This window comes from Sapajus apella, unplaced genomic scaffold, assembly GCF_009761245.1.
Source record: "Sapajus apella isolate SASKATOON/1434 unplaced genomic scaffold, GSC_monkey_1.0 scaffold44, whole genome shotgun sequence".
NCBI lineage: Eukaryota > Metazoa > Chordata > Mammalia > Primates > Cebidae > Sapajus > Sapajus apella.
In genome coordinates, this window is record NW_022436984.1 from 4,819,891 (window position 1) to 4,891,979 (window position 72,089).

Consider the following 72,089-nt stretch of genomic DNA (forward strand, 5'->3'; position numbering starts at 1 on the left):
AGAGATGGAAAAGTTCCTCTCAGTGATTTCTTCCCCTATCATTGCTCTCAGGCCTGAATTCCAAATTGATTTCCTTAATAACTATTAAAGATCTTTTTAATTAAACCAGGCATCCTCTTCCTTGGCAAACTTTTCTTGATGACATCTCTGGTTAATTAAAGGTTTAAGCTGCAAAGACGTATTACATAAGAACAAGGGAAGCTGCTTTATGGCATGCCAGTGAAGGATCCTGCTGATTCCTGCTGCAGAAGCCAGGGCTATGCCAGAGAGCTGATCTCGTTTCCCTTTACAGTGTTTCCTTTCTTTTAGAGGCTCCAGAAAGTGTTAATAATAAAAATGGTTTGGTGAGTGGGGGTTAATTTTTCTGTTTCCTGAGGTTCAGTTTCTCCTTTCATGCTTGCCTGGTAAGTGTTCATCAAGTGTTTTTCATTAAAAACATCACTCATTTTGATCACGATTCACTGATGCTGACAAAACATTTTACCTTTTCATCCAAAATTCCTGAGGTAGTTGATACACTTGGTAATCAAAGAACAATGAATAAAAACCTCTTTTCACCCATCAATAACATGCAACCACCTCTATAATAGAATGTACCACGTTCTAACAAGAAGAAAAAATCATATTTTGTATATATGTTTCCATATATGATGTTGCATATATATATATATATATATATATGTTGTTGTCATTGTTGTAAATTTCCCCAACTCATTTACCTTTTTCTTTTTCCTGGTTCATTTCTTTTTACCAGGACCCCTATTTAAAATGACAGAACAGAGTATGTCACTATGGAATGGAACTTTTTTCCATGAAAAGTTAAATACCTCTTAAATTGGGAATCGAACCTGTGACCTTGACTTTGTTGTCATCATAGTTTAAAACACTGGGTCTCAAACCTAGATATACATTAGAATTATTTCTTGTTATTGCTGAGAGTCACATGCCACTGCCTCATCCTAAGCCTGCTAAAATTTTATGGATGATGTCTCTAGGCACCCAAGTTTGGAAACCACTGATCTAATCAGTACCTTCCAGTCCAATCAGTTCTCATTAGCCTCCCCGGATGTGAGAAAGATGGTGCACTGTTTCAATATTTCAGTCTAACAAACAAATCAGACCTCACCAGTATCACACAGGAAAAGTGGCTCCAATTCTGATGAAATATCAACGATGAGATTTAAAAGATTTTCTTTTATTTTCCTCTTAAACTGGAACCAGGAGCACAGACAATTCCATGCCATAATCAGTCATGTGGAGAGACCATTCACAGATTGTCACTGGTCATAGTTCTATAGCTCTACATCAGTGGTTTTCAAAGCATTAGAGAGAATCAAAATCACCGGAAGAATTTATTTTACAGGGCACTTTATTATAAAAAGTTTCAAACATACGGAAAAATAGAACAATAGTATATCTGACACCCACACATGTAGTATACCTAGATTCAAAGGATGTTAATGTTTTGCCGTATATGTACGTGCCCACACATGCATGGGTTTGTAATTGCTGAACCATTAAAAGGTAAATTACAGATGTCATAATATATAACACCTAAATAATAACGCTAAATAACCCAGAAGTACTTCAGCATGCCTTCCCCAAAATGAATAGCATCTGCCAATATAACCACGGCACCATTAACACACCTAAATGAATTTAAAATAATGTCCTATGATCATATAACACCAATTTTTAAGAAAGTTAAGAAGACCAAAACAAAATAAAACAGCAAAGCTTCCAGGGCCAGATTCCCAAAATCTTTGATTCAGTTAGGTGATGCTTTGTGAAATGCTACTGTACGCAACTAACCAATGAAGAATGCTTGTCTTTCCAATAACTGAAAGGAAGTTCATTTTTTTGTACTTGAAAATTACTTGGTTATTTGCATGGTACTTAACAGTCACAATTTAATTGAATGCTCTTGGCAATGCTGCCCTAAGAGAGATAGAGTGATGATAAAACTGGGGCCCAGGATTGGTGAGACCAGCCCAGGTTTTCTAGGTAGCTAACAGTGGTGGCTGTATTCCAACGCTGGTGTAATGGGAGGATACCAGGCTGGGAGTCTGAAACCGGAATTCTGGTTTTCTCTCCGCTCCTAACTCTGCCTATGTGATTTGGGGCATTGGGCCAAACTTCTCTGGACTTTCATGTCTTCTTCTGAAAAGTGAAGAACTAAATCAGGGGTCTCCAAGAGATTTTCTATCTGGATCTTCCTTTTATTCAATACATTTCTGCCTTCTTTACTAAAACTTTTCATTCATCTCCATTTGGCCCCATAGCAAATTTATACAGGGGCTTATTGAGTCATAAAGGAAATAACAACTATTAGAATATTGGTGAGAAAGACATGGATTTGACAAAAATCTTACCACTTGCTATGGCCAAATACAGCAGAATGCTGGGCGTCTGCCCCGATGTTTGCTGTCTTAAGCAGCCCATTAGAAAAAAGAGTGAGTTCCCACAGAAAGAGTTACAGGAGCTCAGGCCTCCTCCTCCTCACTCCCTTAAAAGAAAACTGCAAAAATCGAAGAGCACATCCTTGGCAAAGTCAACAACTCCTAAACATAAAGGATAAGTTCCATTAACTACTCCCATTTCATTTCACAGGGATCCCTGCTTCCCCAGCCTTCCCTGTATAACAAGTGCTCAGTGTTTCTCCAAACCTTTACCAGGTCCACTGGCATCTCCCAGCGCTGGTCCACCACAGACCTGGGGGCTGGTGGGTGAGGGCCAGAGCTATTTAGATTCTTCACTTGGGGAGACTTTCATTTCAGATGCATTGTGTGAATTTTTTACAATCAGAACGTAGTCACGCATTGCTTGTGTGATGAAAAATAAATAATTAAAATCCTTGACGGCTGATGGGGTTTTTTTTGGACTCTCAAAGACAAAGTAATCTCCAGGGTTCAGCAAATGACGCTGCATTTTCACTAGTGTGTGTGGTGTGTGTGTGTTTGTGCGTATGTGTGTGTGTGAGAGAGAGAGAATGAATTCAGGGCAAGGAGGTAGTATGAGATCCCATTTATAGAAACTGAATGGGAATGGCCCATTAATGCTAATACAACACCAATAATAATGTTTAAGCACTTAGATATAGACCATGTGTACATTAAGAGGCAATATGGAAAATAAGGTTAGAAAATCCTGGAAGAAACTGGGCTAGTACAAAAGGGTGTGAAAGATGTTGGGTAAAAACCAACTGCCCTACTTCATATTCTCTCTCTCAATCTCTCTCTCGCTCTCTCTCTCTCTGTCTCTCTGTCTCTCTTTCTCTCCCCTGCCCTTCTCCTGGCCTCTCATGACCTCTTTTATAATATTGTCTCTCCCTACCAGACACGGAGCCCCCTCATAATTTCACTCATGACATGCCCCTGCCATAGGTGCTCTGAGGCAATAATACAAAGCACCTGGTTCCGAAGGTAATCAATATACTAGTCTTCCGTTACTGTTGCTCAGGACTATGTGATGAAGATGAAGCCATCATCTGCAGCCTTTATGTCGTTTGAGCCTTTATACCTCCACACCTTAGTGACAACATTGGGCATATTGAAAATGCTCAACACTGTGGTTTTTCAATAATGTCTTAAAAACTGAGCATTGCCTTCCACATTGGCATCCCTGCAAAAGGAAATACGAAGTGGGCACTGGAAATAGAGCACCAACCCCACCCCTCACTGACTATGTCACTGCTGCAGCTCTGGTGGGCATGTGACTTATGTTTGGCTATCTTCATCTGAGCCACTTTCTATCTTGGGGGAATTCTCCCACTTTGATGAGAGACTGAAACAGCCTTTGCCAACAGAGTTGAAAAATACTAGCTACTTCCTTTCTAGCTTCCCTTGCAGCTAAAGCCCAGATTTACACTCTGCCAATCAAGCTTTGGCCACAAACTTCTTACCTTAGAGCTGGTGAGACAAGAGAGAAGTGAGACTAGTGACAGAGGAAAGGTCTAATTCCTGGTGCAAAGAAGTACAGTGCTGGCAGCAAGAGCAGAAGCAGACCAGCAGAGTTCCAGAATAGAAGTGGCAGTGGTGCAGATCCTGGCATTCAGTTCTCTGTGAGAGCAGCCATGGTTCCCTCATCACATCAGTTCTGCAGTCCGGTGTTAGGATCCCCTGTGGAAGCTTAGCTCTGGTTCTCTGTGAGCACCCAAAATTGGTATTTTGTTCCTGCTTTATCAGCCAGGCTAATCTTCAGTTGCTTGCAAATCAGCATTTTTTCAAGACAGAGTCTTACTCTGTCATCCAGGATGGAGTGCAGTGGGGCAATCTCAGCTCACTGAACCTCCACCTCCCAGGTTTAAGTAATTCTCCTGTCACAGCCTCCTGAATAGCTGGGATTACAGGCTCATGCCACTATATCCAGCTAGTTTTTATATTTTTAATAGATACAGGGTTTTATCATGTTGACTAGGCTAGTCTAGAACTCCTGACCTCATGATCCGCCCACCTCGGTCTGCCAAAGTGCTGGGATTACAGGCATGAGCCACCACGCCCCTCTGCAAATCAGCATTTTTCTTATTCATCAAGGCACCAAATCTCTCTGAAGCTCAGTTTCCTCATCTTTAGAATGAGGTAAATTCTTCGGGCACAGAAGGAGATAACATATGTCAAGTGTCCGGCACCAGGGTACTCAATACACATTATTTCCCTTAAACACAAGTGCAGCAGCAGTCATAACCCCAGCTACACTGCTGCATATATTCCTGGCTGACGTTTGAGTACTTGTGTGGCTCAAGGATCCGTGCACTTCTAGAGAGATCTCATTTTATTGGTTGGTTTTTAAGCTACAGTGAGATCAGAAGGCCAGAAATAGATCAGACCCCACGTTTGCATGTAGAATTGCTCAGAAACATCAAAGAATAATTTGTATAAACTGAATCCAAGAAGGGGACCAGCTCTGCCCTCAGTTCAAAATAATCACAACTCACATCTCCCCATTTCCCTGAACCCTCCAGACAAAATGGAATGACGCTGGCACAAATAAATGCTATTGTAATGCTTTCAAGAATATAATTCTTTCCATTTTTGAGATTTGCTAATACTGGAATAAGAAACAGCTGCAGAGTTATTACCTCTTGTCATCTCTTTTGCTCCCAGGCTGGGTTTTGCACTTTGTGAAGGCCCCTGTGCTGCAAGGATATTGCCATCAGGTGGTGGTGAAGAGCCACACGGACCAGGCTGGAATTCTAGGTAGCTCATAGCTAACTGCTATAGACTAGCTTTCTAAGCTTTGTGGGCTTAGAAATGGAATCTGTTAACTGCAAAAAAGGAAAACCCCTCTAACTGGCTTATGCTAAAGGTGACAATTCTTTAGATACACAGAAGAGTATCTTACAGCACCCAAGGACAGTAGGATGGTCAGATATTGAGATTCCTCTCTCCTTTTCTCTAGGACTACATGAAGCTTGTCCCTAATCCTCTCAGCCACCCACTTCACTCTTTCCCCTGGATGTCCACATGGATTACTCTCCTCTTTCACCTTCCTGCCCTCTTTATCTGAAATAGCAGCCTCTCAATCCCATCAATCTCTATTGCCTTAGCAGCTTTATTTTCCTTCATAGCACTTATTACTGCCTGAGCATATAATATGCTTATTTATTTCTTGTCTCTCCTTTGCCTCTCTAGAATGTAAATTCCATGAGGGAAGGAACTTTGTTTTATTCACTGTTGTATCATCTGTGCTCAGAAGAGGGTGTGGCTTACAGAAGGCACTCAGTAAAACTTTTGATAAGAAATGAATGAATGAATGAATTCTCTTTCTTGTTTCTGGGTTCTCATAGAAAAATAATGGCTGCCTAACCCCAAGTCTCTGTGACTTCTTCTCTCACCTTATCCAAGCATTTAATACTAATTTACTTTCTTAGTGTTAAATCTTGAAGACAGAAAGTATCTGATTGGCTTAGTGCAGCCTACGAAAGAGTTCGTTGGAAGTCCACCAGAAAGCTTATGGTTCAGGAATAGGGCTCAGAGTACATTTTGTGTTTTCACAGCCAGGACTAGGAAAAAATAATTTGCATCCTTAAGTTAAAAACCATTATGTACTTTTTTGTATAAAATAAACTTAAACCATCAATAATCTTTGGAGAACTTGGACAATCACAAATTATTTTTGTTATTACACATATATACACATATTTAAACAAAAAAATTACACAAAACACACTTCTGTGACTTTCTTCCTGAATTCCCAACTGTTTCCATCAAAGCCCTTCTAAGTGGATCTTTTCAGGATCCCTGATTAGAAGGCTAGCCTCCACATGGGGTCTGAACCCTAACTCTGCAAATGAGCCTCACCTGTGATTGATCCTTAATGCTGTGGTTTCCTTTTCTCCTAAGGCAGCATTCTAGTATTTAGCTGCTAGTCTTCTGTTTGGTTATGAGATGAACTATTTTCATCCATCACTGCTCCACACCCATTATCTGTGTTTTTTTTCCAGTTAGCTTTAAAATGGGACATACTTTGCTGTAAAACTCTGCATTTCTCTTTGACCCATTCCTCACCAAGAAGAAAATCATTCTAATCAGTTTCCTCTTCTGTTAAGTTAAGGCTGGGTGCAATCACTGTTGCATTAATTAATTAACAGACTGTTGGTCTTGTTGCCCTGGCAATGCCCGCCAAAGCAGCAGAACCTTTCCAACAGAAGAGCACATCAAGCAGTCAATTAACTGTTTTCTTCACATGCAGAAGCCAAGAGCACAGAGAACCTGCTACAGAAAGCGGCTCCCAGGGGAGGCTCAGGAAACACTTGCTGACTGGCTGACAACATGTAGGCCGGCAAAGTGGGTGCTGAGTCTGCAGCCTCGAACATCTGAAGGCATTTAGAGCTGGTGGCTGAGACACTGTCCAAGGGGAATAGCAGCCAGTGTGATTTTATAAGAGCCTCCAGTGTAGTGCCAATCCCTTAGAAATAATCTAGAAAAGCAGTGAAAGAGGGCCTACAAGCCCTTAGGTAAGGCGAGGCTGCAGCTGGGGAGGTAACCAAACCAATTCATTTCCTGGTTATTTCCGCTACCACCTCCCAAGGCCACAAAGAAGAGTCTCCACTTGGGACCTTGGTGTTGAGGGCTCCACCATATTGGATACTTGGTGTTGTGGGTTCCTCGTTGCAGGGCATTAGCCTGACTCATGCTAGGTCAGATATCCAGTCAGGAGAATCTCCCCAAGTCGAGTTGAGTAATAGAGAATGCCACCATATACATACACACAAGAACTAGCTTTCAGTTTACTTACAGATGAGCATGATATTTCTGGCTCATTTCTTCCAAGGCTGTGTTTTTGGTTCCTTTGGGAAAGTTGGGTTTTCTCAGGCACATCGCAAATTCAGGTTTAAATGGTTTGCCCCATTTCATGTTCAATCACCAATTGCTTCTCAAATTTCTTTTGAATATCGAGAACAGAGAGAGAGATACACTTAAGCTAAGCTAGCCCACTTAAAGGAGAGTTTATTGAACAAATACAGAACTCACAGTTACTTGACCCAGCCACGCAGGCCTCTTCGAAACAGAACCCAAGAAACTAGAGGTGCAGGGCCCAAGCTGCTGTTCTCCCTGATGCCAACAGTCCTGGATCTCTGCCTTTCTATGACCTGGGCTATCTTCTGTCTGCAGATCTACTTCCTTATCTCTCGTTTCTGCTCCCATAACTTCAGCTTGGACTTGCCTGGGAGCCAATTGTGGCCCCATTTCTATATATGCCTTAGACCCAGGTTCTGATAAAGAACTCTCCTAGTACCTTGCTATTCTGATTTCAGATTTTTTTTTTTTTTTTTTTTTGAGATGGAATCTTGCTCTGTCACCCAGGCTAGAGTGCAGTGGCATGATTTCAACTCATGCAACCCCCGCCTCCTGGGTTTAAGTGATTCTCCATGAGTAGTTGGGATTACAGGCATGCATCACCACACTCGGCTAATTTTTGTATTTTTAGTAGAGACAGGGTTTCGCCATGTTTGTCAGGCTGCTCTCGAACTCCTGACCTGGTGATCTGCCTGCCTTGGCCTCTAAAAGTGCTGGGATTGCAGACGTGAGCCACTCTGCCAGTCCCCAATTTCAGATTTTAAAAGAAGAATCTGATTGGCTCACTTCTGCTCAGGAAACTGCTCTAGCCCATGCAATCATATGAGAAGTAAGGGACAACAGCACATTGCAGTTATGACTGCCTTGGACAACCTCCTTCATTGCGGCTGCCAGCAATTGCCTGAAAGGGAAGCTTGGTTGTGGGCTCAGGAACCCTAGCTTATGTCAATGGCAGCTTCTAGGATTAGAATCTCTCGACCCTTTTTATTTCCTGTAGTCTCTGGGTACTGCTGCCCTTCATTCAATCCTTCTTCTTCCATGTTTTCTTTTTACCTTTTGAACATCCTTTTCCAGAATGTGTTCTTTATTTTCCCATCACCTCCCCACGCCAAGCCAGATCTACTCTTACATTAGATTGTTAGGTTTCAGAGTTTGATGAAGGGTATGTAGTCTCAATCCAGAAACTCTACATCATTTGGGTTTTCTCAGGTACAGCCCTCCACATTCCACTTACCTAATCATAGCAGTCACCTTCTCGCTCTCTGAAAACCTGTCTCATCGACATAGTAGCCTAGAGCCATCTGTTTACTGAAGTCTATTCCATAAGTCATTTATCAGCAATATTTACGTTCTTAGAATATTTTGAGGACCTAAATTTAATGAAGATAGTTGTATTGCAGTTAGTCAGTATAGTTTCTGAGTCCAAGTTAAGCCATGAACTAATGTTCACAAAGTTTTCAATTCTAACTAATTAACTAGAGACCAGCTGCCTAATTCTAATTCCCCAGACATAATGAAATCAGATGCTTTCTGAGTGGGTTCAAAACGAGAGCCCCAACTCAGAGTGAAAACTGCACATTCATTATTACTCCTTTATTCATTCACCAAATGTATACTAAGCACTTGGTATGTGTTAAGTCTTACCAGCTAAGGTGAAGAAGACAGAGTGAACAAAACAGACAAAGGCTTGCTCTTGTGTAGATAAACATGAATAAGGTATCTGTAATACTGATCTCAGTCCAGGGACTCTATACCTCTCACCCCACCCAACCCTTCACACTCCACTTACCCAGTCATTGCACTCACTTTCTTGCTCACTAGAAAATATTTGTCTCCAAACCTCACAGTGACATAGTACTTTATACCCATCTGCCTACTAAGCTCAAGTGTAGACTTTCCTGAGAAAGTGAGATTTGTACTCAGTGCTGAAAACAAAGTTAGCTAGTCCAGCAGTGGCAATGAGAAGAGAATTCCAGGCATATGCAAAGGCCCAGTGGCCAGAGGAGGCATGTTGCATTCAAAGAATTGCAGGAAGACCTGAGTGAGAGGCCAACACAAGAGGAGGCTGGAGAAGGAGAGGAGGCAGTCAGACCCAACAGAGCTCTTGAGGTCATGTTAGGAGCTCTAGGCTTTACCCTAATAGCACAGAGATGCAGTGCCATTGAAGGATTTTAAGTGGGAGTGCAGGCGAGTAAGGAGTACAGAGGCATGATGTCACATTCATGTGTTCAAAAGTCCCCTTTGGCCATGAAAAAGAGAGCAATTTTCTAGAAGGAGCTAGAATGGTATAGACAGGCCAACAGGAGGCTAGCTTTTAGGCTAATAAAAGCAAGATAATGGAGGAGAGTCTGGAACAATTGTGGCTGAGATGGGAAAAGGGGATGGATTTCCGGGATATTAGAGGTAAAACCATCAAAACTTCTAAATTGCTGAGAGAGCTAAGGCACATACATAAGAGATGATATAATTAACCTGCTTTAAATGACATAGACAAACTGATTGGAGCAAAGGGCAGTGTTAGCTTTAACTGGGGAAGGCTTCAGAGAGAATATGGCATTTGAACTGGGACTTATTGAAAGATAGTTAGATTTGGACATGCTGGAATGCAAGGAGGTAATGGGAGTTTCAGATCTTCCTAAGGAATATGTTTGAAGGTTCAGATGATAGGCTATTGCAGTGATATACTTTGTACATAGCCTTCTAATTGCCATGAGGAGTAAAACTTGAAAAAATAAGTCAGGTAATACTGAAAGCGTACAGAGGTACTCATTTGATATCTGCCGGTGTGTGTTGGTTACCTCCTTTGTCACAGGCATTGTGAGTACACACAGGATGACACCACACAGATCATGCCCTAAAAATCCTTATGGTACAAGTTCATTGCTTTTGTAGCTCGTGAAATAGTCTCTAAGCAGAATTTGAAAACCACCAGCATCAATGACAACTGGGAAGCTTGCTCAAAGTACAGATTCCCAGACTTCTCCCAAGACCAGCTGAATCTGGCCCTGTAGACCAAAAGCCCAGAATCTTCCTCTAAAGAAAACTCACAGAGGGTACACATGCCACCTCAAGCTTGAAAATGAGAGTGAGAGACAAAGGAACATGTATTTTAAGAACAAATATGTTCAATATATGACATCTACATATTATTTTAATTCTCCCAATGACACTACCATGTTTGTATTATTATTATTATTTTGAGACAGGGTCTCAGTCTGCTGCCCAGGCTGAAGCTCAACAATGCAATCATGGCTCACTGCAGCCTCCATCTTCCGGCTTGAGCCATCCTCCTGCCTCAGCCTCTCAAGTAGCCGAGACTACAGCCACATGACACCATGCCTGGCTAAGTTTTTTTTATTTTTAGTAGAGAGAAGGTCTTGCTATGTTATCCAGGATGATCTCAAATTCCTAAACTCAAATGATCCTCCCACTTTGGCCTCCCAAAGTGCTGGGATGAAAGGTATGAGGCACCGTGTCCTGCCTAATGTTTATATTATTATTTCCATTTGACAAAGAAACCTCCATGCAGAGAAGTTAAGGGATTTACCTAATGATACAGCTCCAATACTAAAGTAGAGATTTTGAAGGTGAGATCTCCTCTCTCAAAAAAGAAATTTTTTAAGAAATATGGTCTAACCCTTAAAAACTGAGAGCAGTTCACCAAGAGAACAACATTGGTCCATGTGATGAAAGTGTCCCCATGGAGATCTACTTGTATTTCCCCAATACAAATAATTAGGTGTAGTTTCTATGATTGTCTCTAGAACAAGGGAAAAGGAAAGGAGAGGTGGAGCAGAAAGAAGAGGAACTGACTTCCAGATTGGGAAACTGAGCCAGGTGGAACTGAAAGTCACCGGAAGAGTCGCATGGGAAATTTACATTGCTCACGTGGCAAAGTCATTGATTTGCAGGGAAACTGCCCCTCTAGCATAGAGACTCAGCTGTAATTGAATCACAGACCCCACAAAGCTACTTCTAACAGGGAAGAACAGCAAGCAAAAATATCAACACCCTTTCTTCCTCCTCCACTGCCATTTAAATATAAACTTCTAGGTCAGGTGCTCCCTGGTTTTTCCTGGACTGCAGACCATATCCAGCAAAGCAGATACCAAGTCTGCAATTAAGCCATTGGGAGTTATGTGGAAAGAATTGCCAGGCAGAATAAACAGGCCCCAGGACTGGAACAGATGAAAGCAGAGGTTTAATTCTGTTTTGCTGGGGAAGATTGGCAAGCATGTCTCAACTGAAGCAGATCATTGCAGTGGAGGTAAAATATTTCGTAGGATATTTTCAGAGGGAAATGCATGCAGGGGAAACTGTTCCAATTAAAAAAAAAAAACTTTGCATTAACAAACTAGGTAGCAGCATGTGGGTAATTGATGCATATGCATGAGAGCATAATTAAGAACTATAAGACCTGGAAGATTTTCAAGCTCTATTGCAATTATAAACCATGAAAAAATACACTTCCTTGGGGTTTAGGGCTATTATTCAACCATCTCTTCTCATTATGGTAGCTGGAACTTACATAGCACTGTGCAGAAATGGAATAAACAAAAGATAAGCTGTCATAAACTAATAATGATTCCTGGCCTTGTGCCTTGATCTCTATATGTATCAGCTTCCTATTGCTGCTATAACAAATTATTCCATATTTAGAGGCTTAAAATAATATGATATTTTCCTCTTATGGTTTTAGAGGTCAGAAGTCTCAAATGAGTCTTACAGGGCAAAATCAAAATGTCAGCAAAAGTGGTTCCTTCTGAAGACTCCAAGGAAGAACTCATTTTTTGCCTCCTCCAACTGGCATTCCTTGACTCTTGGCTCCTCCCTCTATCTTCAAGGCCAACAATAAAACATCTTCAAGTTTAGAGAGAGTTTCTGTCATCACCTCTCTTTCTGCCCCTCTGACCTGCCTCCCTCTTACAAGGACTCCTATGATGACATCAGACTTACCTGAGTAATCCAGGAGAACCTTCCCATCTCAACATCCTTAACTTAATCACAGCTGCAAAGACTCCTTTGCTATAAGATGACATTGCCACAAGATCCAGAGATTAGAACATGAACATCTTTGGGGATCATTGTTCAGCCTGCGACACTACAGAAATCCTATGAAGTAGATGCATAAATCCAATTTTTCAGATAAAGAAACTAAACTTGCGTCAAGAACCCTTGGGGCCTGTGCTGGGTAATTTTATGCATGTGCCCCTTTGATATTTACCACATGCTCTCTCTGCTGCAGACACTGCACTACACAGAGAAGAGGAGAGTCTACCTTAAGGAGCTTCTATACTAGTGAAAAAAGCAAACAGTTATTTAAAAATTCACTTTTTAAATAACTGTTCATAGATATAGGCATACTTGTATAAATATAGGCATACTTGTATAACTATAAATAGATATAGGCATAGTTGTGTTGTAAAGGAAACAAATGGGGTGTTAGGAAAGAAAAATAACAGAGCAGTCATCATGTAAATTTAAGGGTAGGGAGATCCGGGAAAGCCTCTTTAAAAAAGTGGTGTTTATGCCAAGACCTGGAGAAGCATAGGAGTAGACTGTCAAAAAGAGACGGAACAGCATTTCATTCTGAGGGAACAGCAAGTGCAGATACCCTTGAGTGGGGAGGAATGACTTCAAGAACAGCAGCATGACTGGAGTATGGTGAATAAATGTCATCTCCTCCTGGAAGCCTTCCTGGCCCTGGGTTGTGAGCTTTCCTTGGATTTGCATGACCCTTAACACTCATCCCTTATCAGATCACTGCACTAATTCTAACTCCCTGGATATTGGGACTCCTTGACTAGACTGTAAACCACAGAGAGCCAGGACAGGGTCTATTTATCCCTGAATGCCCAGTTTTGCACAGTTCCTGGCATAGAGTAGGTGCCCAATAAATACTCATTGGCTAAATGTGTGAATGAGCAATATACAAATCCCTCCTTCCATAAAACTCCCTGTGCTCAAGTGTGATCAGGACACAAAGTGATTGACATTTACAATTCTGCTGTGCAGAAAAGCATTACTCCTTTTTTTCCTCTATAACTGATCTAATCTCCCTCCAAGCCTCCCCTCCTCTTCTCAATCCTGCCCTTCAACTGTTAGATAGCATGGAGGAAAAGACGATATTTAGTGAATCCAATTCAAATTTTAGTTTATCTATTAGCAGCCTGTTTGTGTAACTTCACACTCTTTGGTTTACTCAGTCTTTCAGATTTCTGACCCCCTCTCACCCAGGTAGAAGCCAGGAAAATGAAGAAGGTTCTTCAGCTTGTGATGCAGCATCCCCCAAAGCCCCTGCTCAATAAAAACTCTGAATTCTTCCGTCTTTGAATAAAAGCTGTTTGGAGACAATAACTGTGTCCTATCGGGTACTATTGACAGCAAAGAAAGTATGGAATGAATTTCTCATGTTTATTTCCTATGTTATCAATATTATTCTGAATTATGAGTAACAGACCACATCCCAAGAGAGTCAGCATCCTGGGACTAACTAGTAAAAAATATAAAAATGGCTGGTAAAACAATATTTCTTAGTCTCGTTCCCCTTTCCTGTAAAACACGGAGAGTAAATGCTGTCCTGTCCTACTGGGAAATATTCTTTTGGGTTCAATTTACAAAATCACAGTGAAACAAACATGTTGGGGAGGGAAGATTTAAAAATACAGGAAAGTAAGCGCAACCACCCACCCCACTCCCACACTGCACCTCTAATCTGATTTATCCTCCCAGCATTGTCATTTTGTTATGGATCAAGATCCAACAGAGTCATATCCCAATTATTCCACCCTAGATTTCTAGAACTTTCATGTCTTCTGATCATGCCTCCATCTCCAACATCGACTCTCAGTCTTCCTGGTTTTGTTACATTAGCCAATCTACTTTAATTTTCCCTGCCTCAGCTTCCCTACCTATGTCACTATTGTTAGTAGGTAACTAAATGGCCCTGCCATGACATAGGTCAGAGGGTAGTTGTTCAATGCACGTCAGTTACTTCCGGGTTGGAAAGCCTGCCTCCTCTGCACTCAGGCCATGTACCATGAATTCCTTCTTCCAGCCTCTGCTCTGAGCCTGGGAGGCCTTCCCATCTGAGACTTCTCCAGGAATCCTTTCCCTCTTCATAAGCCCAGGGCAAGTTTCTCTCCAGAAGCCGTGTCAGTATTAATTCTTCAGCCCACACTAATATCTTCCTTGCTAAATGCTCACTGCATCCATTCTTAGCAGAACCACACATTTCAGGGCTTAATTCTCTTCCATTATTTCCACATGCCTTGTTTCCTCAACTTGCTATAAAACTCGTGAGGACTGTGTCCTGGACATCTTAGTGCAGAGAAGCATAAGGGGGCCTAATCCCCAACTCACTGACTGGCAGTACTGTGGATCGTTCTGTCCTGGGACCCACAAACTCGAACAACAGGCTCACAACATCAGAGCCCATCAGCCCTCAATCACATGAGCTCTGGCAGCAGTTGGAGGCCTCTCTCGAATGAGAAGGTGGCGAGAAAGCTGATTTGCCTGTAAGTAAATAGCTGTTGTAATTATGGAAGATTATTCTCAACAGACCAGCAGACAGAAACCAATTTGCATAACAGACGCGGTTATTCATGGAAATGTTTGTGATTTGTCTACCAAAGCAGATGAAGACCCTAAATTAATGTGTGTACGCCAGCACCAGTAAACCAAATACTCATTCCTTTACCCTCTTTACAACATACACACATTGCCCTCAGGTTGAATTCAGCATCTTCAGATCCATTTTCAGGATTGGAATCCCTGAAGAAAGCAGAAGTTCCAGAGAGCAGGGCAGGAGGAAGCATTCAGACATGTACAAACCACTAGGCGTTTTCCATTGTGCTGGAAGCTCAAGGTTGCCACTGCCTTTCTGATGGAAATCTCGTTAAGAGTTTGTTGTGTCCTGGAAATAAGACACATGGCAAAGCAGGATGGAACAAACCAGAACTGACAGAGAAGTTGTCTGATAAGCTCAGAAACACCAATTTTCACATACATGAGAATCACTGAAAGAGCTTTTTGTGAAAACATGGATTTTCATCTCTTGGCCCCAGAATTTCAGATGTAGTGCTGAATTAATGTGCTTCCCTGCATGCCCAGGAAACAAGCTGTTCTAAAATGTAACCAACACAAAGTTATCGGTAAACCTGAGTAATATGACATGCCATGGAAGTGCAATGTGTTTGAATGAAGTCAGTGATCTGTGGATCCTGGAAGCTGATTGGACACAAAAAGGTATTCAGGCATCTTACAAGATGTAAATTTACCCAAAGGCACTGAATCAACTCTTTTAAGCCAAGTAATCAATTAAGTCAAGAACCTGGTTTTTAAGCAGACTGGTTCCTTCATAGACCACTTTCTTTAGGGGTGGGCTTTAGTAGTGAGAGTTCCTGTAAACAATTAAGAGTCCAAGCTACAGGCAACAAATAGAAAATCTGCAAATGAAACTTCTTAAATACAGGGTTTTAAGGGGGGAATTCACACTTGAACAAAATGACCTAGGGTTATCATTAAGGCTTTGTTTCTTCTAAAGATTAGCTCTTAAATGCCTATTAACAACATTTAATTGTTTGCTGACTTTAAAAAAAAAAAAAGGTATTTGTAAGGAGATGGGGGGAAAGGTTTCAGTTTCAAAATCCCAAACTCTTAAACTCAAAGGATGGCTCTGCTTAAACCCCCTACACACTTTCTATTGTTTTTGGCTTAAAGGATATTTATATAAGCCCCGACAGGCTCCTAGCAACATTAAACCTAGCAGCTATTAGTTAAATAAACCAACACAAGTGGTGCTTTAAGGGCAGGGCAGTCTTCTGGAAGTGCTTTGATCAGGCCTAATGGGAATCCACACTCCTGATACGGATTAACTGTCTAAAAGAAAATCTTCCCAGGAGTAAATTCTGCTGTGGGAGTGACTGGGAGTGAGCCACTTGGAAGCAGCCATTCGAAAAATGCAATCAACATAAAATGATGTGTAAACCCGGACAGCATGGCCTGCCATGAAAAGGCGATGTGTTAAAATGAAGAAGGTGATGTCATGACAATCACAAGCAGATGGACAAAAGGAACTGACAGCTAGTCACTACGGAGTCGTTAAAAGCACAGCCCATTGCTGCTGGTAGAGGGCTGGTCAGATGAGGAAGGCAGTGCACATCTGGCAGCACAGACATTTCATCACTGTTCTGCAGGGGATCAGGCTTGTCTCACTCCTGGGTCCTTAACTCTGTTTAGCCATCTAACAATCGGTTTGCTTTTCCAGGTGCCCAGGAATGGCCCTTCTTGGAGGGCAGACATAAACATCTGGTCATTTTAAAGGGGCATCCTCCATTGATGATTAATTGATACATTACAAGACATGAACAGGACCAGTGGGGACCTAGGTTCCCAGAGGCTGGTCACTTCTGGGTGCCCTGACCTGGACATTTGTGAGCACCTGCGCCTTGAGCTGTGAAGTCCTCATCACAGTATGGCCCCTCAGAGGCTTCATGGGATACTAGACTCCTTCTCTTCCCTATCTCCCACTCCTCTCTTAATAAGGGTGGTGTTATTTTCTATACTCCAAATATGCTTTATTTGTCTAAAAAAGCACTAGAGTGCATTTAACCTATTTTGTAGAAAGTTGCAAAGGTAAGAGGAGAGACGCTGAGCACATCCAAGAAATGACTAGAAATTGGGTACTGAGACCATTTGGCTGGGCAGGATGAGGATGCACATGTGAGATGGTGGGAACACATTTCAAATATGGAACATGAGTGCAGTAAGCATCTGAGAATCCTATTCTATGGCTGAGTTTTCTCCCCCATATTATGAAGGTGAAGAGACTTACCTGATTCAGGAATAACTGGCCATGCCTAGTTCTGCCTTCCTACCTCCTAGGAGTGAGCAGCCACACAGAGCTCCTGTTCTGCTCTGCCTCTCTGGGGGAATGCTCCTCCCCCTGCCCCAGGGCCTCTTTCCAGGCTGGGCTGCGCGGCTGTTGGGGTTTGGAATTATCAAGCCCACATGCCCACTTGGTTAACAGACCTAATGCAACATCACTCACTTGGTGATGTTCTATCAGTAATAAAAATAGTATTTGGACTTTCATTTTATTTATCAATGTATTAAGTGTTCTTTACCCCCACATGCTTGCAGGAAGAGATATGTGATTTATTGAGGACCACAAGAGGTTTTGTGGAAAGATCACAGGGTCTGAAGCTAGGAGCCCACTGTTTGAATTCTGACGCTATCACTTCCTAGTCTAGGAGCTTGGGCAAGTCATTTAACTCAGCAGTTTTCCATGGGGGGTTTTTAAACTTGATATTCCAGGATCCTTTTGGAGACCTGTGAGATCAAAACCATTTTAGTAATAGTACTAAGCTGTTACTTTCCTTTCTTGTTTGTTGACATTTATGCTGATGGTGTGCAAAGTGAGGCAGTGGGACCACACTGTACTAGTCATTGTGTTCTCTAACACCACCCACTCGCAGGAAAAAAAAAAAAAAAAAAAAAGCCAATTTCATTTAAGAATGCCTTCAATGATGCAGTAAAAATTAATTTTGTTAAATCTCAACCCTTGAATACATGTCTTCTCAATATTTTGTGTGAAGAAATTACACATAAAGAGAGCAATTTTGTAACAGAGCACCCCTGTTGAGAGCCCTCCCAGGAAGAGTTATCCTCACCACCTATGGGACAGATTTCCAGCAAGTTCTGCAGCATGGCACCACAGTGGCTTCCCTGACATTCCGTGAGCCACACCTCTGCCATCTGCATTCAAGTCTGGATCAGCTCTAAGGAAAGGGCAGGGACTTCTTTCTTGGTCACTCTGGCTCAGCTGTAGGGTACTGGATGCCTCTATATCTGCTATAGTATTGTTTAGTTTCCCCCTGACATTTTACTACCTAATCTCTCATTCCTCCAATGCTCTGTATAACTTTAAAGTCTTTATACTAAACTTCCTTGTTCAATTTCCTGTGTGGTTTCTCTCTCCTGATTGGACCAGGTTGATAAGATGGTTTCTTCTACAAGGAGATCTACCATTTACCAATAAGATGGTTTCCTCTACAAGGAGCCTCCAGGCCGCCCCTGTCCTGTGTCCAATAGTGCCCTGAATGTTCATTAAGATTCTATGGTAGCAAAAAAAGGGATTTTAAAGACCCTGCCCAAGGGCCTGGACTTGCATAATCTGAGCCTGGGTGGACAGCACCTTGTCTCATTCATCCAAGGCCCCATTTGCTTCTTGGGCTGTATCTCTTGTTTCCATTTCTTCTCACAAGGTGGATGGAACAAAAATGCCTTCCCAGCTGGGTAGGAAGCCAAAGCTAAATAGCAGCTCTGAAATTGGTGAAGCTGCTTCTTTCTTCCCCTACCTCTCTCAGGTCCTTCCTGAGGGTGAATGGCTGGAGTGGGATAGCTTGGCCAGCCTCAAAACTGCAAGCTTCCCCTCTCCCCACCACATTCTCAATCTGGGCTTCATCTGGGTCTCTGATGGGATGAGGTGGGATGGTGCAGCCATGAGGATGGGGATTGATGGCAGACTTGATTGGAAGGACACCTCCCAGGGCCTTCTGGGGTTCTAAGAAACCAGAGAAAGCCCAAGAAGAGGAGGTTATGAGGACCTGTCACCACATCTAGAAGAGGTCACTTATTACTACATCCTCTGAACTTCTTCCCATTTCTACTTCTGTCAACATTTCTTCTGCTAAACTACCAGCTCTATTTCTCTAAAACGCCCTATGTCCTGTTACAACCACTTATCACTCACCTTATGAGTTCTGGTGTGGCGCTCTGTCCCTTTCCCATGCTGCTCCCCCTCCCTAGAGCATCCTCCTTCCCCTGGATACAGCTAAGCTTTCAGGTCCAGCACCACATCCTTTGGGAACTCTTCCAGGATTCTAAGTTGATCTGAGGAGCCCAGGTATATTCCTCACACCCTGCACTGGGCAACCAGACTGCCATCTCCTTAAAGACAGGGACTGAATTTTCATCTCTATGCTAGGATCTAGCTCAGTGCCTGTGTGCCTATATTTTTCAAAGAAAAAAGTATATAAAAAGGACTACTTGTCTTATCTGAGCTTGAGGTTGTTCAATGCATATCTGCTGTTACTGGAACCAGGTTAAATGTCATTAATACTAATGAAGAAACCAAGGCACAAAATGTTTAGGTGACCTGCTTAAGTCACACAGCCAGTAAGTGACTGAGGCCGAACTCTAACAGGTAGCCTCTCATGGATGACATTTGGAGGAGCTACAGTAGGGTGATGTTCTTGGAACATGGGTCAGGGCAGCCAGGAGGGCATGAGAGTCTGTCAGGTGTTTGCTGAAATTACTTCACTGTCTGTCCTTTTAGAACTAGGGAGGGAAAGCCAGCGTCGCTGGGAAGCTGTCCTCGGCATGTGGTCATAGGCATTGCTCAATATTCTCTCTGGGATGTGGTATACTGTGATGAGAGCTGGTGGAGGGAGAATTAATAGTCCTTATCAGTGGAACCAGCAGGAGCCCCTTACCCCTGTACCCTCACACACCTATAGACACAACACTCATATCTCAGAAGCCAAGCCAGACAATTTGAAGGAAGCAGCTCTACTGCCTTGAGCTCCGGCTCCCAAGTTCTGACCCCAAGTGTCATGGGGGGAAATGACTCAGGTTTATACCAGCTAGCTGTTCTGGTCAGCTAGCTGATCAGAAGGGCTCAGAGACCAAAGGGGCTGAGATCACATGGGTGATTAGGTCAATTTCAAACACACAGCAAGAAGCAAGGGGAGAGGGACAGGGTAGGACAACACACTTAGAACACTGTACAACAGGACAGAAGGAAAACATACGTCATCCTGAGTCATGCCATGCTCACATGTCCTGAACTCAGCCAACACTTCCTGCTCATGGTGTGGTTATAAGAACCAGAGCTGAGGTCGGAGCAAGGGGCTCAAAAGACGGATGGTGACTGGGGCCCAATCCCATCAGAGAGACATGGGACAAGTATGACTGGCCACAGAGGTAACTTATCAGTTCATCTGCTGAGAGACATGGGTGTTTATCTGCATTTCTAGGGGATCATGGCATTGCCAGCAGGTGGCTCATTGAAGATCGAGTGCCTCATGGGTCTCGTGTGTATCCTGAGCACTTGGCGCTTCGCATGCCTCATGTATATTTAGTGTGTGTCATGAATATTCAGTGCCCACTCAGCTCCTTCGTCCCTTCCTATCTGTGCATACACACACATGCGTCACATCTTTATCTATGCCTAACATGGCTCACAAGCATTTGCTTCTACTTAGTTTCAACTATCCTCCAGATTTATTTGTCTTATTTACTAGAGCAGAATCCAACATTCTAATCCCAGCCAATCCACATTACACCAGGTCTGTCTACTAGAATAGTAAACCCCAATTCTGAACCCCACTTTACAATCTGCAAAGGTCTTTCACATTCACAGTCTGATTTCATCTTTGCCACTGTCCCATGAGGCAGGAGTTAACATCCCAGTTCAGAAGATGAGTACACTAAGGCTCAGAGGTTAAATGGCTTTCCTCAGGCCACACACACACATTCAGTTGGTGGCAGAGAAGACATGAGCTCCAGTCCTCTGGCCTCTGGTCAAGCATGTTTTCAGTTCTATCAGCCCACCCCTTGATCATTTTCACTCCCTTAAGGATCCCCAACTTTTGTAGCAGAACTTGCAGAATTCATACCTTTTATTATAGCTCCTGACCTGGTACAATCTGATCTGAAGAAGCTGTTACTTCTGGTACCCTGGGTATCAGACACACACACACACACACACACACACACACACACACACCCCACAGAGAAAGGAGCTGCAGCAATGAGCAGGCCTGAGCAGCAGTCTCACAGGGCCTTTTCTAGTCAATGACTGCAGACCTAACTGCATGGTCATTATTTCACAAAGGGGGTCCTCAGGAGGCTTCCCTGCAGCCAGTCCCTCCAGAAGCTTATCTGCTTAGGCAGAGGGGCAGCAGTTTGAGCAGAAGAGCATCTGCACCCTGAGAATACCATAGCCCTCTCAGCATTAAACCCCAGGCCAACAACACTCTACCAATCTCTGATTCCTCCCTTTCCTCTCTTTTCAAGGAAGCCAAGGACCAGGGAAAGAATGTTCTGTATGAGTCAACCAGCCAGGCAGAACCCAGGGAACCCAACAGCCACTTAAAACAGGAGTAAGCATTCGTGCACGAGCCAGCCTTCCACAGAGGCTGACACGGGCCCACTTCTCCAAGTGTGTGCAATACTAAGGGTGAAGGAGTGGAGGGGGCTGGCCCAGGGTCCTGCAGCCTGACCCACCAGGGCTGCCTGTGTGTGTGCTGCTGCTACTGCTGGCTGCACAGCCTCTGCAGAGCTGCCTCTTGCTGTTGCTGCCGATAGTCCAAGGGGTCTCAATAGCTGGGTGAGAGGAACATCACACTGGGTGTGGCTCCGCCTCAGGTGAGGCTTGATGTGTGACTAGTGGAAGTCAAACTAAAAACAAGGATCACTTTAATTATTTCATTTAGCCAAAAGATCCCTTCTGGGAAATGATTCCTTTGTGAGGAAGTCCTCAAATACATGTTTCCAAGCAGAACTGAAGCTTGGATTTCAGGCACCAGAGGCTGGTAACCTCTGGTTTCCTCTGGTTCAGAAACCACCTGGCTTCTCCCCTATTGAAGAAAGGTCCTCCCAGACCATTGCAGAGCGGAGGTGGAACTCTCCTGTGGGGTTAACATGGCCATGAAGGGTAACAGTGACCCACACATTGAGGCCTGGCATGATGCCCATCAGCTTATGTGTGTGATGGCACAAGATCCTCACAGGGGCCTCTGGACCATACCGTTGGACACTGATGACTTGCCAAAGGTGATTGACACAGCTGGACTTAAGCAGATACATTTGTAAAGTCCAGCCTGTGCTCTTGGCAAATTTGCTATCTCTGGCCAGGTGCAGATTTAGAAGTTGTACAGTCCAACTCCCTCCAATAGCACACATTAAAAAGAAAGAGGCACTAGACTGGAAAGTAAAGGGACAATGATGTTCCAGACAGAAGGTGCTGCACATGGCAAAAAAAAAAAAAAGACACAAAAGCAAGGGATAAAACAGAGTGCTTGGAACACAGCAAGAGATTCAGAGAATTCAGAACTTATCTCAGTTGTAAGAGAGCCAAGGTCGCTCAGGCAGGGAAGGGCTGATCCCTACAGAATCTGCCATGGCATCCAGGTCCTATCCCGAGAGGCTAAGCCGTCATCCAAGGATTTTGGATTTTATCATAGATGAATTGAGGTTAGAGAACTTGTCTAAGGCTCAATGGATAGCTTTTAAGAACCAAAAACACCCAGACCCCTCATCAAGGTGAGGCCTGTCTTTTCCATCATCCCACCCTGCCTGTCTTGGGCTGTGTGGCTTCTGGCATAATTTTCTTCTGCAAGCAGGAGAAACAAGGCAAGCCCAGACTTAAGATGAAGATGAAGACAGGGAGTCAGCATGGAGCTTAACGACCAGGCCTCCCCTGAGCCTGGGCCTGGCCTAGAACCACCCACCTCCCACTACTCACTCTGCGATTTGTGACCTGAAAGCAAAAGGCTCAGGAATTTGACCCAATGGTTGATCTTCCCAGGAAAAGGAAGTCTGAATGGGGAAGAGAAAGTGATGCCCTAGTATGTTGAATTTCAGGATATGAAGAACATGTTCAGACAGCATCTGTGATGGTTTCAACTGCTCCTTGAGTTAGGACCTGCCATTTGGCATCAGAATGACTCTAAACTTTAGGCCACCAGAGAGGGATCCTTCAGTGAGAAGTCGTATGTGTCTTTAAGCAAACGTTATATATTGATGTTTTCAGTTAGCAACTTGAGAAGAGACTGACTTTTTAAATGACAGGATGAACCTGAATTACCTTAAAATTGTTCATTCATTAAATTGGTAGATACTAAACCTGAGCTATATACTAAACCAGGTGCCAGGATGCCAGGATGTGTGCGCTGAGTGCCACCATATGCTTCAAGGAGATGCATGCAAGCTGAGTGCTTAAATGAAATAAATATCAGAAATGAATGCAATATATAATATAGAGTACAGTACATATATTAAACATTAGTCAGAAAAAACAAGGAGAGACAAGTGAATACACGTGAGGCTGAAGCTGGCCTTTTGGACTGAGTTAGGCTGGCAAAGTATTACATTAGCCAGGGTTTCCCAGACTAGCTTGTGCTGAAGCTGTCATCTGTGGTCCTGCATCTGGAAGACGTCCTGGTGTGGGGATTGTGCACCACCTAGCGTTGGCATAAAGCCACTGTACATATCACAAATGTTGGAAGGAAGGCAACCTCCCCCAAAGAAATCTGTGGAGCTCATAATTTTTCAGTGCACTGCCAAATGCCATAAATGCTTATATATGTTATCTCATCTAGACTGTATTAGAGCCCTATGCGGTCGATATTGTCATCACCATGTTATTGATGAAGCCGCAGAGATTCAAAAAGGTTAAACCATTTGATCAAGGTCCCCTGAACTAAGGGCCAATGCAGGGAATTGAACCTCCCTCCCCCTGTACTCTGTTAACTTCCTAGCTTTTCTGGTATCGAGGAAAGGATTAGGCGTCTCATGACCAGGTTTAGAATTCTGGGATGATGGCTCAGCCTCTCAGGATAGGACCCAGACGCCATGGCGGATGCTGTGGATATCAGCCCTTGCCGGCCTGAGTGGTCTTGGCTCTCTTACAATAGAGATAACTTCCGGCTTCTCTGAACCTCTTGCTGTGTTCTGGGCACTCCGTTTCATCCCTTGCTTTAGTGTCTTTTTTTTTTCTTAAGGTGAAGTTTCACTCTTTGTCGCCCAGGCTGGAGTTCATTGGCATGATCTTGGCTCACTGCAACCTCTGCCTCCTGGGTTCAAGTGATTTTCCTGTCTCAGCCTTCTGAGTAGCAGATTACAAGCGCCTGCCGCCATGTTCGGGTAATTTTTTTTTCTTTGTATTTTTAGTAGAGATGGGGTTTCACCACGTTGGCCAGACTGGTCTCGAACTCCTGACCTCAGGTGATCCACCCGCCTTGGCCTCCCAAAGTGCTGGGATTACAGGCGTGAGCCACCGCGCCCGGTCCTAGTGTCTTCCCCCCCCCACCCATGTGCAGTACCCTCTGTCTGAAACATCATTTTTCTTTTATTTTCCTACCTAGTGCCTCTTTCTCTTTAAGATGGTTAAAGGGAAACTTCTGCCAGGAAGCCTCCCCTGGCCCTCTCAGGTTGTGCTAGTTGGCTCTCTGTGTTTTCACAGCACTGTGTGCATTCCCACGTCACAGTGCACCACAGAACACCTGTCAGTCATCTGAACACAGAACACCTGTCAGTCAACACCCCCCAGGAGACTGTCAGCTCTGTGTCCCCAGCACCTAGCAGATGCTCGACCTATTGCAAGAGCTTGATAAATGGGTGTGTTTTTGTTCTTTGAAGTGGATAGACTGAGATTTTCTGGATGGATTTGAAGTGGATTTGATAGTCTATAGGTCCAGTAAACAGACTGATACCTGTCACAAGCAGGAAGCCCTTTGAGAACTCAGGTGCTTTAAGTCCACTGGGTTCCCCTAAATCCAATCATATGGAGATATTGTCAGCAGAAGATTACCCCGTGATCTCAGATGTCAGAGCCAGCCCACCCTACCTGCACTCTGCCAATTCTCTTATTTTCTGTGTTTCTGAAAGCCTGCTATATTCCTGACCCCATGTCTAAACAACTGAAATTTAGCCTATGTCTCTATCAATTTGCAGATGCTGGGACTAAATGTCTAAGGATATTTCATTCCCTCTTCAGACCTTGAAACCTAGATGAGAACATATGGCACATATTACCCCACATATGAGAACATGTGGCATGTCTACGGTCACTTATGTTTGAGGCCACAGAGGCAGTGTTGTGTAGAGGCTAAGCATACCAGCTCTGGAGTCAGAATGTTTAGGCCATGTCAGGTAACATCTCTGCTTGTAACAAGGTTGTGGCCCCAGGGAAGGACGGCTGGCTTTTACAAATCTGATGCAATCTTTTTTTTTTTTTCTTTACTGCCTCCCTTCCCTTTCTGCATGCTGGCCGTCCAAGGGAGGGGCTGCAGAAGAGAAATCTTCCCAGCTGAGAAGGTGATGGCTGGTGAGGCGGTTCTGAAGATCAGTGAGTAGGGTGGATGTAGGTTGGTCTCAGCCAAAGGCTACTCTTGGACCACATGCAGAGTCCTCAGTGAAGGCAGATGAGACTCAGCCTTCTCAGGAGTACAATGCCATCATCATCCACTGGACATGTTAGGAAAGCAAATGATAATCAGTTCAGGCTCACCTCTCACCTGGGCCTCCCCACCCCACAATCCTGGGGAGCCGCGGAGACAGAACATTAATGGATGGTTTAGCCAGAGGGACCATACCATCCATTAGGAAGTATAAATCAACCTGAAATATAATCAACCTTGACTTCTCACAGTGCCTATGAATGATGACAACCAAATACAGGCTGATTCTATATTCAATTCTCAAAGAAATTTTTTTCCCATGAATTCAATTTGGCATGCTTGTGCCAGCTCTGTGCAGGTGTGCAAACTGGCAGGGTAGCAGAAATCCATTTAAGCATATTCTACATGTTTACATTTATGGGACCGTTGGTCTGACAGCTTTATGTGGGTGTGATGAACTACCCCTCTAACTCATATACAGGGGACCTCTGGGGAAACTACTTCCCGGGCCAATCCCAAAGAATGATAAAGCTGAGAATAGTGAAGTTACCAATGGTGTCAGGGAAAGCCTCAGAGTGAAATCCAACAAGGTGGCTGCCATTCCCTGCAGACCTTGGGTGGCCCTGATCCTCACTGAGCCAGAGATAGTCAAAGCTGGAGGCAATCTCAGAGACCACCTAATTCCACTCATGTCACATGTGGGGCAGCTGAGGCCAAGATTTAATGTGATTTGCCAATGGTCCCCAAGCTAGTTACAAGGAGTGTTGTGGCTTCGATCCAGTTCTCAAACCCCAGTACAGTTCTCTTCCTGTGATCACTCTTTGCCCACTGGACTCTGCTCAGTGTTGGACTGTCCTGTTTCAGGTGCCACACTTGTGTTGTCCTATTCTCCCAGACCTGAGCCTGCCACTATGGATGGACTACCTGGGATCAGGAGTGATGACTCAGCACTCAAGAGTGGGGCTAAGCAGTTCAGGGATGGGCTCAGATAATTCTGTCCATTGGCCCTCCAGTGGAATCCCACTTCACACCCACTTCACACCGAATCTTGGAGGGATTGAGGGGTGACATAAACTGCAGGTCTCAAAAGCTTGCAAAGTAATTCCATAAAATGGACATTTGAGATTAAGAAAGACATTCCAGCTTTTACTGAATCATTTCTAAGTGCCCTAACCAGAGGAAGGGTTGCAGAAAAAAAGAGCAGAGGATTGAACTCCAGACTCTAATGTCCTTGAAATGAACATTACCTAGCGCCACACCTGGCACCTAGCATCTGCTCAATATATCAGTGCATTTTGAATGATCAGGGAAGATAATCAGTTTTATACATGAATTTGTCTTCTCCTAGGCATATCACCTCATTCACTTAACAAACTGTATGAGATTTGGGAAGACGTCACAAAAACAAGACTAAATATAAAACCAGATGCTGCGCATGTGGGGAAGGCTACGCTAGCCCTTCAGTGAGGTTTATTTGTGGCCTGTAGGTCCTGCCTCATCTGACCCTGATGTCCTGAGACTCATCTGGAGCCATTTCTCCTCATTCTCTGTGTTCCTGCCTGGATTGCATATACTGTTCCATCTAGCCCAGACCTTTCCTACTCTCCCTTCTACCAGCTTGTCTTTGAGGCTTCAATTTCAATGTCACCTTCTCCAGAAAGTCCTTGGTAGAACCCCATCTAGACTAGTTCTCCCATTACTGTCTACAGTACAGTACAAAGAGCTACAGCTCTTTTTTGGACCCAGGTCCTCACCCATCTGTGTCCACATCCTGCTATGCCTACAAAGTGATATGAAAGAGGAGCAAATGGGCTTGGGCATGTGAGTGCTTTGGACAACAGAATGACTTGCAGGTGTGCCAGACTGAAGCCTTGGTTTCAGAGGCCTTGCACATTTAAGCTCGTTTTCTTATATTTCTCCTGTTTCCCTGAGAAGAGCAAACCTAGGCAGGGTTTCCTCAATTCAGTACCCAGCAAAGCCCTCAGCCAACCCACAGATGCATGAGCAAGCCAGGTGAAATCCACTGACAACCAGCCATGTGACTTGGAGGCTAAATAAGTACATGTCATACATATGCTGCTGAAGTTGTGTAAATTTGTCACATGGCATTATTGCAATCAGAGTTACTGGATATACTAAGTTAGTCTCCCAATCCTTTCATATGTGCCTGCCACAAAGTGGGTGTTCAGAAAACATCTGATGGATGAATGAACGAGTGAGTGTAATGAATGTAGTGCTCTATTTCAAATTCAGCAGAATAAAGGGTCCCCAGAGCTCTTCTCTTCACAAGAGCATGGTCCTGCAAGGGCCACCTCTACCTAAGATGACATGAGCCACTTCCTTGGGGCAAGACTTACCTCTGACTTCTGGAGGTATATCCCTTTGCCATCTTGGGTTAAGTTTTGGAAGACATCTGTGAAAATGCAGCAGAAAAGAAGCACAGCTAATGTGTATATTGGAAACATTGTGAATTAGTTCCTCCCATGTATCTCACCTTAACCACATCCATTCGGAAAATGTGACGGAACCCAATGTCAGACTACACGTGACCACACGCAGCCACACCTATAATAAGTGAGCCACTTCAAACCTTTGCCTCTGGAATAAGGCAGGGAACAAATGAGTTTGGGTATCTGCAGCCAGGCCTCACAGGCACTTGGCTGGAGTTCCTAATAGCTTCCCTGGTCTGCTGTTTCTGGGATGGCAACTGTCTTCTCTTGTGCTTAAAATAGAGACAGGTAGGAAGTCATGGGCAGCAGAGGAAGCCCTGGCCCTCCCCCACTTCCCGCCAGCTCACCCTCCATGTTCTCTACACGCAGCATCAAGTGGACAAAGCTGACAAAGTCCATCTGGAGGCTGGGGCCGCCATAGCGGATGAGCATCAGCTGACAGACATCATCACTGAGCACGATTCCTGCATTGAGCACAGGCTCCTGCTGTGGGTGCTGGGAGCTTGCACCCAGCTCCCCTCCTGCCCAAGGCCCCTTCAATTGTCCCTCCACTTTAGGGACCTGAATCCTGATAGCATAGAAATCTTTTATAGGGTTCATTTTGAATCATTTAATTGTTTAACCAATTTATTTTATTTAATCCCTATTCCTCACCCCTGCCTATTAAGGCAATCAGCATGGGGCTCTTTTCATCAAGGATGTGATTGGCCTTCAAGGAAGGAGGCAATCTGCTAAGTGCTCAAAAGGACCTGCTCTGGAGCCTGGTAGTCCTGGATTTAAACCCCAGGCCACTAGCTTCAATCTCTTCCTTTGTGAAGTGAGGATTATAACAAAGTGGTGGTGTTGAAGATTAAATGAGAAGTTGAATGTGCAAACCGTCCATCAATGTTGGCTCCGATCACAGTGACAGTCATAAAAAATGTTTGTGTTGATTGCAGAGCTACGTCTTTGAGAGTCACACTGTGCATTCGAGTTACTTCAGCATGCCACGCATCCCCCCTCCCCTGCTTGGTGAGTGTGCACCCTGCCCGTGTGTGCCCACAGCTCCAGCTTTTCCTGTGCCTACCTGCCTCCCTCATGGCAGTCTGCAGCTGTGCCCAGCTCAGGTATCCTGACCCATTGTCTCGCTTGTAGAAAACCTCCTGCAAAGAACCAAATAAGAGGTTCAGGAAGCCAGGCATTTCCAAGCACCATGTGAGAGACCCTGTGTGCCCCTGTGTCAGCACTGCAGAGGGGCTGTTGAAGATATCTGAGGCTCTACATGCAGGGCCTGCTGCCAGGATAAGGATATGACAGAGTCCATGCCAGGATCCCACCACCTCATGTTTCCTACAGAACAAGGCTTATGAGAAAGAGAAAAGTCTTTTTCTCATGGGGTGTAGACAGCCTTGGTGTGGGTAAATGTGCTTAACATAAGCACATTATCCACACTCTAAAGTGATTCCAGTTTTCTGACTCAGGAGACAAGTGGGAGAGTTGTGAGTTGTAAGCAATGATTGGAAGAGCAAGAAGGAGCAATTTTATGAAAGACTTTAAATGCCAAGTGTGCCAAGGAGTTTGGTCTTTCTCTGAAGCCCATGGGAGTCTTAAAAAGCATTTTGAAAGAAAGCAGCATGATCAGATGTGTGTTTTGGAACTTCAGGAGACTACTGCCACAGGCTCCCTGAATTTGGAAGAGACCGATGGAAGAAATGCTCACGGATGGGAGAGAGGAGAAGGTTTGGTGAGTTGGATATAAACGGCTGCAGAGGAAAGAAGTGTCTCGTATAGCTTTGCAGAATTGCCATTTCTACACCATCTTCCAAAGAGCGGTGGTTAGACTTGTTCTTACCTGATAGAGCTTCAGCTGCTTCCACAGGTCCCTGAATTCCTGGATGCTCATAGTACCCGAGGCATTAAGCTGATGAAAGGGTTAAGGTAAAAGCTACCAGGGAGAGTTCCATCCATGCTTTGGAGGCAGTGACCCGCCCTCCACAAAGCAATTGGCAATCTGTGGATGGCCTCATTCAATATTTCATCATATCTGATCTCACCAATTGGCCTTATCTCACTGGTCAGATAGCCCAGGGCTCCCTCCATCCTTGCTAGGGAAAAGCAGAATAAGTCAGAGCACAGCAGTACTGGGAGAAGCAGTGGTGGTGGAGGTGATGATAGTGATGACCACAGCTAGCATTAAGTGAGGCAGAATATTTTGACATGGCCAATTAGATGTGATTTAAATTAAAAAATAGTAACTTTTTTTCATTATTTTTTTTTTTAAAAAAAAAAGCTTATGGAAGGAGTCAGGCACAGGGTGGCTAAGGATGCCTTTTACATTTTTTAAGTTTAATGGTTGGCCTTGTAGACCATGTCCAGATACCCCTAGCATCAGAGACATTGGGTCAAAGTACCACCATACCCCATCTCTGTTTGAGCCCTCACCATGAATCTATCACTGAGTTACACACTTCACCTGTAGTAGGTGAGGTAGGCATTAACTCCCCCATGTTCTAGCTGATGAAATGAGCACTTGGAGAAGGTCTGATCTTGTTCAGGTTCATACAGCTGGTTACAGGGCTGGGACCTGCCCCATGCCTGTACCTGTACACCTAATCCTGCACTGTCTCTGAGTTTCTGCAGACTGTTTTTGTTTTTACAACCTCCCTTAGGCTACCTATTCAATATGTCTCTCCATAGTATGGATGATCAAACTTTAATTACAATTATCCACTTAGAAAGGCAGTGCGTTTGCTAGAAATATTGCAGGGTTGAGAAACAGGACGACTGAGTTCACAGCATGTTGTTTAACTTCCTGGAGCCCTGGTTTCCTGGTCTATGCATGGGTGCAGCCACCACCCAGTTGTTAAATGGAAAACATATGGCCCTAAGGCTTTGGAAAGGCTCTTGTAAACCTGGAGAGCTGTTACTATCCACCACCTTATAGCTGCCTCATCCTCATTCCCAGGAAATGAGATTATTGTGATGGATGACCGATATTGGTCACCTATTAGATGATAGCTCTGTTCCCAAATTTTATCTGTACTGTCCCATTTGCATTCCCACATTAATCCTACCAAGTAAGTTTCAACACTCTCTCCATGCTCCAGATAAGCATAATGAGGCTCAGCGAACTTGTCCAGGATCCGCAACTGGCAAGGGCTGGGGATGGGATTCAAATCCACTCTTCCTAGCTCCAGAGTGAAGCTCTCAACCAAAAGCACCCATCCACCCACAAACCTGAAAAGATACGTCCAGTAACGCCAGGATCCCCTGGCAGGCTTCCAGGCTGAAGAGGGGCTGTGTGCTCCCCAGACCTGTAAAGGAGCAAAAAGTGGTCACATGGGGGCTGGCCCCAGGTCTGCAAATCCCTTTTCTGAGCAGGAAGAGGCAGTGCTGGGTGGGCCAGCTGTAGGCTCTGATGACCACCATGTATGTGGACTGGGCAGAGTGAGAATGGAAGGTAATAGAGAGAGCATGGTGGGTGACAGTTATTCCTGCACCCATGGACCAAGTCAAATGCTATAGGGATACCTGGCATGGCTTTGCTTTGCTTACACAGAGGACCAGATGAGCATGCCTTTTGTACCTAGGGAGGGCCAGGATCTGAGAGGTCAACTTGTTCAAGCTCCCATCCAAATTGGGGGATTCTTTCCTCAGGTTTATTTCTTTTTTCTTTTTTTTTGAGATGGAGTCTCACTCTGTCACCCAGGCCGGAGTGGCATGTTCTTGGCTCACTGCCACCTCCACCTCCCAGGTTGAAGCAATTCTCCTGCCTCGGTGTCCTGAGTAGCTGGGATTACAGAAGCACACCACCACACTTGGCTAATTTTTTATATTTTTGGTAGAGACAAGGTTTCAGTATGTTGGCCAGGCTGGTCTCAGACCCCTGACCTCAAGTGATCTGCCCACCTTGGCCTCCCAAAGTGCTGGGATTACAGGTGTGAGCCACGACACCGTCTCTCCTCAGGTTTCTTGATGGATGGTCTCATCAGTTACGGGTGCTCACTTTTTCACATTGATGAAGAGCTACAGTCAGGAGAAACTTGTTCTATTAAGTCCAAAGGAACCTCCTATAATATTGGCTCACTGGCCCTAGTTTTACCTCCAGAACACCATAAAATGATATTTGTCTCTTCTTTGACTTCTGCTTTACCTTTTAAACATCTAAGTATTTCTCAAACTGCTCCTTAGATGCGATGATTTCTAAACCCTCAACATCCTTTTCTGAGCCCTACATTTTGCCAGTATCTCTTCAAAATATGGTACCAAGATTTGAAAACAGTCTTCCAGATGCAATTTGATTGAACAGAACACAGTGGACCTATCACCTCGAGTTTTCAGTCTGCATTTCCCAAATTATGTTTCAAAAGAGATTTTCTGCAGACAAAGAGTTCTGTGGTCAAAGAAAGGTGGGATACTTTGCATCTATTAATGCTTTCCTTCATTCACCATACACTTTACTGTGTGTGAGGTACCGAAGACCCAAGTACAACTGACCACGGAAACTAACCCCTTTATTTCATGGAGCACTTACTAAGCCTCTTGGTTTCCAGTGTTTCCTGGAACACAACCTTAAAAACACACACCTAAATGTGCCCATTAAATGCAGCCTGAATGTGTACAAGCTAATTTAGCAACAACTCAAAACTGTTAGTTCATGTCAGCTAGACGTCAACTAAATTCACCAAATAGCTTTCACATAAACTGCCACGAAAATGAGGTCTCTTCTGTTAAGAACTTGTGCTACCATTTTAAAATGGTATATAACAAAATGGTTGATTATCTTCCTGACTACATTTCATCTTTTTGGCTTGGGCACAGCTTGTTGAAAACATTCTGAATTTCAATTCTGCTATCTATTATATTAATGATTTCTTCCAGCTTTGTGCCATCTGCAGCTCCAATAAGCCTATATTCCATGTCTTCTTCCAAGACATTAATAAAAATTCGGGAAATGAACAGGACCAATAGCAGACAGAATCTAAGAACTCGTATCTAAACATCTAAGCATATAGACTCTTGCCTCTAACTGGATAGAATTATCCCTCTAGTTTTATATTTGTATAACTCTTGGGAATGGTGATAAGATTTGTTGTGAATACATCTACTTTTATTGTTTTCCAACCCACATTTTATTATTTATCATGGGAGACTCACCAAATATTTTGCAAAAATCTAGTATTTCTCTGATCTATCCATCTAGAACCCTCTTATAGGACTAAATGAAAGCGATTTGTTCATAAATATTTCAGAAAACCGTTTTGTATATATGCAATCAAGAACTTTAAAAACTTTTAAATGTGTACAAGCCATTGTTTCTAGGTAATTTCCCTAGAATCAGCCTAGAATGTTTTTTCAGTGGGGAGGGAAAGTTCTAATGTTCTACAATTCCTAGAGTCTTCCCTTATGGATATTTTACTGATAACTGAATTTGGCTTTGAGAAGCTTTCTGCAAATTCGTTCAAAGCCTGAATCACACAATAGTCTGCACTGTAATTTTCCTGGGTCTGAAATCTTGGCTTCATATAAAGGAGAAGCAATCATCTAACTTCTGTAGCAAATACTCTGGTTGTTTTACTTTTTTTACTTTGAAGTTTATTTTTCTCCCTGGAGAAATCAGCCTATTTCTTTCATGTTCTTCTCCCTCCAAATATATGTATAAAATATTTTATATGGATGTTAAGCCTAATAATTGATCGCAGGCTTCATATGAAAGCATCCATGCTACCCATTTGCAATTCTTCTAGGTGGTATGCTCTCTCCTTCCAGATTTTTGTAGCTTGATCAATTTAACATGAGTTCATCAGATAGTTCCCTAGGTAGGCTAGTTAATACTTAATATTTATATCCCAGGTTGAGGAAATGGGTACAATTCTTCCACATGAAATTGATATGCTAAGAAAGAGATACTCAGTTATTTCTTTCTGACTAGCAAAATGGCAGAAATCTTCACTTTCACTGCCATATATCTCTATACCCAAAGTAAGCAAAATAATAATAATGGTGATGATTTTCAAAGCTGAATAAATTTCTCTACTGCTTTTTCAGATCACATAATCCACCCTTGTGTAAAATAGAGCCACTGGTTGAGACCAGCACCCGGTAATTCACACATCCCACCAAAGGAAAGAGAAACAAAGCCAGAGCTTAGAAAAGTTGTGTCCCCTCCGAGTACAGGATGGCTCTCAAACACTTACTTGACCAGGTCACATGGTTCAGGATGTTCTGCAGCTGAACTGCATTAATTTCTGGATACTGAATAGAAAGCAGATTGGCAAGAAAAAATAATTGTTACTGAAGGCTCATTAGATGGCAGAGGGGACATATGACTGGACATAAAATTAAACTGGGATTTTCTAAGTACTTCATGATGCTTTTTAGCTGGGTACCAAGCCCAGAGAAACCTGGCAGGGCAGGACTTTTAAGTAGGCTTCTAGAGAACAGTGATTCTCGAAGGTGCTATCCAGGTGCTTCTGAAGTTTAGCTAACAATTTGGTTTGAATTTCATTCTTAATAAAATGTCATTAGTCAAAACTCTAGATTTTAACCTTAGAGTTTACTAAAAGAAACTCTTTATATGAACATTTGACTTTAAAATATACCAATGAAATATAAGTATCAAACATTTGATGTTTTTAAAACTGATGCATATTCATAACATGCTATTTTTAATTGTTTTATATATATTGGGGTTATCTATGAGACTTCATTTGATAAAAGGATTGCAGCATCAAATGTTTGGAAACCACTGGTATGGAAGAAAACATTTATAAACAATACATGTAAGATTCTGATTTATCCTCTCCAGCTACTTTAAACAAAATTCCAGATGGGCAAGGTAGGTAAGTTGTGACTTTAAATGTCACTAACACAAGGGGCTCAGGTTCTCTGTTTTAGTGACATTGCTCCAAATATCAGACAAGATTTCCAGCATGTCTCTCACCTGCTTCCTAAGTGCCTTGTAGGTTAGGGAGAACATGGCCTCCAGAGCCCTGCACTCGTACCATTAGCCCTTGCTAGACTCAAATCTGGGTCAGTCCAAGAGAAGAAGCCACAGGGACTAAGTGTGTGCCCCAGGCTCTCCCCTTTCTTATCAGGCTCATCCCCTCTCCAGGTGACCACTAAAGGGCCCCTTCTCCCTGGGCTCCCCTCCAATGGTTCTCCCTAAAGCCCCCAGGATTTGTCATTGTCATGCTCTCCTCCCCCCCACCCCACCACCCCTGCCCCACTCCCAACTCTGACTCTCTGCTCTGCTACATCCCATTTTCTCACGGATGAAAGATTAAAGTTGCTTTCCTACAACTAATCAACACAGCTTTCAAGAACAGAGAATCACTTTACAGGAGACTTCTAGGGCAATGGCTCTACTCATTTGTCTAAAAACTTGAGGACTTTAATAGAAAGTGGCACTTGGGGGAATAGGTAGCCTTAAATCACAGTTTCTATGCAGCCTCAAGTAGATACAAACCTATGCTTTGATGAAATGATATGCTCCACTTTGTCCCCTGTTCTTCCCCACCCTCCCCCACCACACCTGTTCAACTCACCTTTTCAAAGAATTTGGTGAAGCATTCATTCTGCCCTTCATTTTGATCTTCTATCTCCTACAGGAAGAGACACATAGAAAGACATAATTATTCACCTGTATAAATGGACTTTCATGTACACCCTAATGTCTCATGGCTTCCAGGCTTCTGAAATCCATGAGCTTAACTTTGCATTGTCTTTAATTTTACACCATAGCATTTATAAACAGCCCTTGCTTCTCCAATTTTCCCTGACTTTGGGAAAGTCACAAACAGTGAAATGGACAAAAGAAACACCAGATAAAGAGAAGCAGAAGAAAGTAGAGACGTAACTCACATAGCTAGCAGTCTGGACCCTCAGTGACAAGGACTTGACCAGTGGGTAGTTCTCTACTCTTTGTTGGTGCAAAAACAGCAAAGCCCAGGGACTGTTAGGATACACCAGGTAATGTCTGCCATAAAACAGGGTCTGTAAGGATCTGCATCTCTCCTCCCTGGCTCCTTAACTTGAAAAGAGAAACCCAACATCCTGGCTTGGAAAGCAGTCCCAGCCATACGGAATTCCACCTGACTACTTACCTTTGAGATGACAACACCAGAACTGCTGCCAATTTCACTGAGAACAAACAAACAAAGAAAAAAACCCAGAGTTTCCTCTTGGGAATTTCTTGACCAATGTTCCCCCTCTCCTGGGAGCTCATCTTCCATGTTCCTTCACCGAGGCACCACAGGGGCCTGCCCAGCTCTCACACCTTACCTCCCGCTTCCCCTTAAAGAGTACATTCCAGCCCTGTGCATAGCATACCACTTGTAATTCCCTGCTCCCTCATCTAATTAGTCTTAAAAGATGAGTATGAGACTTAGTGGTCTGACATGGCAGTGGGGCCTGAGATCAAGCCAAACTACCTGTGGCCAAGACATAAAAAACAAACAAAAACAAAACAAAACAAAAAACACAAAACCTGGCAGGTAAAACAATCATAGGCAAAATAATGTGTTTGGTTGGGATATGTGCACATTAATTGAACTGTGTACACTAGTAGAATGGAAGCCTGCTAGTTTATGGCAGCCTCCCCTCATCTGAACAACCTTTACACATCTTTGAATAGTCACCTCCTCCCTGAAGCCACTCCTGCTTCCCCCAGGACCATGGGAGTTGGCTCAGATTCTCCTCTTTGAGACTCTTCTAACACCCTGTGCATATAAAATGAGTATACTGGATGCACTGGAAGATCAATAACTTGCTCATATATCTGTGTCCTTTCCAAACTTTGAACTTCTGGAAGTTCAAAGGGCAGGGGCCATGTGTGCTTTATCTTTTTCTCTATAAATGTCTAGCAAGGTGTTAGTTTGTGAGTATAAGGAGGGCGGGAAGGAAGGGGAGGGATGTCCTTCATGCAGAAAGTAACCTGGTCTCCTGCTCTTCCCATATCTCTTCTGTCTCAGCAGCAGAAACCCTGGTCTCTGCCGTTTCCAACCTTGCCCTCCTTGCCTGCCCTAGCCCGAGCGGTCCCCAACCTCTAGGAGAGGCCTTGTGTCCTTACTAAAAGATGTGCTTCCTGGAGAAGACCCTGAGGATGAACTCTGACTTCTGGTGAGCCTCCAAGGTACAGGGCACTATGAGGTATGTCCCTGGATCCAGACACAGCTCCTGACTCACTTCTTTCTCCCTGAGAAACTTATCAGGCTGGCTCAGGGGAGCGTTTCTCTGGAAAAACGTGGGGGGCAGTCTCCTCTGGCCATCATGGTACTGTGGGCAGAAGACAGAAAAATACCAGGGAAGGAAATGGCCCAGGGCTGTGGCCAGGTCTGAGGCCCTCAGCTCTGAGCCAGAACTAAGGTGGCCCTGATCTGCCAAATCCACTGTTCCACAGTGGAGGATGAAACAAGAGGGGAGGAGAGGCAAAAACCAGAGTATGTGTGTGGCGGGCTGCACCTTTGTAGAACCTATCAGGGGATACATAAACACACGTCATTTGATTTGACTTACCTTAAAAACAAAACCAGCACAAAATGATAGGAAATATGTCCTTGGGCCTGCAGTTTCCATTTTACAGTGAGGGTTCTGAGGCTTAGACAGGTTAGATCATCTGCCCAAAGTCATCAGCTAGTTACAGTCCCAGCCAGATGGGAATTCAGGACAGCGGAGCTCCATGCTCATGTTCTTTATGCTGCCTGATGCTGCCTCCATGTATATGATGTGGCACGACTGATGGTCACAGGTACAGATGGACCACCACCACCTGCCACCTACACCTCACAGCTATACACAGATAAAATTCCATGTCACTCAGGGAAAACAACCTTGTAAAGGACAAAGAGAACTGCGCAAGAGCTCAGAAGGCCTGAATCAGAGCTCGGATTCCAACATTTCTTGGGTATCTTTTTTGTTTTATCTGATTCGTATTCTCTTTCTCTCTCTGTCTCTCTGACTCCTTTGTTTCTCCATCTCTCCCTATTTTTCTCTCTTGCTTCCTCACCCCTTTGTTCTTGCTCAGGGTTGTAGAGTGCGAGGAAACCCACACCAGGATCCTCTTTCCGGTTTATACACAACTGCTAACCAAGACACCACCCATCCACATAAACAGATATTTAGCAAATTCCTCCGTACTTTGGAAATAAAATATATATCCTTATGATGTAGGCATTCTTTTATAAGACAATGAGAACTAGGAAATCATCCAATTGCCCTCTTTGCCATGAGCTACTAGGAATCTCAGAGCTAAATTGTATAATGAGCCATAGTAACCGTGCTAGGTTTAGTTTTCCTGGTAGAAGCAACTGTCTACCTAGCTCTCATCTCTTTGTCATTTTCTCTTGGCATTTAAATTTCGTAACTGATATGTGGGTTTCCTCTGTTTATACTTGTTTATTGTAGGTTGACCCAAATTCTGTTCAGAAGTAGGCATGACATCAGTAACTTTTCCTTTTTAAATTAATAGGCAAATTTGAGAGTGGGCAGTGTTGTGAGGAAAGCAACAAAAAGAGACCCAGCATAAAATGATTTCTTTATAATAGTCCTTTTACTTGATTCAATTGAACCTTAGAAAATTAAGCTTTTACTCCTGTTTTCTTTGGGAAATAAAATAATAGCTGCCTCCCTCAGAGGATGGGATTCCTTGGAACCCCTCCCAGGTGCCACAGCAACTGAAGCCAGACATGCTCTTGTCCCTCTGCCCATGCTCCTGCCACATGTCCTCAAGCCTTTGTCCCTTCTCCCTGGGGAGGTGGGCTGCATGGTCTCTGATGTCCCATATGTTTTAAGTCCATCTTACTTTGGGTTTCATGACCCAGTCAAGATTGTAATTGATCGTCTTTCCTATGCTGTGATGGCCTTCAATATTAGCCCTAGGTATTCGTGTAGGAATTTAATAAATTTTACAATTTATTGGTTTCATGCTAGGCTCTGAGACCTCCCTATAGATGCATGAGGATCTTTTGGGGGTCTTTGAATAAAAAGATTAGCAGATGCGCTTTACTTTCACATAGGCACAGGAAGTTGGCAGACATTCTCATCATCAGACATTATCATAGCTTCTTACGCAGTATAAGCCTGCTGCAGTCTAACTGAAGCCCATGGAGGCTTGGCCACATGTGATATCACCCCAAACTAGGGCCACCTGGTTAAGGGCAGAACTCACCATGTTCATCTGGAAAAAAAAAAAAGAGAGAGAGATCTCATTAGGCAGGGAATCTGGCTCTTTCATAGGCTAAAACCTGAAGAGAAGCTGATATGCAAGGCTCCACCCAGAAGCCCTGTCCCCTCCCACAAGACCTGCAGTTCTATCAGTGACATTTTAATCCATCATCAGAAATTCTGGAAAAGCGGAAGGGAAAGAATGCTTGGCTTCTGGGGAGAGGAAAAGGAAGCCAGTATTGATTGTACTAACTACCAGGCACAATGACAAGCACTACCACAGAATCCTCTTTTATTCCAGCTTTTGCCTAAATATCATTGTCCCCATTTTACAGATGAAGAAACTGATGGCCTAGTGCAAGAAGGTGACTCATTCTAAATCACATGTTCCTAAAAGATAGCGCCTGTCTTTGAAAACCCAGGTCTGTGAACAGAGACAGATGGTAAAGAGGACAAGGACCAGGAAGACATGGTCACTGCTGGCAACCCCATGCTTGGTCACATGCCCTGTGGTTCAGAGGTCCACCTACCCTATAGAGGTAGAAGCCGATGGCGAGGTAAGGCTTCTGGTTGCGGTGCCTGTGCCTGGGCTTCTGGAGCAGGGACACCAGCACGCTGCAGGGCCTCAGGGATCTCCTGCCCTCTTCGGGCCTCCAGACAGACAGCAGGAACTGTGGGTTCTTCCAAAATGTGTCTGGGGCAGAACACAGCAAGGTGAGAATGGATCCTGTATCCCCAAGCATCCTGCTCACCAAACTACTAAGAGGTGAACAGTCTGAGGACAGCTCTGCCAGGATTGACACCCTGAGTCCCATCAGGACAGAGTCGGGGTCCCTTCAACCTTGGCTGTATGCCCTCCCTCCTTGCTCTTCCACCTGTAGGCTTCTCTAGACACACTGAACTGGAGTTGTTCCCACCACTGCAACCTCTTTGTCTCGCTCAGTGCCTGGCCCAGGTATAAAATACATCATCAGGATATGTATTTTATTTACTCCGTAAGCATGTGCTACGTGAATAAACAACTGTCTTAACTCTCAGGGGAGGTGACCATGATCTTAGGGACCTTTGCATTTACTGGAGGCAAAAACCTTAGCTTAAGTTCGGCTTCAGACTTTGGGGGAAATACTGTCAAAAGGGGGACTCCAGAGCTAAGGCCACCCTGGCCCATCGGGGTCATACCCCACAGGCCTTGCCTTCAAAGGGGATGGCTCACTATCTCCAAAGTGGAGGAAGGGACACAGCCACCAAATCTGTCCCATCTTGCGAGTTCAGACAAGTTTGTCTCCCCTGCCTAGCGAGCCTGGGAAGCCCAGGGTTTGTGTTCCTCCCAAGCTCCAGGTGGGCAGGACCTGATGCAATTTCCATTTCAATCCTGCCCAGTTAATGGGTGGTTACCTCAGTGTTTTCAGTGGCCTTCTCTAAAACTAAAGAAAGATTCTCCCTTGATCCTGCTTTTCCCATGCCTGTGTGCCTATGACCCCCGGTGGTCACTAGGACAGGGCAACCCTCTGGGAAGATACAGCCCCACAGGCTGACGGCTTGACTGACAGGACTCTGTTATGGTGTACATTGGTACCACAGGGGCCCCGTCCTCCCTGTGGTCATAGCCCAGGGCCCCAGCACATAGTGAGACAAGCCAAGCCTCCTTTCCCCTTGGCTAATGCAGAATTCGTGCTGCACTCCCATGTGGGTGCAGTCACTCTCATACCCCCGCTCACAACGTCACCCCAAGAGCCCTGCTCCTGCGCATGCACTCACCCTGCAGCAACTGCCTCCGGCCACCAGCTGTGCTCCCCTTCTCCCATCTCCCCTCCCGCATGGTGTACGTCCACTTCCGGGCCGCCTCCTGGGTCAACAGGCCTGGGGTCAGTTTACAGATGACCAGGAGCACAAAATGTTCTTTAAAGTCCTGCAGTGTCATCCTGTGGAGAGGAAAAAGGAACAGCACAAAGAGATGGACCAGATAATGCCTAGTCATCAGGACCGATGGGGAGGGTGAGACAAAGCAGTGGGCATCTCAGCCCTCTCATGGACAAAGACACCAGCTCTTGTGCAGAGCTGAGGTGGCCATCAGTACATGAGCTGGGGCTGGCTAGATCCCTGTGAGGGTCCATTGTGGGGAGCTGGAGCTGCTGAGAAGCCCCACCCTCTGGCTGGAAGCAGCTGGCCACATGGCTGATGGGGGGAGATGTTCCTGTTTCTGGAATCATGGTGACAGCAGCTGAATTAGTGCATAGCTAACTAGTCATTTGTTTTATCTGTAAACGTTCAGTAAGAATTGCATATCAGTTCTTAATCATTAATTAATGAAGATATTTGCCCCTACTTGCCAACTCATGGCCTGTGACATTCTGTTTAAACTGGCTCAGTTTACTTAACCAAAAAGTGGAAAAAACAGGAATTTGCAGGGCTTCGGTTCAGTGAAAGAGCTTCCAAAGGGAGAGGGCTGCAGCAGGCTGAACTGGATGGTTAATGGGAGGAGTCCTTGGAACAAGGGTTGACATTAACAGTAACAGTGGCAAACAAAAGCCAAGGGGAACAGACTGGGGCCCCTGTCAAACCCTAGAAGCAGCATCAGCTCAGAATGTCTTGATGGCCTTTCAAAAAATGAGGTGACTGCATGTTCTCACTCATAAGTGAGAGTTGAACAATGGGAACACATGGACACAGGGAGGGGAACATCACATTCCAGGGCCTGCCAGGGAGTGGGGGTATGGGGGAGGTATAGCATTAGGAAAAATACCTAATGTAGATGACAGGGTGATGGATGCAGCCAACCACCATGGCATGTGTATACCTACGTAACAAACCTGCATGTTCTGCACATGTACCCCAGAACTTAGAGTACGATTTTTAAAAATGAGGTGAGTAGCTCCGGAGTGGAAGTGTTACTCTGCTCTGGTGGGCCCTGGTCGGTGGGGCCTACCCTATGGCAAGACTTTCCAGTCTCTTCCTACCTCAAGGCCTTTTCAGGACAAAAAAGGCAAAACCTTTTTTGAATATATTGAGCAAGAGAGCAGAGGGGAAGCCAGAGAGGAGGAAACAGCCTGGCGGAGCCCTCCCTGAGCTCCACGCTAGTGGCCTCTACTCTCATCACAGAGACCGACCATATATTTATAGGGGCTGTTTGTCCTGCTAGACCGTGAGTGCCTAATGGGATGGTGCCTTATTGATCTCTGTACATGAGGTTCCTGGCACCCATCCAATAAACGTCTGCTGGATGGGTTTTCAAATGTAGGCCAGGATATTTGTCTAAGTCCCCAAGTCCAATACCAGAATTCTCCATCATTGTCTTTCCTCAGAAGCAGAATCTTCTCCTTGGGGCTCAGCAGCTCCCATTTACTTGAACTGAAAATAGAAAAGGGAATGAAAAGCTTGTGGGGGGCATGCTAGAAACTCTTTAGTAAAGGCTCTGTAGTGTCATTATTCATTATTATTTTCATGCTACTTCAGACAACTGAATTTCCCATTCTATATTACACAGTAGCATGTAGCTTTCATTGATAGCTCACTATAAGCTAAGCACTGGGCTAGGTTCTTGACATACATTATTTCATTCAAGGCTAACAACAACGTCGTTGTTCTCATTTTAGAGGTTAGATAACTGAGTTAAGAGAGATTGAGTCACTTGCTGAAGTCATACATCTATTAAATGTCAGAGCTAACATTTGAACCTGCATCTTTTCAAAGGCCATGATTTGAGCTTCTACTACTGGCCATGAAGGAGTAAGACTGTCCTGACAGCCTTCTACCATCAAGAAGTAAAAATGTGACAAAAACAGAAGAAGCTGTTTTCAGATACTGGACAGCAGGCAACATGGGTCTGTGATCCCAGGAGGTTGGAAACAAATGAAGTGAGCCCTCGCATCACCTAGGCTTTCTTCCTGAAGGTAATTTCCTGGTCACTGCTACAGGGAAAGGGACTCAAAAAAGAACATACAGGTCTGGCTGAGTGAAGGAGACAGAATCTGGAATTCGGGGAGATGAAGACAACCAGAATTTGCTGGGCAAAGCACCTGAGAGGAGGGGGCTCATAAAAAAAGAGTTCCAGGAACTTCAGAGGGGCTCCCTTGCATCTTTGGCTGAGATTTAGTCTGTGCTTTCTTAAAGTGAAACTCCCCAAGACTGGACTGTAAGCGGGACACAGTGCTGGGAATCTCATGCATTCCCACTAGACAGAGTTAAAAGACTTTATTTATTTATTTACTTATTTTTGAGACAGAGTCTAACTCTGCCATGTAGGCTAGAGTACAGTGGTGTGATCCCAGCTCACTGCAACCTCTGCCTCCCAGGTTCAAGCAATTCTCCTGCCTCAGCCTCCCAAACAGTTGGGATTACAGGCATATGCCGCCACATCTGGCTAATTTCTGTATTATTGGCACAGATGCGGTTGCACTATGTTGGTCAGGCTGGTCTTGAACTCCTGACCTCAAATGATCTGCCCTCCTCTGCCTCCCAAAGTGCTGGGATTACAGTTGTGAGCCGCTGTGCCCAGCCAAAAGACTTTGTTGAATATATGGAATCTTTACTAGAGATCCCAGAGGGTTTACAATTTAGTAGTAGAATCAAATTATCCCTGATATAAAGTTTGTCTTGACTCCCTAAAAGTGCTTAAAAATCTTCAAAGTATCAAAATCCCTAAGCAATGTAACTACTTACTTTAAAAAAGGTCCGACACTCTTTAAAGAAATACAATAAAATTCAGCACTCTGAAACTAATATTTACAATGTCCAGCATGCAATAAGAAGTTATTAGCCATATGAGGAAGCAGAAAATATGATCCGTGACCAGGAATAAAAAAACAGTCCATAGAAACTGACATAGACATGAGAGAGATGGTGGAATTAGCAGATAAGGACATTAAAACAGCTGTTATAAAAATGCCCCATATTCTCAAAGATGTAAAGAGAAACATGGACATAATGAGGGGGAAATGGAAGATAATCTCAAGTGGAATTTCTAGAATTGAAAATATAATATTTAAAATGAAAAATATACTGAATGGGATTAACAGCAGATTGAACACTGTAAAATAAAAGCTCACCATTTTAATATTCACTATACCTCTGGATCCAATAAATTAAGAAGCTTGCCTAAACTAAGATCACACAGCTAAGAAGTAACAACAGTGTAATTTTACCCATCATCTATCTCTAATGTTAGTGCTTGTTCCCCTGTGAAAGAAACCGCCACCAGCAACATGATGCTAGATTTCTGTAACACTTTAAAATTTATGTATTTCTTGGGATGACGTTTTCCCACATAGACCCAGCTCCTCTAACAACTCTGTTTGCTAATGTGTAACAAATATAATGTAGCACATTCCATCAGGAGGAAAATTCAACTTGTTTGTCTAAGCCTTCACTTTTTTCACTATAAAAATGATTATGTGATAATGTGTATATGGACATGCTTGTACACTCAAAAGACATGTACAGGATTAAGTACTATAAATCTTCATAATGACAGAAGGAAGGACTTTAGGACTTGACCCCCCTTTCTACCTGTGCCCTGCAGCCAGTGCCTAGCCTGCAAAACCCACATTTCTTTAGGGCTACCATTAAGCAGAAACAACCTAAATGCCGGCATCGAATCAGAATGCCCAGAGGCTACTCTATGTAGTCAGAGTGTAGAGTCCAATCCAAATGTGTCTACTTTGACTCAGCAAACCCAGGAGTTTACTGAACCATGCCAGGGAAAGACACCGGACTCAGGCACCAAAGACCTTGGTTGAATCACACTGTATGACCTTAGGCAATTCAATTAATCTAAGTTTCTCCATTAGTAAAATGGGGGTAAAACTATATACTTGGTAATAGCGTTGTTTGGGGGATTAAATGAGATAATAAAAATTCAAAGGGTTTAGCACAGTGCTGGCAAGCCCGCAAATAAACATTAGCTTTAATTATTATAATGAAAGAGAAAGCAGTCTATATACCATAAAGCATCATATAAATGTGAGGGATTGAGCATCCCAGTCTGAAAGCTTCCTGATCCAGCCTAAGACCAAAGGAAGCACATATTTGAATTTGTGTGCAAATGGCAGCCTCCTTTGCCTACACCTACCCATTCTCGCCCCTCCAAGATGTCCCCAAAGTTCACCTGTCACTCCAGTCTCCTTTCCATTCCACTTTTCCCCAGGGGTTCCGTAGCTTGACTAGATACTCAGGTCTATGTTTGCAGGTCACCTGCATAAAACGAGAGGCAGTTTAGGTGGCTGGGCTGAGTGCAAGCATTCCAGAGATCTGAGTGAGACTCGGGCCTGCAGCTGAGCACTTGCAATGGAAAATCACAGGTCCAGAGAGAGCTGATAAAGGAGAAAGTGGCTCTGCTTCTTGTACTTACAAGCTGTGAGACCTAGGGCAAATTGCCTAACCTCTCTGTGTCTCCGTTTCCTGATCTGTGGAATAAGGTCTATAGTCATACGTATGGCAGTGGATATAATCATACCTGTGACCCTCCCCAAAGGGGATACATACACTCTGAACCTGTGAACACGACCCTATTTGGAAAAAGGATCTTTGCAAATGTAATTAAATTAAGGACTTGGAGATGAGATAATTATGGATTATCATGGGCTCTAAATTCAAAGACAAGTGTCAGAAGAGAAGGGGAGAAGACACAGAGAAGGCCACGTGTAGACGAAGGCAGAGACTGAGATATGTAGCCCAAGCCAAGGAACACCTGGAGCCACCAAAAGGTGGAGGAGGCAAGCAGGGACTCTTCCCTAGAGCCTTCAGAGGGAGCATGCCCACCCACAGCTTGATTTCAGATTTCAGGCCTTCGGAACTGAGAAAATTAATTTCTGTTGTTTTTAAGCACCCCCTAGCACCACCAGTTTATGGTAATTTGTTGTGCCAACCCTAGGAAACCCATAGACCTTGTGAAAAGAAAGTAAATCTTGGAACACCCCCCACCACCACCACCACCAATCACTAATCTAAAGGGAAAAGTCAAGCTGGGAACTGCTTAGGGCAAACCTGCCTCTCATTCTATTCAAAGGCACCCCTCTGCTCACTGAGATAAATCCGTATGTGATTGCCTCTTTTGGAGAGGCTAATCAGAAACTCAAAAGAATGCAACCACGTGTCTCTTATCTACCTGTGACCTGGAATCCCCCTCCCTGCTTCGAGTTGTCTTGCCTTTCCAGAGGAAATCAAATGTTCATCTTACATATGTTGATTGATGTCTCATGTCTCCTACAATGCATATAACCAAGCTGTGCTCCAACCACCTTGGGCACATATGGTCAGGACCTCCTGAGGCTGAGTCCCAGGTGCACATCTCAACCTTTGCTAAATAAGCTCTCTACATTAACTGAGACCTGTCTCAGATATTTGGAGTTCACAGCCTATTCAGGACAGTGCTGTGAGGATGAAATGAGTCCACATGTGTAAGGCAGTTAAAACAGTATTTAGCACATAGTAAGTGCTATGTAAATTTTGTTAATAGATATGGAAACCAATTAAAAGCTCTAGGCACACACGCCAACATAGTTATTGGAGATCTAGAAGGAAGACGTTAAGTGTGAATTGAGTCCAAGAAATGTGAAACAGAGTTAAAGAAAATTGGAGGACTTGGGAGGAGTCGGGCTCTCTTGAGAATATCAGAGGTTCTTTAACTTAAACCTGCTGACTTCTTATCTCTATGCTTTACTTACACTGCTCCCTCCACCAGAATGCTCTTCTCACCCTGCACAAATCCACCCGTTTCAGGGGCCAACTAAATGTCACCTCCGCTGTTAAAAGACTTTTCTGACTTCTCCCTAACCCAACTCAGTGGAGGTCTTTTCTCCCACCCATGAATTCCTAAAGCCTTTTATCTATGCTTTCCTTTCTGTTTCAACTTTGCTTCCTCCTCATTTTCAGATATGGTTTGTGACCATACCTGACTGTCAGCCCTTTGTAGGCAGGTCCTGTCTGGTGTATCTTGCTCTAAATGCCTAGTAGAACTCAAAAGATGGATAGTAATGGAAACTGTCATATGGAGACTGACATAAAGAAGTGTGTGAGAGAGTAGAAATTTGGGAGGGAAGAACCAGATAAAATGGTTGTTCTTGGCAGCCCAGAGTGAAGTAAAGTTCAAGGAAGGGTTGTGAGATACAGCAGGTGGGAGGATGGTTGGCTGAGGGCTGCCCCAGGGGATGAGGTTGGGATGGTGCATTGGCAGTGGCAAAGGCTGGACCCACCACTTTACCCCAGGAAATAGGTGCAGAGGCACAGGGACCCACCAAAGACTTTACCCACTCCCCAGGGGGTGCAGAAACTAAATCTACCAAGATGAGCTAGGGCCCAGAGAGGGAAGGGCAAGGCTGAGAGGGAAACCAAGGGGCTGACCTCAACCCACCTTCCTGATTCCTGTGAGAGTATATGCATGGCCATCCACCAGCCCGTTCTCCAGAACCTTCTCCTTCTGCAGAGACAAGAGAGGTCCTGATCAGTCTTCTGCTATCTGCGGCTTATTCTTTGAGTCATGGGAGGGCTGCTTGGCTGGAGCAGGGGTTTATGGAGAGAAATGTGGGAGAGAATCATGGTACGGACACTGCAGTTTTCAAAGCTTTTTGGTATCCATAGTCTAATTCCACCCTCTCAATAAGTGATCCATTCTGCAGTGGTCATGTCATACCCTCCATTTTACAGACGACAATCTCCATTTAGAGTTGCGTGATCAATGTGTGAGGTGACATGCTTGGCCATCAGTGAAGGAAGGGCTGACCTGAGGGCTTCCTACCCATGTTCCATGGTTTTGGCTGTTATCAAATAGGATGGAGAAAGTGCCTTGCGTGTAGCTGGCATTTAATAATTGTTAGCTTCCTGCTCTGCGCATCGTCTTCTTTTTCCGACTGCCTTGCCTGCCCTAATGCCTCAGTACTGCTACTCTGTATTTTTTTTGTTTTGTGTATGTGTGTGTGTGTGTGTGTTTTAAACACTCTCATTCTTGTTGCCCAGGCTAGAGTGCAATGGTACAATCTTGGCTCATTGCAACCTCCGCCTCCCAGGTTTTAGTGATTCTCCTACCTCAGCTTCCCAAAGAGCTGGGATTACAGGTGACCACCAGTATGCCCAGCTAATTTTTGTATTTTTAGTAGAGACAGGGTTTCACCATATTGGCCAGGCTGGTCTCAAATTCCTGGTCTCAAGTGATTTGCCTGCCTCGGCCTCCCAAAGTGCTGGGATTACAGGTGTGAGCCACCACACCCAGCCTTGCTGCTCTGGTTTGAGCACCAGGACCTCAGCAATAGGAGCTGGGTGGACGTCGTGAGCCCACACCCAGGGACAGCAGTGATGGTAGATGGAGAGCATGGGTGCAGAAGAGGTTTTTCTGCCAATGCCAGCCCAGTCTCACCCCTGAGTGGGTCTGGCAGCCAATGAGGGTTCTGTGGTAGGTGGCTTTGGTGAGTAGGTCCCAGAGGTTGCCATGGGCTTCTGCCAGGTTGATGGTCATTGTCACCCCTCCAGTGAAGTCTACAAGGGCTTCAGACACCTGTCCAAACTGCAAGTCTTCATAGGAACCAGAGAGCCTGCCCAGGGAAGAAATAAACATGAGAGGAAGAGTATAGTGAGTGTTTATAATTTTATGTGGCCTTGGCATCCACTTTTAAATAGGAGTTTAATATTCTCATACCAAAAGCAGGGTGCAGGCAATGCTGACACAGTTTCCAATCCCACGCCCATCCTGAATGGCTCCGTCTGGTGGTCATAGGTAAAACTTAGAGGCATCTCTCCTGCCTAGAAGACTGGGAGCCTCTCTTTCCCACCACTTCCTTTAAATGGACAATTCAGATGTTTGTCTGAGATCTTAAAGTGACTGCCTGTCAATCACAGCAAGATCTCCTAGAACTAGGGTCTGCTTGCTTTGAATCCATCAGTTAAATCTGCTTGAGGGAAACCCATTAGGACAACACCCTGGGCTCAAGAAAAGTTATGGGTCCACTACGGGTCTGTTTTCTCTCTTTCTGCCTGGGCTCCCTGACCTCCATGTGCAAGTGTGCGTGTGTGTGCAAGTGTGTATATGTGTGTGTTTGTGCATGTGTGTGTGTGTGAGTGTGTGTGTGTGTGTGCGCCCTCCATACATGCCAGTACCCTCTAGGGTCTGTAGGTATGAAAAACTCTTGAATTTTCATATTGTGGCTGTATCATTGAAGCTGCGCCCACAATCCGGTCCCTGATGTTCAGGTTCAGACCACCCCACAGGGACCCAAGCAGGTGGATCCCCTGCTGCTGCTCCTTCATCCAGGCCTCTCAGCTGCTGGGGACAGCAGTGATTAGCAAGGCTGAGAAAGTTTCATTCAAAACAAAGGAAGGGGCATTTAAACTGTAGATTAGATTGTCCGAATGAGCAGTGAAGCCTTTGCTTAGGTATTCTTTGGGTGTATGTTGCTACTTCTTCCTTCCACCCCAGGAGCAAAGGAGAGAATATACACTCAGAGTTTCGATTCTCCTTAATTCCATCCATTAGAGAAAGGCAAAACTCTTGAATGCAGGCTTTGATGAGGTGACCCATACACAAAAGACTCTGAATACATTGTCACTTCTGTGTCCGCTGAGACATGCCTCAGGATGTCATTTCATAAACTTTACCTGACTCCACTCTGCTCCCTCAACATTGAGAGAGAGAAAAAGAAGCGATGTAAAGGGGATATTTCTGCCGGTTTCTTACTTGGCATAGGCTTTTTCCAGAAGCGCGCCCCAGAACAAGTTCTTGTAGGTGGAGGAGACAAAGACCAGCTGTCCAGCCTCATTCACAGGCAGACGGTCATCGATCACCACAGGAACCCAGTTCCCATAGTGCCAGAACTGGAGGGAGAGAGTGGCCCCTGGTGAATGAGGACTCCTGCAGATGGTGGTGAGCCCAGAAGGTGAAGACATGGTCCTCCAGAAACCCTCTTTCCTATGGTTTCCTCCATCCTTAGGCCCTGGAAAGACACTCACCCAGAACTGGAAGATGCCAGCATACTTCTCAGTGAAACTCTGATTCAGGGGAACAACCCGGCTCAGGATGTCCTGTTGCAAGCTCAGAGCTTGCAAAGCAGCCAAGAACCAGCAGTCTCCTAAGTCAGACAGCACACAGCATCTGCATGAATCTATCAAGGACTTCATACCTGCAGGAAATGCCTGGTCCCAGTGGCTACCCTCTCTGGGCTAGCAGCCTAGTTTAGGAGAAGAGAAGTATATACTGGGCAGGCAGATGATGAGTCAGCAGAGCGGGGCACTGGGAGCACTGGCTGAAATCCAACTTGACTCCAAAATCAGAGCTATGGTCCTGGACCAGCTTTTAGATTCCTGAATGCCCTATCCTCAGGAATTTGGACCTGAACATCATCCCCCTTTTCCAAATCTTGCCTCTGAAGCTGATTTATGTTCTTCTGAGAAAGCCTCAACCCTTCGGGACCCCATTTCCCTGTCTATGATATGGATATCACTGGACTTGGGCCTTCCCTGACGACCAATTTACTATTTTTAAAAAGTAGAGTTGAGGATAGGTCTGCTTTGATCCTGTTCTGGGAGGCTAAAGGCTGCTATCTCAAGAAGGCCCCACTGTGGGAGCTTAAATAGAGTGAGCGCATTTTCCAAACTTAAAATTTAGACCTGTCAACTGGTAATGAGGATGATGTGAGGACTTAGGCAGGATATGGCATTCCCACGCATCCTCAGAGGACCAGCTTTTCTAAACTTCACAGCAAAGAACAGAGCCTGTCCAGGTGGTGTTCAGAGTTTGCCAATGAATAACCATTTCTGGGGCTCTCTCCAGCGGTGATCACTGGATTCTCTTCTTTATCATCCACTCTGTCTTGGCCAGGCCTGGCCAGCAGGCAGCCTGGTGTGTGGTCTCTGGGGGCTGTGCAAACTTACCTACAATACCCTGGCACAGATCCAGCCTTTTAGCCTTGCCAGAATAAAACTGGGGATTGCTGTGCAGCTCCTAGGGGAAACAAATAGAACTGTCATTCTGACCTAGACCAACAAAGCTCCTGGAGCTACAAGGACCATGTTTTCCCATACCCCAAAACTAGACTTAGGGGGACACATACAGAATATATGTGAAATCAGTGCTATCCCACAAGATCTGGGATACGCAATTCTGTCCTTTGTATTTCTCATTCCTTCTCATAGCTCGTATAAGTCAGAGCCCTGGAGGACTCTGTGTAGATACTGAGGGATTCTCAGTTTTCCTAGAGGTCTTCTCTTTCTCCTTTTTCTCCCTGATTCCTCCTTCCTATTCCTGACCACTATGATGGTCTCTTCGGCTTTTCCTGCTGAGATGCAGCCTGGAGTGGGGTGGTAAGGGGGTGGCCTCTCCTCCATGGCAAGATTTAAATCCTTCAGTCTTTGCGTGGACACAGTCTCCCCAAGAGTCAGTTATAGAACAGAGTCTCTGTGTCAGCAGTTCCCAGGATTTCCATGTAGCGTAGGAGGCTCACTGCATAATTTTACACACAGTAGGGACTTCATAAGTCTGGGGCTGAAGGTATCAATGGTGATGCCTGAGTGGGGAAGAGTGAAGGAAAGTGTCTGTGGCATAGGCTTACACAGGCTGTTTGCTAGCCGTGTTCCTGAAACCCTGTATGTAAATCAAGCTTCAGGGAGATGGATTACATTCGAACACATTAAGAAGTTGCTTTTTAAAGGAAGTGATGTATTTTATAAAGTGAAGAATACTTCTGTAAAGTGATTAATAGCTTCTTAATTTACATGTTTCATGAGCCTGCTTTGGGGGGAGGAGGTTGGAGATATGTTAAAATGTATCTCTCTGGCAGATGGTATTGGCTGTGACTCAGGAAGCCTTGCCATCTCAGATGAAGCTAAACAGTACCTTGATGTATTTTTGGCTCTAGTTGCTCTGCATATTTCTGGGCAGGGCTGAGGGAGAGCTACATCTTACACCACTCTCAAAATCACCCCTGGTTTTCTCCATCTGGAAAGTGAGAATGTGGGAACGTACCCAGTTCCCTTCTTAGCGAGATCAATGACAGTAAGACCTGGTGTGATATTGTGAAATATATATTTGGTCTCCATTTGCTCAGTTCTCTGACATTCAGCTCCTAAAGCCTCAGCAACCTCTAGAGTGATAAGAGTGTCCTTTGTATGCTAATGATCGACCGGTGGCTGGTGTTCCCTGGATAGCTTCAGGACAGGGTCTGGCCATTGAAAAGACCAAGGCAAGGATTAGAAAGTTGGGACATTTAGCCCTACCCCCTGGCCTCTGGGGAGGTGGGGGAATCTGAAGGTTGAGTTGATCACCAAATGCCAATGGTGTAATCAATCACGCCTAGGTAATAAATCTTCCATGAGAACCCAAAGGACAAGGTGTAGGGAGCTCTGGATATCTGAACACACGGAGGTCCCTGGAAGGTGGCATACCCAAGGAGGGCATAGGAGCTCCACACCCCTTCCCCATGCCCTGCCTTATGCTTCTCTTCTACCTGGCTGTCATCTGCAACCTTTGTAATGCCCTTTATAATAAATTATTAAATGTAAGTGAAGCATTTCCCTGAGTCCTGTGAGCCTCTCTAGCAAATTAATCAAGCCCACGGAGAGGATCGTGGCAGCCGTGATTTATGGCCAGTCATGAGAAGTACAGGTCACAACCTGGGACTTGTGATTGGCATCTGAAGTGGAGGCAGTCTTGTGGGATGTGCACTCAACCTGTGAGATCTGACACTGTCTCTAGGTAGACAATGTCAGAATTAAATTTCATTACAGAATACCCACATGGTGTCCACTAGAGAATTTCTTGGCATGTGGGGAAAGCCTCCCACACATCTGGTGTTAGAAGAGTATGTTGTGTTGAGTGGAGAGTAGAGAGCAGGAAAAAGCCCTTTTTTCCTCCCATATATCTTATATATCCGAACGCCCTAAACCCTGGGGCAGGAGGGTCTGCCTCACCGGGGGCCTCTTCCACTGTAGGCGGGGTGGCAGCTTCTGCAGCAAGGACCTGCTGCCGATGGAGCTCAGGGTGGCCGGGAAGCTAGTGTCTTCAAAGAGGCAGCCATTTCTCAGGCACTCTGACAGTAGGGCCTCGAAGTCCTGATCGGGAAGCTGTGGAGAGGCCTCTCTAGAGTCCCTTGGACCCGGCTTCCATCTGCATCGGAAAGGTGACCACAGAGACATGGCAGGCAGTGGGTACAGTCCTGTGAGTCTTCCCGAGGAGTCTCTGCTATACCTGAAATGGAGAGAGGACAGTCAGTTTCCTCACTACCTGCTTGTGCTTTGCCACTGCCACAGAGAGGAGGGGAAGGATGGAGAGAATGGGAGAGGAGAAATCAGCGGGTGAGAAAGAGACAGAAGCAGGTGGTTCGATTTTGTCCCAGACAGTGAGGGTCCTTGAGCACTTGCTCAAGTGCATGAGGACCTGGTGGGGGATCAGGGATCCTGTGGCAAAAGCCTGCAGAAGGGAGAGGTCTCTCAAGCCTCAGGGCTGGGTCCCGGGTCCCTGACTGCGCCAATGTCACAGGGGTCGCTTCTGCTTAGTGGGGAGGCAGGAAAGAGAAGCAGGTAGCCGGAGCTCAGTCGCCTGAGCTGGAGGGTCCTGTGCGTGCCAAGGTAGTGGGGAGCAGTGGCTGCCTGCTCAGGCCTCCACCAGGGCCTGCCCACTCCTGCCTCCTAGCTACAGACACACAGAACTCCTCTTGCTTCAATGTCCTTCTTATTCTTTTCTACAAAACTTCCTTCTACATTATCTTTATTTTATTTTTATTTTTACTTTTTTGAGACAGAGTCTCATTCTGTTGCCCAGGCTGGAGTGTGTAGGGGCACAATCTCAGCTCACAGCAACCTCCACCTCCCAGGTTCAAGCGATTCTCCTGCCTCAGCTCCCGAGTAGCTGGGATTACAGGCACCTGCTACCATGCTCAGCTAATTTTTGTATTTTTAATAGAGATGGGGTTTTGCCACGTTGGCCAGGCTGGTCTTGAACTCCTGACCTCAAGCGATCCACCCACCTTGGCCTCCCAAAGTGCTGGGATTACAGGTGTGAGCCACTGTGCCCAGCCTACATTCTCTTTAAAAAGAACTCCTTCCTTGAAGACTCTCTTGGTAATATAAAAGGGGGAAAAATCACACATATATATTGTGGTACATACCAACAGTTGCCAATACATGCCCATTCTCCCCTTTTCCTTGTTAACAGAATCCCTGTTTTGATAACCCAGCTACAAAACTTGATTTCCCGGAGCTTCCTGCAGGACAGGTTGGCTACACAATATAGTTTTTCACTTTACAATTGCAAAACCACCAGTCTTATCTAGCCTCCCTCTTCTCCACCGCACATTTTTCAGGTGTTACAACTGAAACCTGTCCATTCATTCACCAAAAATTTTACTGGGAACTTGTTATTTGTCAGGGTGAGCTAGGCATTGCTCACTGAAGACAGTCCCTGCCCTTATGGCTCTTACAGTTTAGAGGGTGCGAGGGTGGGAAGGGTTAAATGATCTTCCTGCTGCTATTGAGGGAGATTTTAAAAGGGCTGTATCCAGAACCCAAAGCCCTGGCTCCCATAACATTCAGCTCTCAGTGCTACAAACTGCCCATTGCACCTAGCACAGTGTTTGGTACAGAATGTACACGCACTAAAAGTAACTCGCAAACATGCTTATAGTGAGTGTGAGTACTCCCTTATGGCTGTAGGAGTGACCTGGAGTCCTCTCCATTTGTCAAGGTCCTGCCTATCCCCCAAAGTCTAACTTGAGTCCCTGCCCCAGGAAGCCCTCCTTGAGTGCCTGGCATTCGCTGAGATCCCCTTGTTCTGTCTACTGACCCACTGTCTACTCCACAGGGCACCCTACTGTCTTGGTGCTTCTCAAATCATCACTAGTGAAGGGCCTATGTTCTTTTATTTCCAATTTGTCCTGTGCAAGGGGCTCAGATCTGTAATCCCAGCACTTTGGGAGGCCAAGGCAAGCAAATCACTCGAGCCCAGAAGTTCAATACCAGCTGGGCAACATGGCAAAACTTCTTCTCTACATAAAAATACAAAAATTAGCTGGGCATGGTGGTACTTGACTGTAGTCCTAGCTACTTGGAAGGCTGAGACAGGAGGATCACTTGAACCAGGAGACAGAGGTTACCATAAACAGAAATGGTAGCACTGCACTCCAGCCTGGGCAACAGAGCAAGACTCTGTCTCAAAAAAAAAAAAAAAAAAATAGATTAAACAGAAATTAAATTAAAATTGTTTGATCAATTGCTATAAAAGTTTCTAAACACTTGCTCTCAGTTTTGTACATAGCTCATCAAGCACTGCTGGTGACCAGTTGATGGAGTGGCCCCACTCTGGGTCTGCTCTGAGTGATGCATGCACAGAAGCCTCTTCTGCCTAATACTGGCTTTTTAATCCCTTGCAGAATTAGCACTGCTGGAATGTTGTTTGTCTCACACCCTTACTTCTGAGAGCTAAGGGCAGTTGATTCATGGCTATTCTTATTTGTCACGGTGCCCGCATACTTCCTGGGGGAAGACCCAGCTCTCTTCTAACCCAGGTCACAGAGACTTAAAAGCCAGTACTCAGGTCTTATGTTTTTCCCTGTTTTTTTTTTTTTTTTTCTTAATGTGGAGGAGTAGGCAAACCTCCCCCCAGGCTTACTCCATTTTCTTCCCAACAAGTTCCTTCTGCCACCTGAACATTTATAAACAAAGTTGAGGCCTCACAAAGGCAAGGTCTCCCTTTACGCCCCTTCAAGCCTTAACAACAATCCTTTACTGCTTGTTCCATGAAAAATGATAGAGGGTCCCCTGGCTTCAGAAATTCACCCAGGCTCATACCCGCCTTACCCAGTGCTGGGTCAGACTTAGATTTCTCCCTAAGTTTGCAGATACTACATATCATGACAAGCACAGTATATTATGGGCTCAGAAGACAAAATGCCCATCATGAGTTCCTCCCACCCTCCAAAGTTTAGAATGAGGCTACACATGTGTGCATGCATGCATGCGCTCAAGTACACACACACACACACACACACCTGATTTTTAAATAAGTATTGCTAAGTCACCTTATGGAGAATATAGGCCCAGATGAAACCAGTTGGCAGTTCTTGCATGTTTCCTATACGTTACAAACCATGGATGAATTTGGTTCATTCCCAGATTGGCACAGCTCTCTGCAAAGGACCAGATGAGTCTTGGTCACATTTGGAAATTCATTTTGACTCTATTGTAAGCAAGCAGCGTTGGAGCAGGTCCACAAAATAAGACTACGCAAATAGATAGGTGAAGTCTAATGGGGCTCGAGCTATTTAAGAATGTTCAGCCTAAAAGCATCCTCCATGGGCCTCAGAGTTCTTTCCTTGGCTCCCCACAAGCTGCTAGACTGTTCTGCAGTGTTTTGCATGTCGGGATTAATTCTTTTTACTAGAGACAGGGTCTCACTCTGTCACCCAGGCTGGAGTGCAAGGACAGGATCATAGCTTACTGCAGTCTTGAACTCTTGGGCTTAGGGGAGCCTCCTGATTCAGCCTCTTAAGTAGTTAGCAGTTAGGACTACAGATGCATGCCACCATGCCCACCTAACTTCATATTTTTTTTTGTAGAGATGAGATCTTGCTATGTTGCCCAGGCTAGTCTCTAACTCCTGGCCTCAAGCGATCCTTCCACCTCAGCCTCCCAAAGTGCTAGCATTACAGGCATGAGCCACTGTGCCTATCCAGGATTTATTTATACTCGGCAAGTAAAAAGAAGGAAAGAAAGAAGGAAGCATAAAAATCAGACAGTAAAAAAAGACTATTATTCACAGAAGAGATTATTTTACATATCTAAATATTAAATATTACATATTAAAATATCTAAGAAAATATTTTTTTAAACTATAGGAAATAGAATTCAAGAAGGTCAATGAATAAAAGTTAAATACACTATACAGAAACTCAGTGGTCTTCTTTTTACAACAGCAACAACCAACTAGAAAATGTATCAGGAAAAAAAAAACGAGCTATTCTTCATAGCAACTCAGGTTCCTAGTTTGAGTAAACTGGTGCCATTAATCAAATACAGAGTCAATTGGAGGCTCTGTGAGCAAAATGATTTTAGATACAATCTTCATAGACAAATATGCAATCACCAATGAAGTTGTATATAGATCATGGCGTCAGTATTATTAAATGCACACACACACACACACACACACACATAATGGGAAGAAAATACACATAAATAAGAATATGAACTGTGTCTGGATAATGTGACTAAGACTTTTGTTTTTCTTTATTATACTTTTCAATATTTTCTGGACTCTTTATTAGTATGTATTACTTTTATTATGAGAAAAAATGTGTTTAATAAAAATACAATATTTAAAAAAAGCAAGTCAGTGGTTACTTGGGGCTGGGAGGCGGAATTGCCTGGGAAGGAGTAAAGCCTAACTTTTGGGGTAATGGAAATGCTCTATACTGACTGTGGTGGTTGCATCTGTATATCTGTTCATCAAAACTCAATGAACTATACACAACACTCTTAAAAACATGGACAGGCGTGGTGGCTCATGCCTGTAATCCCAGCACTTTGGGAGGCTGAGGTGGGTAGATCACAACATCAGGAGTACAAGACCAGCCTAGCCAAGATGTGACACCCTGTCTTTACTAAAAATACAAAAATTACTCAGGCGTGGTGGTGGGCCCCTGTAATCTCAGCTACTCGGGAGACTGAGGCAGAGAATTGCTTGAACCTGGGAGGCAGAGGTTGCAGTGAGCCAAGATCGTGCGACTGCACTTCCAGCCTGGGTGACAGAGCGAGACTCAATCTCAAAAAAAAAAAAAAAACATGGTCAGGCGCAGTGGCTCACATCTGTAATCCCAGCACCTTGGGAGGCCAAAGTGGGCAGATCACTTGAGGTCAGGAGTTCAAGATCAGCTTGGCCAACACGGCAAAACCCCATCTCCACTAAAAATACAAAAATTAGCTGGACGCAGTAGCAGGCACTTATAAGCCCAGCTACTCAGGAGGCTGAGGCAGGAGAATTGCTTAAACCTGGGAGGCGGAGGTTGCAGTGAGCTGAGATCCCACCACTGCACTCCAGTCTAGGTGACAGAATACAAGTCTGTCTCAAAAAAAACACACACACATGCTACATGTTTATTATATATAATCATACCTCAATAAAGTTGATTTGAATTGAAATTTTAAGTTTATGTAGAAAAACCAGGGGATCAGTCTGATTCCTGTCTCATTGGCATCATCATGCTGAACTACTGCCTTGATTTAGAATAATATCTGCCCAAATCCTGGCTTTCCTCTGTGGTGGCTACTTTTTCAACCATCTCTGAAGCAGTTGAGAATTGTGAGCTCCATTTTAAAGTGGGAAAAACTGAGACTCTAAAAGATAGAAAGGAATTTCCCACGAATTTCACCAAAGTACAAAAATAGGAACTAGTTCCCAGGGGTCCATTCAGTGTCTTGAGTCCCTGCCCTGATGTTCAGTTCATTCACATGTTTACCGAACACCTACTATGTGCTAGACACTATGTCTCAGGCTGGCCTTTGATCAACCTATAAGGGCTGAGTCAATTCTCTGGAAAGGAAGCAAAAGAAATAAGAACCATGCCCTCACTCACATGAACCTGTAGAATTCTCCTAGGAGATGATGGATTTCCAGAGAACTCTGGCATCTTGCCACAACCCACTAAGTTGTCTCAGGCAAAATTGGAGTAGAAACCCAGGCTCTTTGCACAAGTCTGTCTACATGATAAAAAGCACCAGATTGAAAAAACGATCAATTCCCTGCTCTCGATGGTCGGAACAAAAGAACAAGACTAACTACAGGCTTTGCCTGATTTATCTTGAGCAGGGATTGTACTTCTTTTGTGTAATAGGTGGTGTTCAGTGGCCATGGAGTGCTAGGTTTGGGATTAGGAAACCTAATTATTTACTAAAATAAACCTAAAATATTTACTGTGCCCTCCTTTACAGGCAAAGTTTGCTGAGCACTACTCTAAAGCACTGTTTAACCATGAAGATTGCTGTTGCAGAAGGCGGCTGGGTTTGCCACCCCCTCCCCGTGTGCCTGTGCGCTGACTCCTCTATCTTCCCTGAGCTGGCTTCCTCACCCTCAATATGGAATGAAACGTACTGTGCCTCCTTTCAGGACTCAAAATAGAGGGAGGGGAACATTACACAGTGGGATCTGTTGGAGAGTGGGGGGCTAGGGGAGTGATAGCAGGGGATGGAGAGGTTGGGGAGGGATAACATTAGGAGAAATACCTAATGTAGGTTAAGTGTGGTGGGGATGGAGGCAGCAAACCACCATGGCATGTGTATACCTATGTAACAATCCTGCAAGATCTGCACATGTACCCTAGAATTTAAAGCGTAATAAAAAAAGAGAGAGAGAGAGAGAACTGCATGAAATGGCTTGACAAATGTCTAAAGTAGGGGTTGGCCAACTACAGCCTGGATAAACAAAGTTTTACTGAAACTACAGCCGCACTTCTCTGTCTGGTATTGTCTGTGGCTGCTTTTGCATTCCAATAGCAGAGTTGAGACATTGCCACAGTTCTCACGGGCCACAAGCCTAAAATATTTACTATGCCCTCCTTTACAGGCAAAGTTTGCTGAGCACTGCTCTAAAGCACTGTTTAACCATGTAGATTGCTGTTGCAGTGCTAAGCACAGAGGTAAGCTCCAAGTAGGGACTCACAGATTAAAATGCGGTTGGTTGAATTCATCAGGAAGAATTTATCTTAATGCAACAATTTTATCTCTAATTGATTTGTTGACTTTTTATAGACCCTTAACATTTGCAGTTACATTCATGTCTCAAAACACTTGCAAATGTGTTTTGCCATTTCTCTCTGCTAAAGTTTCACGTCCAATCGCTTTTGTAGTTGTGATAACATCAGGCATTCCTGGGCAGTTTTCACGTGGTTCTGTGGTTACTGATTACGAACAGGAAAACCAGCATCTCTATGTACACATCATGACCTGTTCATAAAAGATGAAATGATTTTGCAACATTAATGTTTTGAAAGGCCTTACATTTTTTTTTGACTGTTTAGACACCTATCTGCATTTAGATTGAGTTTCTAACAGAAAACCCCAAGCATGAGTCTTCATTTATTAGAGTAGACTTTTGCCTTTCAGGAAACAATGACGAATGTGGCCCAACTATGAGCTCTTGAAGGCAAGAATGGTATAGGTTATTTTTCTGTATTCCCAGATGTGATCATTCATGATCTAGTCACATTATACCTTGAAGAAAACAGATGCTTGATAAATGCTGGCCGATTGACGGAAGGGATGGATGTTTTTTCACTTGAAAAATGTAAAGAACAATAAAGCCTGCCCTCCCCTCCCCTCTTACAAAGCTGAACTGAGATAAAGGAAGTGAAAATCTTCCTGTGAACTGTCAATCAGTTGGCTGCTCTTCTGGTGTTTGATCACGTTGCTGGGAACTGATTTAGGTTAAGGGAGCCTCTTTAACATCCTTCCCCTCTGAAATACTCCTCCAGGCTTGCCTTAGGGCTCCTTTCCTGGGGGGGCATGTGGGATTTATGTCAAAGCAATGTGGGGAAGTAAAACCAAGGTCAGACCTAAAAGAAAAAAGGAGCCTCCAAAGGGAACATGTACCTTGGGAGTAGGTGGGGGAGAAGACATGGAAAGCCCCTTAACTGGCAACACCGGGGTGGGTGCCCTCCTGAGCTGACTGCATGCCTCTATGGAAGTCTAAGAACTTGGCTGGTGGAGCTCCCTACTCACCCCAGCTGCCCCACTTCTATTTGATTTGATGAGACACTGCATAGCCACACATCTTTGCAGAGAAGACTCCCTGGAGCGTGGTGTGCACCTTGAGTTGCCATCACCTGGACACAGCTTTCCCTGAGCACAGGAACTTCCACTCGGCCTGTGTGGAAGTTGTACCCTGGTGTCGCTCATTCCAGCTGAACCAAATATGAAGCCAGAAGGAACTTGGTGGTCATCCCATTCAGTGCCCCCATGTACAGGCAGGACCTCTGAGCAGTTCCAGAGAGTCATGACCACTTGGCCTGACTGTGCAGGGAAGCCCTGGAGCATCTCTTCTCTTCAGCACAGGCACATCTTCTTTGTACAGCCTCCTCCTAAACCATGACTTCAGTGGGGTCACTCTGTTTCCCTCCATACTGCCCTGCTCTGACACTTCCCACCCAAGAGGTAGGAGCACCCTAGTCTGAGAGCCATTCCCTACACTTCTTTTTCTATCAATTCCCACACTTGTAAAGAGCCAACCCTTTCGATTTTTCAAAAAAATATCAAATGATTCTGAACATTTGCCAACACATTTGGACAGAAAAGAGTTTTCAAGCAGATGTAAATTTGTTCTTTTTATTTTTTGGCAGGGGCATTTGCATCTTCAGAGAGTCATGGAATTTGAGCTAGATTAGTGGACAGACTGAGGCAGCTCTTCTCCTCTTCTGATCCTACATTTGCCACAGGACTGGCCATATCACATCATGCCCCTCAAAACCACATAGCTCATGGCCTCAAGTCCAAATGGGAAGACTCTTGATGTGTTAGTTCCCTTCTGTATAAACAAACCCCCACTCTATACCCTCTGCTCTGCCCAAACTTACAGAGGAGATGTCACTTCCCACTTCCTTGTGACCCCCTCTGCCTCAAATCACCCTCATCCTTCAGAGCTTAGGGCAAATGTCCCCTCCTTCCCAGAGCCTTCTCTGGTCTTATCTTCCCCTTGTGGGGCTTTCTTGATCTTGGCTCACACTCATGAACTAGGGAGAGGATGCTGGTTAACAGCCCCCACCTCCCCCAAGCCCATTCCTGGGCTGGAAGACTTGGCCTGTCATTTTAGGCTCTGATTAACACTACTGCAGAAGATCAAGATATGCAGTTAAAAACCCAAAGCTTTGGCAAAAGTAAGTCAATTAGAAACATCCTAAAAAAAAAAAAAAAGGAAGAAAAAAAGAAAAAACAAAAACAAACAAAAAACTATTTGGCAGTAAATACTACAGCTAAACACATACAGACTATATGACACAATTCCATACCCAGTTATTACCCAACAGAAATGCTTAAATGTATGCACCAAAAGACATGTACAAGAATTCTCACAACAGAAATATGAAAAATAGCCCCTAAATTAAAACTACCCAAATGTCCATGAACATGGATAAATATTAATAAAAGTAATATCTATTTATATAATGGAATACTTCATAGCTCTGAACAAACAAGAACTATATGCTGCAATATGAATGAGATTCACAAACAATATTGAGTAGAATAAAATCCAGACACAAAAACTCTGATTCCACTTGCCTAACTTCCAAAAGTGACGAAACCAATCTATATGTTAGAAATCAGCTTAGTCTTGAGATGGAGCGATCTATCACCAAACCAATTATACCACTGATAGTTACATCAATTCCATTCCTTTTCTACTTCTTGTTTTGATGGTCAGAAGAAAGATTTACAAGGGAGTTTAAAAAGTGGGAGAATCAATTCATTTAAACAAGGATTTATTGAATGTTTCCCCATGGGCCAGGCATTGCCCTAGATGGTAGGTGTACAGGATGGATTACACAGAATTTCTGCCCTCGAGGAAGTCACAGTCCAATGACCAGGCTCACACTCTAGAAAGGACCCTTACTCTTTAGCATGCAGGTGACCACTCTGTGAAATGGCCAGTATTGAACTCATCCAAGAATTCTCCTCCTAGAAAATCAAAGATACTCCTCACCCTATCAGGCCTGGAAGACGTACCAGGACTGAAAAACCTGGGTATCACCCACCAAAACATTATCATCCTGCACCTCCATAGGAGAGGGTTATAAACTGAACTGAGAGCTGACTGCCTCCTCTGGAGTCCTCCAGAGCCTTGAGTGATTTCCAGTGCCCAGAAGCCAACAGACCACTTGGAAAAGGGCAATTTCTAGATTTCTAGTCTAGCCAAGGGCCATGCCAAAAACTACACTGACAGCTATCATTTGAAGCACAATTTCACTCAGAGGAAATGACAGCACTTAGCAGCATCAATAGCTCTACCAAATGACCTTCGAAAGAAACCAGAGCTGGAGGGACCTTAGAGATTACCCAGACCCAAAGTTACTTCCATCTTTTCTTTTCTTTTTTTTTAAATGAGGAGATTGGGGCCAAAGGGCTGAAGTCTATTCCTCAAGGTCACACTAATAAGTGATGGCAAAACTGAGGATAAAATTGAAATCTCCAGACTCCAGGGCTTTTTCTGTATACACTCACCTACAAAGCCGAAACCAAGAGAAGCAAATACCTTCCTCTTACCTTCTAAACCCAGACCCTGTAGAGTCCCATAAGGCCTCTGGGCTAACTTGGACCCACCCTTGGAACTAAAGAAATTTACCTGCACAGGAGATTTTGCTTTTTTAAGCAACAGGGCAGGCTCTAATCCTGGTGCAGTCAGAGTCCTGCAGCCTGAGACCACCTCTTATATATATATGGGTCCTTTCTACACATGGTGCTTGGCCAAGAGTCTGCGATCCCACCTCCAGGACCTTGGCTCCTCCCCGCCCTGTGTTCTCTGGAAGGGAGTGGAGCACCCACAGCTTTGTGATGGGATTATACAAATCCAATTATTTCTTTAGAGCACCATACAGAGAGAGCCTGTTTCAGTAATGCCTTAATAAGAAAGAGTTAGTCATCTTCTCCCTTCCAACCCTGGGGAGGGTATTTGCAGATGTGACCTAGAAAAGCATTTTACTGCAGGAGTACATGACCCCTCTCGCTTACCTCTGCACCACTCCCAGGCCACCAAAGGGCCAAGACAGAGATTCCTGTACATTCCTATGTTTAAACTAGACCTTGACAGAAGTCTGGAAAGTATTTACAGGAGGTGGCTGTGGGTTTTCTTTACGGTTGTCAGAGTCTGATGCAGCCCTCAGGGATGTTTCCCGGTAAGGAGGAAATCTGTGATTCACTTGCGCTATCGAGATAGTTCCTGCTTCCTTCCCAACCTGCTTTCCAAATCATCTGGGACTCACAACATTGACCCCTATTGGTTTTCTCCTCATAGTTCATCCTGGGTCCTGTGGCTCCAAATCTAGCTGTTCTTTCCTCAAAACATTTCCTGGCTCTCCAGTGGTTTCTCTAGATTTCTTCACTCCCTGGGATCCTTCTCCTAGGCTCCCACCACCACTTGCACAGATTTTAATCATAGCAGTTTAGTCAGTTCCAGCTTGCCTGCCTCCACACTTCCACACCTAGGATCCCCAGAACCTAGAACCATCCCTTATACCCAGGAGGTGCTCAATGTGTGCCAGTGGAATCAAAGTCCCTTCCCTGTGGAAATCCTCTGTCCTCTCCCTCCCTGCCTGCGTCTTGGCCTTTGCCTTGACTCTAATCTCTCCAACTCAATCTTTTTGTGTGATTAGCACTCCCCTTCTTTTATTAGTATTGATAAATTAACTAATACTGATAGTAATGGCCAATATGTTTTTGAGCACTTATGACATGCCAAGCACAATGCCAAGCACATTGCATGCAGAATCTCATGGAATCTTCACAACTTTAAGAGGCAGTGCTATTATCATCCACGTTCTACAAAAAGGAAACGGAGGCACCACATGAAGATAACTGCAGCTGGTAAACAACAGAGATAAGGCTAAAGTCCCAGGGGTGTCATGTTCTACTAACTTTTGTCAAGAACTGCCTCCCTGCCATTGTCAAGTCAAATCCAAAGCTTTCTTCCTGAGCTCAACGCTCTTTGCAATCTTGCCTCTGCCTCACGTGCCAAATAGCTACCCTTCCACGCACTGGTCTAAAGGTGCTATGGGGATAGCAGAAGCAATGGATTTAGGAAGACCATTACTATTACTGATCTGTCTCCCAGACATAAGCTTTCATTTCCATCTCCTCATCCTGGCCCTTAGTTACCTTCCCTCTTCTATTCATTATCATTTCAGGAACTCCAGGTGGGGGGCTTCTGCTCATCCTTTGGGACAGCACCCTGCACCGGGCACAGGGTTGGACTCACTCTAGGTTGTTGTTATGGTCACCACTGGGCTTATCGTAAACTGTGTTGAGGATTCACAGAGCCACCCAGATGCAGAGGGTAAAGTCCAAGGGTCATTTCCACCCATGACAACCCTTGGAAGTTATTGTCCTGGGTGACAGGAAACAGATGGCTAGGGAGGCTCACTGGCCTCCCACAGCAGCACTGTGCCCTTCTGACATCTCAGAGGTCATCCCTTCCCCAGGCTTCCGTTTGTCACCCAGGACAGACTAGTATGCGTGAGAAAAAGGCAGTGACGTCAAGTGCATTTGGTGATGAGCCTTCTGTCTCTGCATGGCATAGGTGGTCCTGACCCAGCAGCGGGCTGTGGACCAGAAGTGGGTTGGCAAGTTTGTGATTTAGGACCAGAAATTTACTTTCCTGTGGAAACAAGATTTTAGGAATAGTGAATTTCCCAGAAAGGCTTTAGTGGCCTTCACAAGCTCCAGAGCAGCACAACCAGAGCACTTGCTAGAGTTCTAAGTCCCGGAGGCAAAGCAGAGGGAAATGTCTTTCCTCAGCTGGTGGCGCAGTGGAGTTTTGGAGAACAGGACTGGCTTGAGAGTCAGAAACACAGAGGCAGGTTCACTACCTTTGCAAAGCTAGGCAAGCCACCTCCTCTTTCCGGGATTCACATGAAACACAGCTGTGCTCGTCATCTCTCTACTTTCTGTTACAACATACTGTGATTCTGTTTGGGACCAGCCTTGAGCAAACATTCAAAAGGGGTCAAATGCATCTGTGGCACCTTCTAATGTCCTTCTTCCCACATACTCTAGAAGAGGCCAAGAGCCCTAAGTAATCTGCCTCTCCCACAAACCTACATTGCTCTCAAAAGTTTCTCCTTTTTTCCCTCTAATCAAAATTCTCATCCTTCAGGGCATGGGAAAGCAATGGAATTGAACTCCTGATGTCTCACTACTGTGTGAATGGATTACAACTCCTTAGCCTCATCATAATATTTGCATTTTTAAAATAGAAAACTCCTTTTCCAAATGAATCCCTGATTGTTGGAATTTGGGGCACTAAAATAAGAAGTAAAAAAGTCCACTTGAGGAATAAAACAGAGTACTTGAGACAGTAAATAATGACTTGCTCCAAGATGACCCTTCATGCGGACGCAGGTTAATTTTGGGGTTTCATTAGACTCACATTAAGGAACAAATAAAACTGTTCTGTATCCAAAACAACTGTAAATGAGAAAAACTACTGAAAGGCCTGTGGCTAAGCTCTAACCATTGATTCTCCCTTTTGCCAATGTAAGAGTAAAGCGAGAAAGTCATGGGGTAGCATTGCCCTGGCCAGGGTTACTTGCGGCAGCCCCACAGCTGGGGGACGTCAGGCTGTGGTGGCCGCAGCAGCACCAAAGCTTCATAAAACTAATTGACAAATCATACTATTCCTTGATGTTTTTTCCCCTTGATTTTTGTTTGTTTGGTTATACATTTTCAAAACCAGGATCTGACAAAGGAAAGAGAAGGGCTTTGGTTTGTGAGTGAAAGAAAGGACAATAACAAGTTCAGAAGAATGAAAGGGAAAACTGATGACTCCATATTTAACTTTCAAGCATTAGAAATTTATTCAAGAACCGAGATAATAAAAAGAGGCTTTGTGGGGTAGCTCATAAATGAAAAAGTCATCTCCAAGGTTTCAAAGTAAATTCCAAGACCTAAGTTATTAAATCCTTCACACTCACAATATTTTTAGACTGTCATAGAAAAATATTCTTTAAAAAATTCACTGTGAAGTTTCAAATACAAACAGACAAGCCATTTTCTCAACAGCAGGGTGTTTTCCTAAGTTATCAGAGAGCTAATTAAAATTTCAAGAGCATTTATTCATGACAAATAATTTGAGTGAACTCCGATTGACAAAGACTGCTCTGTCTAGGGAGGACTTGGGGATGGTACTGTGAGCCATGCCCATCAGGGAGGCAAGGCAGGCAGAGCGCACATTTCTTATTTTCTGCCTCTATGTTAATTGTGCACTTAGCATTGTTTAATGAGTCCAAATCAATACACTACTAAAGGACATATTTCTAGTCATTCTCTTCCTGACTCTTTCTTTTTTCCTGATATCATTTTCTCTAAATGCCTCACAGTTTTACCTTTGCTTATCTGCCTTTTGGGGGTTTGGTTTTTTGGTTTCTTGTTTGTTTTGCTTTCCTTTTGACCTGTAAACTACCTATCTTTCTTGGCAAAAAATGTATTTGTATTTGCCATTATGATGCTCATGACAGGGAAAACGGATTGCCAGGGATAACAGCATGGTTTCTGCATTTCCTAAGGTATAGCTGGAAAGAAGCCCTGATGGTAAATAAACCATGACTAATTTCAAGGATACAAAAGTAAATAAGACATTGTGACTGATGCCCAGAAGATGCCAGTAAAGGGGTACAAAGTGCCTTGAAGTCAGCAGCACCCCAGCCTGGGTGATGGCTCTAGCAGAGTTACCAACGTAGCCGCCCCAATTTCTGGGAGTTTTTCACAAATAACCCTCTGAAGCGATGTATCCAGCATGGAGGCATCAGATCTGCCAGTCAAAGGAATTCCTCACCTTAATAATTATGTCAACTAGCCATCCTAAGGCTTGCATTATCTTAAAATAGAGGGATTCTCTATATACAGAAAATAACACACTTTTATGAAGTTGGGTGAGCTAGTTTTTAATAGAACATGGAAGAGACTTATGTTGAAGTGCATTTTCCTCCTACGGTTTCAGGGAAAGGTTTGCCTGTGACTTTCAAAGCATAAAAGACCAAACTTCCCCTTAACTGAAAAGCATCATATCTGATAAGTCTTTGAGTCTGGGCTTTTTCAAAAGAGGAAGCAGCTCTGAAAACATTAGTTGCCTAGATGGCCTTCACACCTTGGCCTTCTGAACACATAACACCCTTCACTTTGACCTGCCCTGTCCGGAACTATATGGAGTTTGCATCCTAGAAAGAGCTTATGTTTGGAGCCAGATCAATCATGTGAGGGTACAACAAGAGGTTGGCAACATATAACCTGGAAGAAGCTATGCTGGTGCCCTGATCTCAGGTTTCCAACCTCCAGAACAGCGAGAAATAAATGTTTATTGTTTATAAGCTACCAAATCAGCATTTTGTCATAGCAGCCTAAACTGACTAAGACAAAAGGAAAAGTGTACACTGGAGACAGGAATGTTTAAGATTATCCGCATGCAGATGCAGATAGAAATGGAAATCTTGCAAGTGTGCAGTATCACAGGAGTAAATTGATTATTTTTGGCTCACCCCCTATCCAGTTTTTACCAGCCCATGTGATAACCCTTCAAATGTAACTTTTAAAATTTTAGCTCCTTAAATTATTCACACAACACAGTTTAGTGTGACCAGTTCTCTCACTGTTAAATATGCCCATTAAACCACATCTGGAGCACATCAGTCAGTTTAACATCCTACCTTCAGAAAGACAAACACCTTTCCTACTCTGCCTCATTCTAAGTACAAAGCTTCTGTTTCTTTATCTAGGAGAATAATGACATTTTGAGCTGTCATTGTGCAAATGAAATGAAGTCATCTATGTAAAAACACATGACATAGAACAGGCTCTCCATCAATGTTAATAGTCATTTCTTCCTGATTGTTTCATGCACCCTGAATCTCATCATCATTTTTTGCGACTCTATCTCGGTGTTGATCCACATGGAGTGTACCATCAGTTAAATGCCTTGTCTTTTTAACATGAATTCTGTCCCATCCTGTAAAGGAAAAGTCTTTTGAGAAGAGGCAGGGGAGTGCTTTAGCATTCTTGTGGCTATCAGTAGAGAACTCCTCAAACTGCCTGCCTGCTCCTGAGTCTGTTCTGTGATCTCAGCTTCCATTGATAGCACCACCATCTACCCAGGCTCTCAGGAAAGAACACTCAGTACATAACATACATTCATATACATTTACATGTGAAGGCTTCCATATACATACAAATACATATGTCTGTTAAATCTGAGAAGATACTACATACTAGATGCTTTGCTTTGGGAGAATATTTTTTTCCTAACCAGCCAAAAGGAATAAATGTTGAAAGAGATCATCATACCCAAGCCACGGGGTGAGGAAGTTGAGATGGGGAGAGAAAAAAGAATCCATGACTGGTACCAGGATATCATCAAAATCAGGAACAAAACAAGACTATTCAAGTCTTTGTTAATTTTCAGCATTGTTCTGAAAATTCTAGCCAAAATATGAAATATATATTGAACACCAACATTGTATTAATAAAAAAGAAAAACACTAGTTGATCTTCATATAAGTAGAAAACCAAAGAATTAACTAAAATTAAATTAATAAGTAGTAAATAAAATAACTATGTATATTGTTTACATTAATGGCATTCCTATATATAAAACAATAAACAGAAGTTACCATAATAGAAATATCTCATTTGTAATAATAATGAATTATAAAATATCTGAGAATAATCAGGGAATGTTTTTGGCCTATTTGAGGGGAACTATAAAAAGTTATATAGAGATGTAAAAGACTTGTGAGTAAATAGAGAGTCATGCCATTTTCCTGGAGGGAAAGGTTAAGTATTAAAAAGATGTCATTCCTAAAATTAATTCACAGTTTTAATGAGATTCTGATTAAGAGATCTCAATGATTTTCTTTCGTAGGAGAGAGAAGAGACAAGGAGAAGGTAATTGGCAAAATATTAAAATTAACTTGGATTAGACACAGACGAAAGGTTAATAATGTCCTTACTCTAAAAATTAGAAACTCTTTCAAAACAGTAAGAAAAACAATAAATGGTTTCAGAAAAATCAGGAAAAATAGACAATCAAAAGAAATATAAATAGTTAATGACAAACAATTTCAAAACTTCTTCATAATAAAAATATACTGATTTTTAAAAGTCTATCATTTCTTACTTCCCAAATTGATGGATATTTTAAAATAATAAGTTTTAGATTATTAAATGAGGGATACTACATTTTAATTAAAAAATTTTAATAACATACACGGCTGGAGAGAGATAAAAAATGGAACTCTGATATCATTGTGGTAAGTATATAAACTGTTGTCTCTTTTGGAAAGCAATTTGGTGATAAGTATCAAAAGCATTAATAATGTTCCCAGTAATTTTATTTATTAAATATATACAAAGAAAATAAAACCACAGATGAGTATTTATATACAAAAATGTTCATCTTGCAATGAGGATTACAGAAACAGAATAGATAACTCTGAAATAGAGCTTTTATTATTGTTGACAATAATTTGGCAAATGACTTATCTGTCCATTATTGAATATAATTAGATTATAGAATTTCCATATAGCTGAATATTAGCATTCATTTCAATTTAATTATTGGAATATTTTTTCAGAATATGTAAAAATACTGGTGGTATGGTGCTGACTGGGGAAGAGATCAGATGGTAAGTTAAATATATGTGCACAGAAGAAAAGACTGAAGCAAAATTATCCCCAAATGTTCATGATTACTTTTCAATTAGAAAAAAATGAAAGACAGAGAACGGAGGAAAGGAGGAGGAAGACAATGATGAAAACAAGAGAGAGAATATCTAAGAAATTTTAAAAACATATTAATAAGGGAGGGTGACTATTCATACCAGATATTAAAATTCACCAGAAGTTGTTGTAATTTAAATGGCATAATACTAATTTAGGCAAATAACTCATGGAAACCAAATAGATAACTCTGAAATAAGGATCACGTTATCCGATAATTTATAATAATTTATCTTTAAGATTTGACAAATTAAAAGAGACAGAAGATCATTGAACCGAGGGTAGTAAAGAATGCGGAAGTATTTTCATATAGATTATCACCCCAAACTTTAATACCCCACTTTGCCTGTGTATTTTTAAATGCTTATATCTTCTGCCTTTATCAGGTTCTCTGTGCTCACAGACATTTTTGTAGTCATAGAATTAAATGTTATAACATGTAAGGTTATAATAACTGGCCAACTACAAGTAACTCACATTTCTAATCTTTCTGTTTGCTCGTCAAAAGCCACACCAGCAATGAGTCAACTTCAGTGCCCGAACCAGTCCTGTGCACAGTTAAAAGAGCTTTTCTCCTCTAGGCGCTTCCTCTGTCTTCCCTAGCAAAAAGACAGACCTATAAACAACACTTACAGTCGAGGAAAGGTGCTCAGGAACTCGTGCTGGTTCTGGGGTCCTTCAACATTGGATTTTTCTGATTTCGGTGTTTCTCTTACCCAAGTGAGGCTGTTGAGTGGGTTGGTGCAATCAAGATCCTGCTGGCAGGGACAGGCTGATATATCTGGGCTTAGAACTAAGAACTTGTTTCTGGTTTTGCTTTGATCAAGAAGCAGCTCAGAGCCCAATGTGATGGCAGCTTATCTCTGGGGGCCTCTTGCTTATCTCCCTCTGATATTTCTGTACCACCTACCTGCCTATTCTTCTCATATCAGCTGCCTCAAGTGTTCCTTTATTTTTTAGAATTCAAGGGATTTTGGTAAGCTGCCCCATACCTTTTTGTGGACTGCGGGAAAAGTGAATAGGATGATAGATAGCTCAATCACGGATACCTGTGTGGGCGGTTTCCTACCTGTCTGCACCTGAGTTTCCCTCTGGGAAACATTCTTATCTTCCCCTTCGGGATTGCCACGAGGACCAGATCCCCACCCTCTGGAAACACATGTGCTACAAAAACAGATGTTGATGATAATTAGGAGATTTTCAAATTATAGCTCCCATCTTGCAGGTAGCAAATGTCTTGCCTTTCTTTGAAAGCTGAGGTTCTTAGAAACTGATCCATGGAGGTTCACCAAGCAAGCATCTTATTAAAACCAGACATATACCACTGCCTCTAGTGGTGTGGCTTTCCTCTGTGTAATGTTGGGTTTCTCAGGTTAGCTCTGTTCCTGCTGCACCTAGGGATGAAACTGACTTTCTGCCCAGGAGAGCTGCTATGTATGAGAAAGCCACGTCCCAGCAATTAAGTAGCTGTGGTACTCACGGTATGAATGGGGAGTGTTATTCCTGGACAATCCATTAGCTAGACTCAGCAAGACCCTCTTTCTTCATCTCCTTTTTGGCTTATGAACTTCCTA

The 72,089-nt window shown here is 43.9% G+C and overlaps 1 protein-coding gene across 1 annotated transcript; it reads right to left on the minus strand.

Moving 5' to 3' along the window:
• Positions 1–24,396: 24,396 nt before the first annotated feature.
• On the minus strand, positions 24,397–53,682 carry CAPN14 (calpain 14). The gene is made up of 21 exons (XM_032239221.1): positions 52,966–53,682; positions 50,932–51,001; positions 50,011–50,129; positions 49,739–49,875; positions 48,425–48,599; positions 47,426–47,491; positions 45,182–45,267; positions 42,352–42,426; positions 40,837–41,000; positions 39,609–39,772; positions 39,083–39,091; positions 36,986–37,191; positions 36,021–36,057; positions 35,463–35,519; positions 34,113–34,170; positions 31,165–31,229; positions 29,768–29,836; positions 29,003–29,078; positions 28,284–28,400; positions 27,844–27,899; positions 24,397–25,553 (listed from the first exon to the last, which is right to left on the minus strand). The coding sequence occupies exons 1-21, from the start codon at positions 53,188–53,190 to the stop codon at positions 25,527–25,529; spliced, it is 2,058 nt and encodes a 685-aa protein (XP_032095112.1). The 5' UTR covers positions 53,191–53,682; the 3' UTR covers positions 24,397–25,526.
• Positions 53,683–72,089: the final 18,407 nt, after the last annotated feature.

Excerpts from the sequence above, each read along its gene's own strand:
- CAPN14 (XM_032239221.1), bottom strand. The coding sequence starts at position 53,190 with ATGTCTCTGTGGTCACCTTTCCGATGCAGATGGAAGCCGGGTCCAAGG. Across the intron at positions 48,600-49,738 it reads CTGGAAAAAGCCTATGCCAA|GCTCTCTGGTTCCTATGAAG; the intron begins GTAAGAAACCGG and ends TTCCCTGGGCAG. Across the intron at positions 36,058-36,985 it reads TCCAGGAAGCACATCTTTTA|TGAAATTGGCAGCAGTTCTG; the intron begins GTAAGGACACAA and ends GTTTGTTCTCAG.